The 72,089-nt window shown below is 38.3% G+C and overlaps 3 protein-coding genes and 1 pseudogene across 3 annotated transcripts; 3 read left to right on the forward strand and 1 right to left on the reverse strand.

The window, feature by feature from the left end:
- Positions 1 to 4,368: 4,368 nt before the first annotated feature.
- Positions 4,369 to 5,370, reverse strand: LOC140498127 (olfactory receptor 7A10-like). The gene has a single exon (XM_072599417.1). The coding sequence runs from the start codon at positions 5,305 to 5,307 to the stop codon at positions 4,369 to 4,371; it is 939 nt and encodes a 312-aa protein (XP_072455518.1). The 5' UTR covers positions 5,308 to 5,370.
- Positions 5,371 to 15,322: 9,952 nt separating this feature from the next.
- On the forward strand, positions 15,323 to 15,752 carry LOC140498128 (ubiquitin-conjugating enzyme E2 D2 pseudogene; annotated as a pseudogene).
- Positions 15,753 to 27,232: 11,480 nt separating this feature from the next.
- LOC140498129 (olfactory receptor 7C1-like) lies at positions 27,233 to 28,216 on the forward strand. The gene has a single exon (XM_072599418.1). The coding sequence runs from the start codon at positions 27,296 to 27,298 to the stop codon at positions 28,214 to 28,216; it is 921 nt and encodes a 306-aa protein (XP_072455519.1). The 5' UTR covers positions 27,233 to 27,295.
- A 29,424-nt stretch (positions 28,217 to 57,640) lies between these two features.
- On the forward strand, positions 57,641 to 58,603 carry LOC140498130 (olfactory receptor 7A10-like). Its single transcript, XM_072599420.1, has one exon. It carries the CDS (start codon positions 57,641 to 57,643, stop codon positions 58,601 to 58,603), a length of 963 nt encoding a protein of 320 aa, XP_072455521.1.
- Positions 58,604 to 72,089: the final 13,486 nt, after the last annotated feature.

Below are 72,089 nucleotides of genomic sequence, written 5' to 3' on the forward strand. Positions count from 1 at the left end.
TTAACTCTGGCAACTGAACTTCCTCACTAGAGTATATCCTTATCCATGGTGATACCCCACCCCACATTTTATGTATGGTACTTCTTTTAAATAGGCCATACATTTTCAGAGTCATGTTCTAGTCATGGATTTCACCCTATCAAGTCTCATTGAAGCCGAGGAGGTCAAATTTGCCTCTTTATATTAGTGTCTCTAATTTATATTGTTTGTTGGCCTTCGTGCATTTCTGAATTGCCATCTGAGGAAATGAGTCTTGTTCTTCCTTTTCTAAAAAATTTATTTCCCCAATTACATGATAAAACTATTTTTAAACATTTTTAATAGTTTTCCTTTCCAAATTCTATCACCACCTTCTCTTTCACATCCCCTTCCCTAAGACAGTGAACAATCTGAGATTGTTTATACATATGCAATCATAGTTTCACTCTTTCTTAAGATCGAACTTCTGGGAATTTCAATTACTATTTTTCCTATATTGTGACAATTTTTTATTCTATTTATCTTTGTGGATTGACATATAGGCATATCCTTTTCCTTCTTTTTTTATATTCCTCTGAGAAAATTATTAGAACCTTTGAGTAGCAGTTCTAAGAAGGTACATTTTGACTCAGTCTAATGATGACTTTTTTCACAACTAAAGCAGTCAGCCCGGCAATGGAAATGGATACTGTATTAAGTCAGATGTTCCCTGTGATTGAAAGAGTTCAAGTCAAAGATGAATGATCACTTTCTTCAAGTACATTTTAGATCTAGAAAGGATTATTTCATTATTTTAGAGGCTGGAGTAGTGGACATTTGAGGTCCCTTCTGTGATTTAGGGATTCATAAGACAAAGAGAGAAAGCCAGGGGTAAGTCAATTCATATCAAGCATTCTTTAAATGCCTACACTGTCCCAGGTGTTGTGTTATATGCTTTGCATACAAAAACAAATATGAAGCAGTCTCTCCTCTCTAAGAGCTTATATTTCATTGTGGAAGGGAAAATTCAAGATGTACACAGACAAGCAAAAGTGAAAATGTATGGAGTAAATTTGGTGGGGGTTGGGGGTAATGCTTACAACTAGGGAAATCAGAAATTCTTGTTAGAGTTAGCACTCAAACTCAGCAATGAATAGAGCTAGGAAATCCAAGATACAAAGGTTGATACAGGGTTCCAAACATGGGAAGCAGCCTGTATACAACTGTTCTGAAGGGAGAGATGGTAACATTGTAGGTGAGTTTTACTGGAATACAGATAATTTGGGGATAGTTATGTGAAATCAGGCCAGGAACATAGGTTGGAATTAGATTTTGAAGGGTTTTAAATGCCATAGGAGATGAAATTTTATCCTAACTGTAACAGGGAGACAGTGAAGCATCTTAAGCAAAGTCGTGACATGGCCAAACATGGAAGCAACTGGATTTTCCAGAGTTGTACACACTGAATGTCTCATTGTCACATGGGGTTAAGCTTAATTTCTCATAGAATATCATCAGAGCTCCTGTTCTTTCAAATCCAACTAAACAAAAAGACTTTACCTATGGTATTAGGCAAAACACAAAGAGGCTCCTCCTGAAGGAATTGCCTACCATATGACGATTTTTTTTAACCCATCAGCTCACAATTGACATCTGTTAAGGCATGGAGAAATTATCACCTAGACTCTTAATGATGAACTCCAATGTTGATTTTCCCTAATTTCTTCTTCCTTTCCTGGAGCTAAATATCATTTCACAGTTTACCAAGAACTTACATATACAATATTTAATCTGATATATAAAAGAAATTGTTGGGTAATAAGGGCAGGTCTTCCGATTTCTGTTTCAGAAATGAAGAAATTGAGAGATTAAGATATTAAGTGACTTGGCCAAGGGCACATAGCTCATAAGTGATAGAGTTAAGGCTAAAATACTAGACTTATTACTCCATATACAGTATTTTTTTAGCTAGAAAATATCTGGAGGAAGCAGGATGTGTTCAATCAGATGTCATTGTGATGGAAGCTCCAGGAATAGGGTCTATGAAGAAAACAATCAAGGTCATTTATAATGAATGAGTAAAGTGAGCTAATAAGGTAGGAACCTTGAGATTCATCAATCAACATTTATGAAGCACCACCTATGGGTCAGTCATTGTGCTAAGTATTGGGGGTACAAAATGAGGCAATGTTAGTCCTTCACTTCAAGGATCACACAATCTAATGGGGGAGGCAAAAGGCAAACAAATATATGTAAACAAACTATATACACTATTTATAATGTTTAATTTATTAATAATTAATAAATTAAGTTAATACATATTAACAATAATTAATAAATCTTTAACAAAGGGAAGGGACTAGAATTAAGAGGGATTGGAATGTCTTCCAGTAAAAGATGAGAATTTTTTAAAATTATAGGACTTGAAAAAAAAAGAAGCCAGTAGGTAGAGTTGAGTAGAAAGGGTATTCCACACGTGGGTGACAGCCCAAGAAAATGCCCACAACCAAGAAATGGAGTGTCTTCTTCATGGAACAGTGAAGAGGCTAGTCTGCATGGAAACAAGAGTATGTGGTGGGGAGTAAGATATTAGAAGACTAGAAGAGAAAAAAGGTCTAGGTTATGAAGGGATCTGAATGCCAAATGGAGAATTTTGTATTTGATCCTAGAGGCAATAGGGAGCCACTGGTTTTCATTGGAGAAAGGGTGACAGAGTCAGATCTGTACTTTAGGAAAATCACTGTAACCTACCAGCTCCTGGTACTGCTGACACTGCTTCTCAGTTTCTCTGCCAGAGAAGCCTCAGTGTGTGGTTCCTCTTCTCTGATGTGCCCAGAGAACATTTGCCTCCCAGACCTCAGGGGAGCTCAAAGTGAGTCGTACCCTAAAAAGAGAAGTTTCCTTGGGCAGCAACTATCAAGGTTACAGAATTTTGAGGTAGTTGAGGGGCCATGTATGAAATCCATACAGAGTCAGAAGAATTTAAGGACAAGTGAAATTTACAACATCACCAGATGGTTAACAAGGTACTAAAAGAGATTAAAAAGATGCATGGGCTGAGAATATTCACTTAGGTCCCAAAGCACTGAAGCCTTGCTTGGGTCCTGGGCCTGCTGCTGACACTGCTGCTGGGATGGTATCCCCAGAGGGGATGGATGCAATTCTCCCCACAGCATTTGCCCTAAAAGGTCACCTGTCATTTCCAGCCATCTTCCCATGTTCCCATGACCAAGAAGTATTTGGGCTGTTCAGATATTCATTAAAAGCAAAAGACTCCCATGATTTCAGAAACCTTCTTTTTCTGACCAAAGTCATTGACTTTCTCTGCTGACTGTTGGCTGGGGGTTTTCTATCCCTGGCATCTTCCAGGGCCACATCCTGATTCCACAGATCAGAAGTGAAGCCATCCACTTGTAATCATAGAATGGAGTTTTTACCCAATGGAAGACTTCACTCCAGCTCCTTTTAGGTTCTCACCTGTTGCTTACAGTGGAGCACACCAATTTAAGCTCATTCAATAAAACATGGAGATTGAGAGTCAACCTATGCTTGCCCTTGGGCATTTTGTTCATTTGATCCTGACCAACAGTTCTCTGAGTGAGGTGATGGGAGTATTGTGAGGTGGCTCTGGACACTGAGTCAAGAAGAGACCTTCATTTAAATTCTGCCTGTGACACTTGGCCATGGGATTGTGGGCAAATCACTTAACTTCCCTGAGGCCCAGTTTCATCTGTAAAATGGGGACAACCTCATAGGGAGACTGGGATTACTAACTCTGTGATCCTCTAGGATCCAATTGAAATGCTTCTGTTTGTCATTTAATGCCCTTCAAAAGCTGACTCCGTCCTGCCTTTCCAGGCTTCTTGAATGTTTGTCATCTTCACACATACTAGAGCACTGTCAAATTAGCCTTCTTTATGAACAATATTCCATCTCCCACCTATGTGACTTTGCTCTGACTATCCTTCATGCCAAGTATGCCTTCTTCCTTTCTTCTGCCTCTTAGAATTCCTAGTTTCCTTCAGTGCTCAATTCAAGTGCCATGTTCTACCTGAAACCCTTCCTATTCCTCCCAGTTACAATTGCCCTGCATTACATTCTCTTTTTTGTTTATCCCTATATATATATATATATATATATATGCCCATTGTCTTCCCCAGCTGAAGTGTAAGCTTCTTGAAGGTGAGGATTATTTCCTTTTAGTCGTTGTATTTTCAGTACCTGCATACAGTAGGTACTTAATAAATACTTGTTGATAGCTATCAAATGAGAAAAAGAAGAAAATCACTGTAGTCACTAAATGGAAGACAGATTTGAGTTGGGAAAGAAAGGAAGAACCCAAGATTCTACCTCCCAATGTTTTCCTCAGAAGTACTTGTGTCTTGTTCCAAGGACCAGGACCCAGTCCCATCACTGAGAGGAGGCTATTTTGCTAATGACCTTCCTAAATGCATCTTTTATGTCTTTATTCCTTAGTGTATAGATGAAGGGGTTCAACATGGGAGTGACCACAGCATACATTGCAGAGACAACTGTGCTCTTCCAAGAAGAGTGGGTAGCTAAGGAGCTCAAATGTACGCCAAGCCCTGTTCCATAAAATAAGGAAACAACAGAGAGGTGAGATCCACAGGTAGAAAAGGCTTTATACTTACCCTGAGCTGATGGGATTTTCAAAATGGAAGAACAGATCTGACTATAAGAGAAAAGGATCCCAGTGAGAGGGAGAAAACCCAGAAGTCCAGTAACAAAATATAGCAAGATGTAATTGATGAGAGGGTCAGAACAAGAGAGTTTCAGAACCTCAGCAAGATCACAAAAAAAGTGCTGAATCTCATGGTCTGCACAGAAAGGGAGACGTGTTACCATCAAACAATGAAGGAGAGAGTTTAGAAAGCTTATAATCCAGGACAGCAGTACCAACTGGCCACAGAGTCGAGGGTTCATGATGACTGTATAGTATAGAGGGTGACAGATAGCCACAAAACGGTCATAGGCCATTGCAGTGAGGAGGAAATTGTCCAAAGCAATAAAAAACATAAAGAAATACATCTGGGCAAGACAGTCAGTATAGGGTATAGTTTTGTTCTGTGTCAAGATGTTCACCAACATCTTGGGGACTGTGGTGGATACCACACCAATATCCACAAAGGACAAATTAGAAAGAAAGAAGTACATGGGGGTGTGGAGATGAGAGTCAGAGCCAATGGCCAACATGATGAGCAGGTTTCCAAGCACGGTGATCAAATACATGCCCAAGAACATTCCAAAGAGGGGCCCCTGCTGATCTGGTTTTTCAGAAAATCCCATGAGGATGAATTCAGTGAGGTGTGTCTGGTTTCCTAGTGCCATGGGGCTGACTTTTCTGCTGAGGAAAAGAAATGAGAGAAGCAAGACATGAAAATTCAGTTATCCTTGTATATGAAGTGGAAAGAACTCTAACTCTGATCAAGCTCTGACAAAGAGTTATTAAATTTCCTATGCCATTTGACAGAGCAATACTACAAGTAGGTTTGTGTCTAAAGATAATTAGGGGAAAAGGAGAAGAACTATATGTTCAAAAATATTTATAGCAGTTCTCTTTATAGTGTTAAAGAACTGGAAATTGTGGGGATTAGAGAATGACTGAGCAAGTTGTGGTAGACAATCACTATCTAATACTACTGTGTCATAAGAAATGAGGACCTCAATGATCTTTGAAAAACATGGATAGACTTGTATGAAACAATGAAGAGTACAAAAAATGACAAGAGCCAAGAGAATATTGTCCATAATAAAAGCATTGTTTTTAAGAACATCTTTTAGCAGCTAAGTTATTTTGACTATTATAAATACCCAGATTAACTACAAAAGATATATGATGGAACATGGTATCTGCATCCAGGGAAAGAAATGATAAATAGAAATATGTATAAAGTGATATTGCATATACATGTAATATATACATACACATACATACTTGCATCTAATGGTAGCTGTCTCTAGCACACGGGGTGGAAGAGAAGAAGAAAAATAAAAAAATAAGGTTACTTGATACCTTTATTATATATTTAAAAGAAATTGCAAGTTTTACTCAATAGTTTTACAATTTCATATGGAGGCATCGGTTTTCTGTTCTCCTATGTTAATGAAATTCTCATTTTGTTTTTTAAGTTCAGAATGAAATAAATTTGAAATGCTTTTAAAAGAGGACAAAAAGAAATACTTAAATATTAAAAGAGAAAGGAAGGAAGAAAGAAGGAAGGAAGGAAGGAAGGAAGGAAGGAAGGAAGGAAGGAAGGAAGGAAGGAAGGAAGGAAGGAAGGAAAGAAGGAAGGAAGGAAGGAAGGAAAGAGAGAGAGAGAGAGAGATACTATGAGGAAGGCAAGTCTATTCCTGAAGCCAATAGCAAAGAGAGAGGAAAGTGATCTGGTATGACAAGGATTTTGACTGTCCATTTTTAAAATGGAATCATAAAATCACACAGAAATGGAAGGGACCTCATAGGACATATAGTATAAAACTGTACTACACACCAAAAAAAATCCACTCTTCAATTTCCCTTGTCTTTCCTTGAAGATTTCCTTGGAAGGGAAAACTCTGTTTCCCAAGAAAGCCTATTCCACTCTGTTTGCTCTCACTTTTCTATTGAGCCAAAATATGACTGTTTTCGAGTTCTTTCCAATGCTCTCAGTCTACCCTCTGAGTCTTTGTAGAACAAATCCCATTTCTCTCCCACATAATATTCCTTTAAATATGTGAAGACAATTAGCTATATTGCCTATATTTTCTCTCATTTTGGCCAAGAAACTGTGGTTTCTTCAGCTGATCTTCACAGGTCTTCACCATCTTGGTTACTCTCCCTTGCATCCTCTCCAAATTATCAATGTTCTTTCTAAACTGTGATATCCAGAAGTAAACACAGAATTTCAGAAAAGGTTTGACTATGGTCAAAGACAATAGGATGATCACTTTCTTCTTATTGGAAGATAAGACTCCTTTAATATAAGTTATGTTATGCTATTTTGTCTTCCATATCACTGCTGACTCATAATGAGCCTACTGTCTACTAGAAACTTTCAGATAATTTTTAAAATGAATTATAGACTTGTGTGAGGGGAGGAGTCTAGGGATTTGTGTGTTTTCCCCTCTCTTATATGCTGTAGCTATCCATCGTTGGTAGCTACAATTTTTGGTGAGTCTGTGTTGCTAGAGTGCCGCTGAGACAGTCTAGGGCTTTACACATGAAAGGGCACCTTTCTGACACTTTGCTCTCATTAGCCTTCAACTGGTTCTTGGAGCTTCAAGAAATAAACATCTTCCAGTTCTGGCACAAGTTTTATAACCCCTCGAAATTCTGACATTTTGAATTCTTAAGTTATCCCAGCTGGTCCTGTTTAAAGTTCCATTCTTTTGATGAATGTGGCTTTGAAAAGGAAAAAAAACTCACATGTGGCCCAGGCTAACAATACTGTGGATAGAAGATGGATTGAGGATTAAATGAGCCTATTTAGTTTAGGAAGGTGTTGCAGGAGGAAATGGAGTCATTTCTCCACCTAAGACTTGAGGGTAGTCTTAACCTCAAACAAGAACAGGGTCACTTTTTATGTTCTTTATATTAACTAGAAAAGTTAAGTTTGAATAAAAGAGACAGAGTTTCTAGAAGGCTAATCCCTCTGAGAATTCTAGAAGCTCTGAGTCTCAGAATTAAAATGGACCCCAGAAGTCATTTAGTCCAACATATATCTGAATAAGAATTCTCCCTACATGATTCATGGAAAATGTGATATGACTATGAAAAACACATATATCTGAATAAGAATTCTCCCTACATGATTCATGGAAAATGTGATATGACTATGAAAAACACTTTCTGAGCTCTTCCTACATAATTAGGTAAGCAGCACGTGTTTATTAAAAATTTACTATGTAACAGACACTGTGCTAAATGCTAGGGATACAAAATTAAGAAATACAAGCGGTGAGGCAGGGAGGGGGAAGGTACCAGCACAAGGGCATGGTGACAGAGCCTGGAGGCTCAGAAGGACAGATTGGAGGAGAACAAAGAAGGACAAATTTGAGCTCTTTCCCAAAATGAAGAATTCCTTGAATAAATTCATCAGTGGGAAAAGGAGAGTGGCATGGGAGAATGATATTTGACAGTGAGAAGTTTCCAAGTACTGAGTCATGAGTTTGAAGACTACAGAGTCATAAATACAACAGGAATGGTGAAGATAGCTCATTTTACAGATGAGAATGCATTATCCTGCTGTTATTTGAATAACTCCCACGAGCAGAAATCCACCACCTCCTGATAGGGCCCATTCCACATTTGGAAAGCTTTATTTGTTAAGAATTTTGTTTACTGGTTTGTTTTCTGAGATCAAATTCAAATTTGCCTTTTTGCCAGGTCCTCTCTAGACTAAGGACAACATTTAATTCCTCTTGCTAGCCCTTCAAATACTTAAAGATAGCTACTACTCCAGGAGAGGTATCTATTATGGGCAGATACCTTGAAACCTCAAATAGAGGATACTTGGAGAGAGGAAAAATGGAGTTTCTCCCTCATTTCGGTGGTGGTGTTGGTGGTAGTAGCAATACTACACCCTGTAGAAGTTGATGGCCTGTAAGAGAGAAGAATTCCCTAGAAGAATTATTATGTCCAGGTTAAAAGAGGTCTGTGTTGATTCATATTTGTCTTGTCCCTCACTATGATCCTAGAGTCTTGTTCATGTGTAGGATATACTTTGGGGTTATTCTCCTAATCCACACTCAGATCAGCAAATTGGGTCCCTAGAAGACAACAACTATCTTTCCCTTCAAAGTCCTAGGGGTAGCCCTGAGGTGTTTGAGGATGGTTCTCTAATATTTATAAACTTATACTTATAACCCTCCACCAATATGATTCCTCTATTAGTTTTGAGTTGATAACAATTAGAAAGACTTTACTGCTTTTTAGAAAGAGGTGTTTACTAAGGTTGAATAGTATGAACACTTGTGTAAAATAATCCACTCCTCCAAAGAAAAAAAAGCAGTGATATACTCTTCCACAAGTACAGAGATCATGTAAGGGAGAGTGGGATCAAATTTAGAGAGTACTTGCTGCAATGGGGTGGCACAGCTTGTGGAAATTCTTTTCCTCATGGTGCTTTTCTCCTCTTCCTGGAACCCTCATGAAATTCCTCCTAGGCATGGTGTATTGTCTGCCTTGTGCTTCTTATAAAGTCCCAATGTTGTAATTAGTAGGAACGTGTTGGGGTTTTTTTTTGCAACTTTCATGCATTATTCCTAGTTCTGCTCTCTGAGCAAAAAGTACCTATTCTTTTTGAAAGCAGTTCTTGAAATACTTGAAAACAGTTGTCTCCTCCTAGCATGATATCACATATCCAATCATCCCTATTCCTCAACACTCTTCTACCCCTTTTTGGTTTCTTTCTCAGTCTCTCTTCCCCTAGCTCAATCCTCACCACCTCCTTGGAAGCAGATAAATGCAGCAACTAACTCCCAATTAATCAATATCTCTGATTCACGTTATCATTGTGTTATATAGGACCAAACAACTTGGCAAACCCTTCCTGGACAGGAATAGTTCCTCATAGTAGAAATCAAGAAATACTAGCTACTTTTCATAAGTTGATGTCTGTGCTGGTATCCTCAGCAAAAGGCTGAGTGTGCAGAGCAATAGGGATAGGAATAGAAGGTAGAAAAGAAGGAGAGTGGGAGAGAGGAATATAATGGAAGCAGAAAAGAACAAATCAGAATTTCAGATCCTCTGGTCTAATGTCTTTCAGAAACAGAGAGAAGGACAAAAGACCAAGTGGACAAAGTAGATGACAGATGACAAAATCAATAAAAATTACATTAGGATAATAAGGAGAAGACAATAGGAAGTGATATGTGAGTCAAAGACACAACTGCTCTTGCTGAATTAAAGAAAATCTAAGTAAAATGTACATACATTGTGGTGATCTTTCATGTATCATACAATAAAGTCTATAAAAGAAAAAACCACATATCTTGGTATATTGATGGCCTATACTCCAAATACTATAGGGTCTCTGCTGGTTCCCTTATCATTTATTTCTTCCTGCCAATCTCCCTAGGAATACCAGCCCATTCTCTGAAAGCTCCCTATGTTTTTGACTACCTTCAGATCATAGGAAATGGTTTCAGCCCACTTGTCAGTTGTTATTAGGATAGGAAACCCTTCTATCACCTATTCTACTCTCACTTAAACTCCCTGACCATGTGACTTATGCCCTGAGTGATAGCCAACAGTGCTTTTCAGAGGTCTGTACAATCATAGAAGTGAATTGATTAATGGTCAAAGGATATGACAGGCAAGAAGAAATTAAAGCTATCTACAGTCTTATGAAAAAATGCTCTAAATCACTATTGATTAAAGAAATGCAAAATAAAACAACTCTGATATACCACCCCACACATATAAGATTGACCAATATGACAGAAAAGGAAAATGAAAAAAATTGGAGAAGATGTGGGAAAATTAAAACACAAATGCCCTTTTGGTGGAGATGTGAACTGATCCAACCATTCTGGAGAGCAATTTGGAACTGCACGCAAAAGTCTAGAAAACTGTGCATATCCTTTGATCCAGTGATACCATTACTAAGTCTGTATCTACCATAGAAAAGGGGAAAGGATATACATGTACAAAAGTATTTATAGCAACTGTTTTTGCAGTGGCAAAGAATTGGAAACTGAGGAGATGCCAATCAATTGAGAAAAGGCTGAACAAGTTGTGGTTTGTGAATGTAATGGAATACTATTGTGTTATAAGAAATGATGAGGAGGAGAATTTTGAGAAAACTTGAACTTACATGAATTGATGCTGACGTGAGCAGAAGCATGAGAGCACTGTACACAGTAACAGCAACATTGTCTGATGATCAACTTTGATAAACAACTCTTCTCAGCAACACAATGATCTAAGATAATTTCAAAAGACTCATGATGGAAATTGCTATCTACATTCAGAGAAAGAACTATGGAGTCTGAATGCAGTTCAAAGCATTATATTTTCATTTTTTTCATTTTTTCTTTCTCATTGCTTTTCCCTTTTGGTCTGATTCTTCTTTCTCAACAAGACTAATGTAGAAATATGTTTAACATGTTTGTACATGTATATCCTATATCAGATTGCTTGCCATTTGGGAGAGAGGGGAGGGAAGGGAGGAAGGCAGAAAATAATTTGGAACTCAAAATCTTACAAAAGCGAATGGTGAAAACTATCTTTACATGTAATTGGAAAAATAAAATACTATTAAGTAGTGGGGAAAGTAAGGGAATACCAAAAAGTAAAAAAAAAATTGAATCAAAGGAGTCATCTACAGTTTGTATGAAAAGGGTGTTACATAGCTCATAACCCAGTACTTTTTATCTGGGATTAGGGTCATAGCCCTCTGTCCTTACTAGGGGTCCCATAAGAGCATCTGAGACTTACCTCTGGCTAAAGATTGTCCCCAGTGTTTGGATTACAGTTGGCTGAGATGGATTCAGCTAAATCAGACTCCTATCTCTGCTATTATGACAAAAATAAAAATGTATCTTTCTGAGATAATTTAAGGTCATCAAAAAATTCCATAAAGATGATCTCATTTGACTCTCACAAAAAACAATCATGAAGTCAATAAGAAATTTTTGATCCCCATTTTATGGCTCAGAGTCCAAGAATGAAAATAATTAGACCAAAGTCTTATTGGCATGAAGAGAACCAGAACATGACTCAGAGTATAGGACTTATGTTCCTTTCCTTTGCTTTTCCTCCAGACTTGGTTCTGGGTTGAACTCTGAGCTTTCAAGTAGACTCTGCTTCTGTTGCTCTGTAGACTGAATTAGGCTATGATTTCATCAGCGCCAGGTTTGGGAGAATCTCCTTGACTTCATTAACAACAACAAGCTGCTTCTGTTTTCCCTTACTTTCCACTTCTGTTATTCTCTCCCTTCCCAACACACATCCTACCTCCAATCAATTATGGAACCTAACCAATGGACCAGGCTTGGCTGACTCTATCTGTTGGGATGGAAAGCAAGGAAGATAGTCTGGGTCTCAGAAAAAGTGAAGTTTCAGGCAGTTGGGCTGATATTTCTGGGAGGCACAAGCAGACTCCCTCCTGGCTTGTGGAGGAACAGGAAGAATATTTGAAAATTCTAGTGCCTAAGAGGTTCAATCCCCCAAACTCTTCATTAAAAAAAACCATATAATTATATTTCCTGCCCCTGAACAGCTGAATTTCCTATGGGGCAGGAATCTATAGCAGAAGTCTTCCTAACAATGAGAGCCATCCAACATTACATATAAAGTTACCAAACCCTGGAGATCTTGAGCAGGAGAGTATTTCAGAGGGTCTTCAGTCCAATCTGAATCATCTGCTATGGTCCCAACAAAGAATCCACTGCTTCTCATGGCATCCCATTCTGCTGTTGTGCTGTTTTAATTGCAAGAAAATTCTAGTTTCTGCCAAGCCAAAATTGGTCTCCTCTTGGATTTGCCTCATTTTTTTCCTCACTGCGTCTTCTGGGGCCAAGCAGCACAAGCCCAATCACTTCCACATGAGATAATTTTAAGCCTGTGAAAATAGCTGTCATGTCCAACTAAAGTCTTCTCTCATCTAATACAAACATCTCAACTTCCTTTAATTGATGCTCATATATATTAACTTTATCATTGGCTTTCCCATCCCAACCAGATGTCTAAGACCAGACGTTTATTCCCATTAAATTTCATCTAAGTAGATTTGGTTCAGTATTATAACTGGTCAAGATATTTTTTTTGGTTATACATGTGTACTCATGAAAAATATTATCATATTAGTCACATTTTAATTTTCCCACATCTTCTACAGCTTTTATCTTTTCCTTTTCTGTCATATTAGTCAATCTTACATATGTGAGGTTTCAGAGTTTCATCCTTTTGCATTTATTTAATCAGTAGTGATTTAAAGCATTTTTTCATATGAATATAGATAGCTTTAATTTCTTCTTGCCTATTCATATCCTTTTCCCTTTAATCAATTGACTTCTATGATTCTACAGACCTCTGAAAGTGAAACATACTTGGCGGTTACTGATCAAGCAATATGTTTCCTTGTGGGTCCTGAATAGTCTCAATAGTTTCTCTCTCTCTCTCTCTTTCTATAGTTGCCTCTCACTCCCTTTCATCTGAGTCTTCTTATACAAAATGATTAGTATGGAAATGTTTTATGTGACTCCACATGTATAACATATATCTGATTGCATACCATCTCAAGCAGAGTTGAGAAGAAGGAGAGAGAAAGGGATAAAATTTGAAACTCATAATATTTTTTGGAAAAAAATGCCAAAAGTTAAAAAAATTATTTTAACATGCAATTGAGGGAATAATAACATATTTTTAAAAAATTAAAATAAGATATACATGTCTAAAATCTAGCATGATTTTCAGTGGTGAAACACTCCAGGCTTCCCAAATACTTTTCATTAGCATTTGCTATTCTTCTACTACTACAATAGCAGTAAGGCAAGAGAAAAAAATGAAGATAGAAACACTGACAAAGAAAACAAAATTATCACACTGTGAAAATAATAGTTTATTTAGAAAACCTTAGAGAATTGGTGAAAAAAGAGACAATAGCTTTCACAACATGTAAAGATACAAAGTAAATTGATGAAAATTCCTAGCATTCTATGTATCTATATATTATATATAAAATATATACCAATAAGAAAATCTAAAGAAGATGATAGAAGGATCAATCCTATTCAACTTCAGTCCAAAATTAGCAAAATATCTAGAAGCAGATATATCAAACCACTCTTAGGACATTGCAAAACACTTTAAATGTAAAGAACGACTAACGTTTGGAGAAATATGGATGGCTTATGGTTGGAGTAAGCCAAAACATGCTAATGCTACTCAAATTTATTTACATATTTAATGCTATAGCAATCAAACTACAAAGGTGGAACTTTATAGAGACATACAACAATAACAAAGCTTGTTTTGAATGAACAAAAGGACTGTTATCTCAAAGGAAATAAGAAGAAAAGCAGATGTGAAGAGGGAATGGCTTTTTCACACTCCAAATTACATTATTAAGCAATATCATCAAAATTATGTGGTACTTTTCATATGAAAATGTAAAAGCAGAACTGTGTTATAAATAAATAAGACTCAAAATAAACCAAATTAAATAGCTCAGTGTTCAATAATCAAAAGAATATAGTCCATTTGGGGAAATATCACATTCACTTTTGATGACAAAAGCTGTAAAACTTTGACAGAAATTAGACCTGGACCAATGTCTTCCACTATATACAATATTAAGCTTAAAATATATATTCAACCTGAATAGAAAAGATCATACCATTAAAGAGTGGAAAGCAACAGAAGGAGAAATTAGAAGACAACATAGCATTCAAACCTATGACTATGAAGAGAATTCTTTAACTAAATGAGGGATAAACAGAACCACAAGAAGATAAGAGAAATAACTTTGATTGTATTAAACTGAGATGATTTTGAATGAACAAAATCAAGGCGACCAATATAAGAAAGAAAACAGTAAACTGGAGAAAATCTTTTCAATAAATACTAAAGTTTTGACACATACATTATATATATATATATATATATATATATATATATATATATATATATATATATATATATACACATATATACATATATGGGAAATTTACTTGAATGTATTAAAACAATAGTTCTCAAAAAAGGAATTGCAATTTCTCAACACAGGAAAAACTCCTACAAATTACTACTACTAGTAAAAACACAGACCAAAATAACTCTGAGATTTCACCTCACTCTCAATAAATTGTCAAAGATACTAAAAGATCTAAATAGTTAATGGGAGCTATAAGAAGAGAGGGTTGCTAATATCCTCTTGGTGGAACTGTGAGTGTGTCCAATCAGATGGGAAAGCAATTTGGAATTACAATAAAAAGCGATTAAAATGTCCATGCCCTTTGAATAAGAAAACTTGAATGTGGAGCAGGCGGTGGTGGAGAAGGAGGCAGCGCAGTGTTATGAGGTCCTAGCAGTGGCAGCTCCCTGGAGCAGAGTCCAGGGATCCGCGGGAGGGATGTACCCCGCCCCCTCTTCTTCCCCTCCTTATTACTCTGTGTCCCTGCCTCCCAGCCCAGGCATCACATTTCCCTTCATCCCTCCTCCTCCCTAATCCCCTTCCCTGGTCCCCCTACCCTGCTGCCACCGGCCTCTCTCCTCCGGGCCAGTGCCGCTCCCCGCCTTCCCTAACACCCCCTTAAACCTTTCACTCCTCTCCCCGCCACAGATGCAGCCTAGCTCCCTCCTTCCTTCCCCTCCTGTCTTCCCCGTCCCTCTCCCCCATCCCTGTCCTCATCTCACACGATGGCTCTGAAGAGAATCCACAAGGAGTTGAATGAGCTGGCACGTGACCCCCCAGCGCAGTGTTCGCTAGGTCCTGCTGGAGATGACACGTTCCATTGGCAAGGTACAATAATGGGGCCAAATGATAGTCCCTATTAGGGTAGAGTATTTTCTTGACAATTCATTTCTCAACAGAATATCCCTTGAGGTTGCATTTACAAGAATTTACCACCCAGATATTAACAGTAACGGCAGCATTTGTCTTTATACCCTACCATCACGGAGGTCACCAGCACTTACTATTTCACTTGTGTTCTTGCCCATCTGTTCTCTGTTGTGTGATCCCAATCCAGATGATCCTTTAGTGTCTGAGACTGCACAGATCTACAGAACAGATGGAGAAAAGTACAACAGAATAGCACGGGAATGGACTCAGAAGTATGCCATGTAATTAAAGAAATCATTGAATAACCTCTACAAATAAAGATAGGGGAATTCTGAAAGGAAAAGTCCTTTTGATTTCCATTTGATTGCTTTCTATGAGCCCACTCTTCATCTTCCCCTGTGCACATGTTTACTTGATCCAGCAGTGCTGCCTGTTGTACATACTTGCAACAACAAAATAGAAATACTCTATTTCCTGTACCAACATTGACTCCTAGGAAAGAAGTGTGTGTGTGTGTGTGTGTGTGTGTGTGTGTGTCCATGTGTGTGAAAAGCCAGTTGTTCAGTCATAACCTAGCTGTGACACTAAAAGCTTTCTTTATTGACTTAATTGGATAAACAATGCAAGGGTGGGAGTGGGTGTCATATGGTGTGGGGTGAGGGAGGACAGTTACACTGACCTGTGGGAGAATTTTGCAAAAATCGGAATCCTTTTAAACTCATAACAGTTATGAAAAGCAAGATGAAGTACATTAAGTTGTTTCTGTATTCATTTTATTCTGAAGGACCTTCATCTTAGGTAAATGGTTCAACCACCAAGATTAAATTGTACCTACATCCTGTATTTTAAGGTCTAAATTTAACTGGTCAACATTTAAATGGATTGGAGCTATTAGTACATAAAGTGATGGGTGCTTTTTCTCCAGCTCTTCTCCATCACCTCCTTCCTTCCCTCTACTGCTTTTGGTTTAAAAAAAAAAAAAAGAATAAGAGAACTTGCTGGTGGAAATGTATACCAAAGAAAATTAAATATATCAATAAGGATTGTTGTCAGTCCTTCTTGAAGAGGATCAAAATGCCATCACCATGATAAACTCAAGTTTCAGTGTGTCTGACTGTGGCTGATCAGACCAATAGGAGCTCGGAATGCTCTACCACAGACTGGGCACAGATAGTTCATGTGAACATTTGAGGTGGATACTCCAAACTTGTGCATCCTGTGTTTCCTTTGTGCTGTCTCAGTTCTGTTTTGCTTACAGAGCACAGCAGCCTTTCTGATCTGAGCACGCCATGCTGACTGTTCCTGTGCCAGTGTCTCACATGTCGCACAATCAAATCTAATGTTCTTGAGAGAGACCTTGAGAGTGTCCTTGTATCGCTTCTTCTGACCACCATGTGATTGCCTTCCCCATGCAAGTTTTCCATAAAATAGCCTTTTTGGCAAGCATACATTTTGCATTCCAACAATGTGGCCAGCCCATCAGAGTTACACTCTCTGAAACATAGTTTGAATGCTTGGCAGTTCAGTTCCAGCAAGGACCTCAGTGTCTGGTACCTTATTCTGCCAGGTAATCTTCAGAATCTTCCTAAGATAGTTCAAATGGAAGCAATTCAGTTTTCTAGCATGGAACTGGTAGACTGTCCACGTTTCACAGGCATACAACAGTGAGGTCAGCACAATAGCTCTGTAGACCTTCAGTTTGGTAGTCCATCTAATACCTCTTCTCTACCACACTTTTCTTTGGAACTTTCCAATCACTGAGCTAGCTCTGGTAATGCATGCATCAACCTTGTTGTCAATACGTACATCCTTGAAAAGTACACTACCAAGGTAGGTGAATTTATTCACTGCATTCAGAACTTCTCCATTTGTTGTTAATGGTTCCACGTATGGATGGTGTGGTGGTGGCTGATGAAGCACTTGTGTTTGAAAATGAACTTCATTCCTTTCCAGAGAATACAGCATATGCTTTTTTATCACAATTGATATGCTTGGGTGTTTGCTGGAATTAGTATTTTTCCTCTTTCCATTATAAAGTTTAAGAGGATAAGAAGGTATTTGTATGGGAGGGGAGGAAATATGTTTGGAAATGAATGTCATATAGCAGCAGAAAACATTGAAAATAATTCTTAAAATATGAAACAAATCAAAGTTCATTTCCACTTTATGCTAAGTGTAACATAATAATGAAATTACAATAGGCAAATATGAAGAATACAAAGAAATATAGAAAGACTTATATGACATAATGCAAAGTGAAAGAACTAACTACTATGATATATGAATAAAAATGATTGAAAATGAATAGGTAAAAGAACAAAATAATGTAAAGGTAACTAACTGATCAGGACTCCCTCTGAATCTCATCCATTTGATGAGATCTCCAGTCCAATTAATAGGATTATAGAATATCAACCTTTGTTTAGAGGTACCTGAGGAGCACCTCTCCATCAAAGTGTGTACCTACTGGGACCTAATTGAGATGACACAGGAATTTCTGACTAATTTTTAACTGGAGTGGCCCCCAAGAATCATGGCTTGCTGAGATTCAAGGTAACAAATTGGAGACATAGAATCTAATCCTTTGTACTGAAGAATGAAAAGAGTAGTATTTTCTCTTTTTTTTGCCTTTTGCCCATTTTATCTTTCCCTTCTTCAGAAGTTGAACAAATATCTGAGCAAGCCTGGATCTTGGATAAATTAAACTTGGACCTGAGTATAGCTTTGCCTCAACCCCCTTGGCAACTGGAAATGGCTCTCTTACAGTCATAGTAATTACATGCCCTCAGATTTCTCAGCACAGAACAGAAAGTAGAGTTCTGAAGATTAACCTTACCCAGTCCAAGAAATGGAAGCACCCAGAGTATTGATGAAGTTCCCAAAAGCATGTGGTGGAAACAGATATATAGTTGCCAGAATGATCAGAAAGATAATTCATGGACAATACCTGTTAAACCAAACCTCTAGTGAAGCGGACAAGGGAGTTTGGGTTCCTAGGCAATGTGGTTCTAGAATCTTAATTTCTAGTCAAAGAGGGCAGATTTTCCAGGCCAGGGATAGTTCAAGGATAAGGTTGAGCTTGAGAGTTCCCAAGTTCAAGGGGAAAAAGAAGATTGCCTCCATAGTTTCTGAATGGAATCCAGTTTGGGGGATAGAAGATTGCCCAAATGACCCCCGTAGCTAAAGGAGTAAAGTTACCTAGGGAGAATGGAATTAAGGGCTTTGGATCTTGCCACCACAACCCTCTCCATTATAGTGAACTATTCAAACTATATAGGACCAGTGAAAATGTTATTGCTTGATCAGTAATGTGCAAAGTATTTTTCCCTCCCTGAAAGTGTCCAAATCAGAAGGAATTATGTAGGACTTTTTTGTGGAAAAGAGCAACCCAGGAGAATGTCACAGGGTTGTTCCCCAATGGTATCTCCAAGCTGCCTTCCAAGCAAAGCTTCTGACTACTGTATGAGTTTTAATGTATTTTCTAAATCTGTTTATGAATATCTCATATTTTTTCAGTGCCTTTTTATAGGGTCCAGTAAGTCCTTGCATCTTCTACATATTCTGTGCTTTGAAATAAAGATTTCTCCATACTACCTTGGAATTTATTACCTTGAGAGTTTGTATGGGACCTTGAGGCCACATTTGGGAAATTCCAGAAATAAACTACATCTAAATTTTATTTTGAATTTTTCTTGGAAATAAACTCAGACTAGGGCATAATAAGCCAAAAAAAGTGATATTTGGGGGTTTGGTCCCCAGAATTGAACCAAGTGCCTTTCATTTTGGCGACTGGGAGTCTCATATAATAATAGTAAAAATAACAATAATAAACAATAACAATAAAACAATAAAACAGGTATACATAGATTTATTTGGTCTTCACATAAACGATATAATGCAGAGTTTATTATCAACATTTTATAGATTCAGAAACTGGCACTCTGATAGACTGGCCCAAAATACAAAGCTAGTAAAAATCAAAGGCTATACTCAAACTGAAATCTTTTTAATCAAAATCCAGCATTCTATCCACTATAACCATACTCCTTCCAATGAGGATGTGGAATGACCAAAAATTACTACTTTATGAATTGAAATGAGTTGATTTAAACAGTTACCAAGCAAGTTTGAGATGATGCTGAGTTTTTGATGAAACATTTAAGTATTTGTTTTAAAAAGTTCTTAATGGGAGAGGATTCCGGGTAGATGGCAGAGTAGGTCAGAAAATTCAAAGCTCTCAAGATTTTCCCCCACAAAAGAGCTGAAATAGCACCTTAGGGTGAAGAAAGTGAAGGTGGAGATAAATAAGAATATGGGCACAACCAGGGTCTTCCTGGAACAATTTGAGATCAGAAGAAAAATCCTGGGACCAGGTTTGGTCCCTATGAAAAGCAAACACTTCCAGGCTAGGGTCCATTTTAGCAATAAGTGACAAGCCCTGAGGTTAGTTGGTTTGAGAGTCTGCCTCAGCCCCAGCCCCAGGAATCTCTACCCTCGGGATAGTGAAGGGAGTTGGGTATTTGAGCCCAGGAAGATTGAGGGAACCTCTGCTGATAAGGAAAGGTGATTATAAATATCAAGCTACTACCATAAAAAATGCACAGGTAAAGGAGAAAGAATTCAACCATAGAAAAGCTATTATGGGATGACCAGCAATCATCTTCAAAGGATATATATATACATATATATTACATATAATGTATACATATAATGTAAAATGTGGTAGCTCATAAGTAAGATTGTGGAAAACCTGAGTAGGGTATAAATTTTAAAAATAAACCATTTGGGAAAAGCTAAAAAAAACATTTATTTTATACAAATAAGGTGCAAAAGGAAGAATCAATACAGAAAAATTAGATGGGGGAGGAGGACTGGTAGTTATGGTAATCTACTTTCATTGGGAATGGGTTTAAGAGGGAACAATACATATGTTTAGAAGAGTATAAAAGTCTTCTAAATTCAGAAGAAATAAAACAGTAGGAGCATTGGGAGGGGGGAGAGGACAAGGGAGGGATTTTTAGAGGGATTTGGGAGGGAATAAGTAAAAGGGGTTATAAAAGGGTGTTTAGATTTATGGGAATGGGAAGATAGGGGAAGGATCCTGGGAGGGGAGTAGGCAAGTAATAGGAGGGCAAAGTAGTGGGTAGCAGTTAATTACAGGATGCAGGAGGGATAGGAAACGAGAGATATACCCAACCATAAAAAACAAAAATCAGGAGTAGAATATGTTTGGGTAAGTATATGTCTATATGTGTATACATATATCTATAACTATGGAGAAACATATCTAAATTATGTTGTAGCCTTTGAGGGTGGGAGAACAAAGTAATAAAGTGCACAGCAGAGAAAAAAAGAACTCACAAGGAATCAAAGAAAAGATGGACAATTTTTTCAACACAAATATTATTTATCATACAGGCTTTCTTGAAATGAAAACTTATTGTTACATAATTTGAATCCTCTCTAATGTTCTGTTATGCACATGCTGTTTTTTTCTTTGTAACTTGTATGTAAGTTCCAATATTTAAGTTTGTGATATGCTTTTGGATCTTCTTCTATTATGTACTGGTGTTCTGGTGTTTGAAACTAAAATAAAATTTTAAAAGAATTTTAAAAAATAAAAATATCTTGAACAGCTGAAATATTGAGCCAAAACTAATTAGATTATATTGAATAGAAATAAATGTCTGGTCTTAAACTGGATCTGGGAAGGCAAATGACAAAGATAATATTTATGAAGATCAATACACAAACTAGAGATGTTAGTCCTGGAGAATAGAAGATTTTAGTTGGACACGACAACTGTCTTCATGGGCTTGAAATTCTCTCATGTGGAAGACTAACTAGATTTATTCTGTTTGGTCCCAGAAGATGAAACAAGGAACAATGAGGCAAATCCACAAGGAGGTCTGATTTGTATCCTGGAAGCAGCAAATTCCTTGTTGAGTGATCCAGACTGGACTAAAGAGCCCCTGAAGTTTCTTCCTGCTCAAAATCTCCAGAGTTTTTTGTAACATCCCAGACAATGCTAGACAGCTCTCATTGTTATGAAGATTTCTGACAATTTCCTGCCCCATAGAGAGTTCAGTTACACAGGGAATGGAAATAAAATTATATAATTTTTCTAATGAGGAGTTTAGGGGATTGAACCTTTTAGGCACCAAACATTTCAAATATTCTTTCTGTTCCTCCACAGGACCAAATATCAGCCATCTCATGCCAAGAGGAAGTCTGCTTGTGCCTGCCAGAGACTGCAGTCCAATTGCCTCAAACTCTCCACCTTTTCTAGGATCTAGAGTTTCTGCCATTTTCATCTTCCCTTCCAACAGATATACTCAGCTAAACCTTTCCCCTTGGTGATGTTCAGTAAGTGATCAGAGATGGGAAGTGTTGGGAAGCGAGAGAGCAAAGGATGAGGTGGGAAGTAAAGGGAAAGAGAAGTAGACAGTTGTTGCTCAGGAACTGAAGAGATTCTCCCAAACCCAGCATAGATCACATCATAGCCTAATCCTGTTGATAGAGAAAGAAAATCTGGCCCACTCCAAAGTCTACTTAAAAGCACAGTTCAGCCTAGGGCCACGTTTGAAGGAAAATCAAAGAAGAATACAACAACATTTATACCCTGAGTTGAGTTCAGGTTCCATCATTCCCCTTAACTAGAAATAGGATCTTGGTCCAATCACTTTCCCTCTTGAACCTTGAGGCATAAAATGGGGATAAAAATTTTCCTATTGACTTCATGGTGTATTTGTGAGAATCAAGTGTAATTATCTTTATGGATTTTCTGGGTGACCTTGAATCATTTCAGAAAGATAAATTTTTATTTTGTCATAACAGCAGAACTATGAGTTCATTTTGGCCCAGCCCATCTGAGTCAAGTATAGTCCAAACACTAGGGATAAACTTTAGTAGGAAGTTAAGTCTCAGCTACACCAAAGGGAAACCTATTAAAAAGAGAGAGGTTATATCGCTACTCACAGACACAGGGTACTGGGCTATGGTGGTGCCTCCTATATCATATGATTCTACAGACCTGTGACTGGCGCTGTAAACTGAGCTTATCACTCAGTGGACAGCTCACAGGGTCAGGGAGTTTGCCTGAGGGCTGGGATGGAAAGACTGACTACCCCAAATGAAGCTATTGAGTAAGCAGAAACCATTTCCCATGATATAAAAGTAGACATGAAAATGGGGAGTTTACAGAAGACAGGTTGGAATTCCTAGGGAGATTTTCAGGAAGAAATATATGATGAGGAAACAAGCACAGACTCTACATATGGTTGGAAAAAACAGGTAGAACCAAGTCTGATGCAGGGGGAAAGGAGCAGGAAATGCCAGTTGCCCTGGAGATAAGGAAAATAAAATGTCCTTTATTTTATGTATTACTATGGAATCTCGACTTAATTGCGGTGCAGAAAGAAGGCTAGGAGTCCAAAGGCTTGGGTTCCATTCCTACTTGTGTCATTAAGACAACTGGTTTTGTCATCACTGCAATATTTATGAACATTCCTCAGGTTTTCTTAAGTTCAGGAAAAGCAGTTATTTCTTTCATTCTCACATCACTTCATTTGTGCTCTACCTACCCTCTGAAGGTAAAACACAATTTTATGTGTTTATCATCTCTTATCCTCCTTGTCCTGCTGATCTTTTTTCCTTCTCTCTTTCTACTTCTGATAAGGCATAGATGAAATGAGATGAATTCTAATTCGATTATTTCTGATTCCATTATATTTATTTCACTCCCTCTCTTATCTCTTCATCCTTACCACCTTCTATTCTTATCCCCATTACTCTGCATGCTCAGACTTTTACTGAGAATACTTACAACACAGACACAAAAATCCACTTATCAAAAGTGGCCTGTATTTCTTGACTTCTACTATGAGTAAGATCAAGGAAGTGTTTGATACCAGGTTGTTTGGCAGTATACAATGCAACTATATTGTGAACTAGAGATTCTGATCCATTGTCAGTTGGTTACTGCATTTATCTTCTTCCAAGGGTGTTGGCAAGGCTGGGGAGAGAGACAGAGAAAGAAGAGATCAAATAAAAGTTAGAAAGGTTTTAAGGAACAGGTAAGATTTGATACGAATATCATGTTGGGAAGGGTGCAGGTGAAGATAACAGTTTCCAAGTATTGAAAGGGTTGTCATGAGAAATATTAGAAGTATTTTGCTTGACCTCAGAGAGGAAGACTAGGGATAATGCATGGAAATTGCAAACAAACAATATTTAGACTTAATAGAAGGAAAAACTTCCTAATAATTGCAATATTGGGACATTATAAGAAGCAGAGGCAGATATTACAGTATACCTAGGAGGAATTTCATAAGGTTCCAAGGAGGAGAAAAAAGGAGCTCTAGGGGAAAAAGACTTCCACAAGCTATACTCCCTCTTCGTAACAAGTATTCTCTAAATCTGATCCCACTTTCCCCTCTATACTTGTGGGAGAGAATATCACTACTATTTTTATCTTAAAGAAGTTCATTATTTTATACCAACTGTTCATACTACATAACCTTAGTAAACTCACCTTTCTGGAAACCAATTCTGTCTGTCTGGGTTTTTTGGACCCAGTTTAATTTTATTTTTACTCAATTAGAGCAAGAATTTACAAAAAAATCACAGTTTCTCAGTTTTCTGATTTTCATGGATATTTAAAAGTATCATTTCAAAGTAAAATAAATTAGCACAAATAATACAGATATAATGATTAAGATCACTTAAACATTGCAACTTTACTATAATTCAAGTTTAACTCAGTTCTTTCTCATGTATATGATAGGGTTGGGAATTAGTTATTGGAAAGTCAGAGTGGGAATCCCTCTGTACTTCTTTTGGCATGGGGAAAAAGGAAAGAAGGAAAGAATGAGGAATTTTTTTCCTGAATCCTCCTAGTTGGAATGGTTCTATGTATAGGCTTCCGATCACTTGGAAGCTAGACCTTAAGAGAAAAGTTTGGGAGATGGCACTGGGCACACAAAGAGAATATGATGGGATAGCACAAGGGAACACATAAACTCAAAACCAGTAGATGAATCATGTTGGTTGAAGCTTCTAAGTTTATATGTATTAGAGAACCATACCCAAATACCTCAGGTCTACCACTTAGAACCTTGAGGGAAAAGATAGTTGTTTTCTTCTAGGGACCCAGTTTGCTAGTCTGTGTGTGGGGTAAGAAAATAAACCCAGAGTATATCATAGACATATGAGAAAGACTTGAGGATCTTGGTGGAGGAAAAGCTAAGCATGAATCAACACAGAAGTCCTTTTACCTGGACATGGTAATCTTTCTAGGGAATTCTCTCTTACTAGCCATCATCTCCAACAGGGTCTAGCCTTGCTACTACCACCAATATGACCCGCAAAATAAGGAAGAAATTTCTTTTCCTAATCTCTCTTAGTATTTTCTCTTTGGGGTTTCAAGGTATCTACCTATAAGAGATATGAGCTCTGATCCTACCTCTTTTGGACTGGTAGCTATCTTTAAGTATTTGAAGGGCTAAGAGGGGAATGGGATGTTGACCTTAGCCAAGAAAAGATGTGGCCAAAATATAATTTAGACTTCATCTCAGAAAACAAATAGCAAACAAACTTCTTATAATTAAAGCTTACCAAACGTGAAATGGTCTCTATCAAGAGGTAATGGATTCATGCTCATGGGAGGTCTTCAAGCAAGAGCTGGATAATTGTTTCTTATCTGTAAGATAACCTTTCATCACCCTTTCTGTTATTTCTGTCTCTGTGAATGTCAAAGTCATGACACAATGCCCACTACCTCCTCACCCTTCAACATCTTTCCCACAAGACACCTACCTATTCCCACTGGTGACTTCCTTCAGAGAGTCTCCTATTTGGGTAATGAGCTCAGATTTGTCCTTCTTTGTTCTCCTCCTTCCTGTGTCTCTGAGTGTCCAGGCTCTGTCATCATGCCATTATACAGGTACCTTCCCTCTCTCTGCCTCACCCCTCTTATTTCTTATTTTTGTATCCCTAGCATTTAGCTCAGTGTCACAGTAAGTTTTTCATTAATGCATACTGCATTACTAACCATGTAGGAAGAGCTCAGTTTGTGTTTTTCATACCTACATCACATTTTCTATAGGTCATGTAGGAAAAATTCTTATTTAGCTAGGGGTTGGACTCAATGACTTCTAGAGTCAATTCTGAGGTTCAGTGCTTCTAGAATTCTCAGAAGGATTAGCCTTCTGGAAGTTTTTTCTGTTTTATTCAGACTGTTCTTGACTTTCTTTGTCAATATAAATGACACACCAGGTAGCCCTGAAATTGCCTGAAGATGTTAACTCTACCCTAAAATCTCAGACCTGACTCCATTCTCTCCAGAAATGCCTTCCTACACTGAATACATTCCTTTAAACCTGCATCCATCTTCCACTTACAAAATTGTTAGACTGGGCCAAAACCATATGCATATAGGAAAGGAAAATACTTAAAAATACTGTCAGCTGGGATGAGCTTTAGAAGGTAGAATGTGTGAGTTGTAAGGGACTAGAGAATAGGAGTCAGAACTGGTAGGTGTCATTGCTTGGAGCTCCCAAAACACTTTCAAGGTTAATGGAGCAGAGAGTCAGAGAGGTGCTCTTTCACATATACAGCTCTAGGTTAACACAGGGGAGCCTTAGCAACACAGGTTCAACAAATACTGGAAGGTTGATCTCATCCTCAAGTTGCGTAGCTCCAGCATATAGAAAGGGAAAAACACACAAGTCTCCCAGAACACCATCCCCCAACACACAAGACCATTATTCATTTGAAAATAATCTGGAGATTTCCAGTGGATTGTAAACTCACTATGAGACAGCAGTGATGGGGCAGATAAAATAACCTAAAAAAAAGTTAACCTATGTTAAAGGAGATAAAATTTCCAATAAGAATCAGGTGATCATCCTGCTGTCTTTGACTATAATCAGATCTCATTTGATTAGTTATGGATATCACAACTTAGAAAAGACATTGATTTTCTGGAAAGGATGCAAGGGAAGTGAATCCTTCTAACCAGGATGGTGAAGGGCCTATGTAGATTAGCTGAAGGAACTAGACTTACTTGGCCTAAAGGAGAGAAAACCTACATAATACAGGATAACTTCATATATTTAAAGAGATATTATGTGGGAGAAAAGGACAGCCTTATAAAACTAGAAAATAGTTACATTTTGGCTCAATAGAAAGGAAAGTGAGAATAAACCCAGAGTGGAATAGGCTCTCTCAGGAAGCTGAGACATGTCCCTTCCATGGAGGTCTTCAAGGAGAGGCCAAATAACCACATACCAGGAATATTTTTATGCCAGGAATGTTGTAGGGTATAGCTTTCTCCTGCATGCCCTATGAGGTCCCTTCCATTTCTATGAGATTTTACCATTCCAGTTAAATGGATGCCCCAAGCCCTCAGTCATACTAGATGACTGGCCTCTCTCTGCTGTTGTCTACAGGAATGGTTCTGCCCTGTCCATGGTATCTCTTTACCCCAGTGCTCGATGGTCATTGATGCTTAGAGCAAATTTGAGATTCATCCGTTGTTCATTTCTAAAAATCGTTGTTCATGTTTCAAAGACTGTCCGAACTGGAAAGATACTTAGAGGACTCTAACCCAGTGGTTAAAGTCCTCCATCTTGCTTTGAGGTGGAATTCGGAAGTAGTGGTTGTCTAAGATCATAAAGTTAATAAGTGGCAAAGACAGGGATAGAACTTAGAAATTCTAAGTCAGAGCCTCATCAGAGTCTGAGTTTTTTCCATTTTGTATACAAAGATAATTGTATTTACATGTCTTGCTCTTCTTATTTCTCTTTCCCGGCAGCAAAGTCAACCCCATGGTACCAGCAAACCAAACACAATTCATTGAATTTCTCCTCATGGGATTTTCTGAGAAACCAGATCAGCAAGGGCCCCTCTTTGGGATGTTCTTGGGCATGTATTTGGTCACAGTAGTTGGAAACCTGCTCATCATGTTGGCCATTGGCTCTGACTCTCACCTCCACACTCCCATGTACTTCTTTCTTTCTAATTTGTCCTTTGTGGATATCTGTGTGGTATCCACCACAGTCCCCAAGATGTTGCTGAGCATCTTCACACAGAACAAAGCCATCCTCTATACTGACTGTTTTGCCCAGATGTATTTTTTTATATTTTTTATTGTTTTGGACAATTTCCTCCTCACTGCAATGGCCTATGACCGTTTTGTGGCTATCTGTCACCCTCTACACTATGCAGCCATCATGAACCCTTGGCTCTGTGGTCAGCTGGTGCTGCTGTCCTGGACAATAAGCTTTCTAAACTCCCTCCTTCAATGTCTGATGGTAACACGGCTCTCCTTCTGCACAGACCATGAAATTCAGCACTTCTTTTGTGATCTTGCTGAGGTTCTGAAACTGTCTTGTTCTGACACTCTCCTCAATTATGTCTTGTTATATTTTGCTACTGGACTGCTGGGTATTCTCCCCCTCACTGGGATCATTTTCTCTTATACTCAGATCTTTTCTTCCATTTTGAAAGTTCCATCCACTTGGGGTAAGTATAAAGCCTTTTCTACCTGTGGTTCTCACCTCTCTGTTGTTTCCTTATTCTATGGCACAGGGTTTGGCATATATTTGAGCTCCTCTGCTACCCCCTCTTCCTGGAAGAGCACAGTTGCCTCAGCAATGTATGCTGTGGTCACTCCCATGTTGAACCCCTTCATCTACGCACTAAGAAATAAAGACATCAAAGATGGCCTTAAAAGGTTTATTAGGTAGTTTCCAGACCCAGTGATGGGTCTGGCTTCTGCTCTTCAGAATAGGACACAGGTACTTCTGGTGAAAATATTGTGAGACAGGAATGTTGGATTCCTCGATTCTCTCCCCCAGGCAAATCCATCCTTCCTTTAGTCACCAAAATGACTTTTTCTAAAGTATATGTCTGACCCTCTCACCCGTGCTAAACAATGAATGTCAGAGATTCCTTATTGCCTGTAGGATCAAATACAAAATTCTCTGTTTGATATTCCAACCCTTCATAAGCCAGTCTCCTTCTACCTTCCCAATTTTCTAATACTATTCTTGATATCATGTACTCCTTGCTTCGGTGAGTTTTTTGCTATTCCATGAACAAGACACTCAGTTTCTTGGTTGTGTGTATTTGCTTGGGTTGTCTTCCATCTCTGAAACAATCCCTCTACTCAACTGCACCGTCTGGCTTATTTTATTTCAAGTGAAAATTCTTTAAAAACTCTGATTTTTATTGGATGTCTTTCCCAACCACTCTTGACTCTAGTATCTTCTTTCTGTTATGATTTTCTATTAATCCTGTATATAGCTTGTATGTATGTATTTGTTTGTATATTGTCTCCCCCATTAGATTATAAGATTCATGAGGTCAGGGACTATTTTTGCCTCATTTTGTATACCCAAAGCTTAATAGAGTGCCTAGGACATTTTAGGTACTTAATAAATGATGGTTGATGAATCTCAAAATTCCTACCATTCCGGATCACTCTGCTCTTGTTGATGATTAAAGGACTTGATCTTCTTCTTCATGTCTCCATTCCTGATGTTTCCACCATAACTACATCTGATTGAAAATGTCTTGCTTCTTCACAACATTTCCCAGCTCAAAAATTCCTGCAAATGGAGTGAAAAGATAGGATTTATTCCTCAGTTTAGTACTTGTAAGCTATATACCTTTGGCCAAGGCACTTAATATAATTATTTCTCCATTTGATCATTTCTGAAATGGGAAAAGGAAGGCTTACCCTGAAAACCTGAAATGTTTTTTTCTCTATACATCAAATAAAATATTGAATGTGAAAGTGTTTTGTAAATTGTGAAATATTATATACCTGCAGGAAAGAAAAAAATTAGAGAAAAACAATATGGCATTGTATTCCATTTGCATTATATATTTACTAGGTGTATATCTTAATACACAGTGATACCCCATCCCACATTTTATATATGATGCTTCTCTTAAATGGGCCATCACTTTCAGAGCCATATTTTAGTCAAAGATTTCACCCTACCAAGTCTCATGCAAACCTTTGAGGTCAAATTTGCCATTAATAGCCATTTATCATCTCTGTCAGCCATACTTCTGCATTTCCTAATTGAAATCTGAAAAAACTAGTTTTATTTTTCTTGAAATCTTGAAAATTCTGAAAGTTTCAATTGCTATTGTTCCTATTTTGAGGCAATTTTTAAATATATATTTGTGGATAGACATAATACCATACCCTCTCTCTTCTTCTTGCTTTTCCTATGTAGCCTCTGAAGGTAATGTTAGTAACAATAAGTAACAGTTACAAGAAGGTAGATTTTTTAACTCAGTCTAGTGAAGAATTTTCTCACAACTAAAGCAGCCAGTCAAATAGTGAGAATGGCTCATTATTGGCTAAGAAGTTTCCTCTAACTGAAAGAGTTCAAGCATAAGATAGAGGATCACTTTTTTAGCAGAGCCATTTTAAATCTAAAGAGGATCGTTGCATTATTTAAGAAGTTTGAGTAGAGGGCTTCCCAGATCTCTCCTATGAGTTTGGAATTCATAGGAAAAAGAGAGAAAACCAAGTATGAATCACTTCATGTGAAGCATTCATTAAATGCCTACGTTGTCCTGGGTATTGAGCTAGGTGATTTGGATACAAAAACAAATAAGTGATAGTCTCCACTCTCTAACACCTTATTTTCCTCAGGGCCAGTGAAAATTCAGATGTACACAGGTAAACAACTATTATGCAGTAAATTTGGTGGAAATAGGGGATAACAGTAACAACTGGGGAAATCAGGAATTGTTGTTGGAGTTAGCACTTGAATTCAGTCATAAATGGAGTTGGGAATTGAATTTAAAGAGATGAGTACGGGCTCCCCTGTGTTCCATGCATGAGAAATAGCCTTTGTCAAAGTTATGAGGGGAGAGGTGGAACATCATTACAAGTAGGTGAGTTTGACTTGATTGCAGAACATGCTGTGGCAGTCATGTGAAATCAGACCAGGAGTGTATGTTGGACTGGGATTAGAAAGGGTTTTAGTTGTCACAAGAGGTGAAATTTTATTCCTGCTATATTAGGAAGCCAGTGAAGCACCTTAAGCAAAGTAGTAAGATGGTGGTAGTGATCACCAAGATGATGACAAAAGCAATTGTATTTTGAACAGTTGAACCCATTCAATATGTCATTGTGAAATGGAGTTGATTAAAGTTTCTCAGAGGCTATGGTATCTGAGCCACAGTTATTCTACGTCCAATGAAGTAGAAAGACTATCTCTGGCATCAGGCAAAAGACAAAGACAGTCATCATGGGAGGGTTGACCACCATATGGTAAATTTTTTTAACCATAGCAACTCATAATTACCATCTACAAAGACATGGAAGAGATGAGACCTAGACTCTGAAGGGCACCAGAATCAAGAAGCATTGAAAAGAAACATCATTGCATGCATAAATAGAAGTAGTTTTACCATTATACACAGTGAAGACTGATTGGAGAGAAAAGAGAATTAGATGAGTTCCTGAAACAGATCACAATGCATAGATATGGTAAAATAGTAAGGGCATACTTCTATTCACTAGAGATCTTCTTGAACTTTTTATGTCCTAATCCCATCCACCCTCCTTTTGCATCTTTAGTTTTTCCTTCTTTACTGGCTACTCGGCTTCTGCTTACAAACATGTTCAATTTTCCATTGCCCAATACATACCTCCTTCTGACCTATTATCTTAATCTAAGTACTGCCCATTTCCTTTAAAAAGTAGTGTCTGCTTCCTTACCTCCCATTCATTCACTATCCACGTCATAGCAATCCAAATTTTGTATTCACAATTCTACTTAAATCCCTCTCTCAAAGTCACCAAATCTGAGCTTTTGTCCTACTTAATCAGTCCTCATTTTTGGCACAGCCCTATTGGTTCTCCTACATTTCTGACTGGTCCTTTTCTATTTGCTTTCCTGCCTCTAGCTCCTCATTGGCCTCTCCTCCTGACCTATCACTTCATGGTGGGCATTTTGCCCAAGTTTCTGTGCTTAGACTCATCACTTCTCCCTCTATGAAAACTGAGACCTGAGAAAGAGCTTAGCTTAAAAAGGTCAAGTTCCCTCTCTGCATCTTGGGCCATTACCAGTCATCTTGGTCTATGGCTTGTCATTGGATTCTGATAACTCTGGAAGAGAGGGTGAGGCTGATGACTTTGCATAGCACTGCCTCATTTAAATCTAATTCATGTGCAAGTCAAGGCATCACCCTCCTGATGTCATGGGTCCTGTTCAAGAAGGGTGAACAACAACAAAAATCTCCCTCTATGCTCTCTCTATTGGTGACTTCATTCACTCAGTATCAGAGAATCACAGAATTTTGGAGTTGGAAAAGACCTTGAAGACTATCCTATACCTGAAAGGAGTAATCCTTTCTATAATGTACCCAACAAATCTGCTTTCCTGCTATGCTTGAAGCTTTCTAATGGACAGTCTGCCTTGGAGTGGCCACCCATTCAGCTTTGGGACAGTTTTAATTACATGGAAATCTTTCAACAAGACTAATTGTGCTTCTTTGCAACTTCCATCCTTTGACTCTGGTGGCCCCTGATGCTTCCCTCTGGGTTCTAATAGACTAAATCTAACCTCTCTTCCATATGACAGATGCTCAAATACTTTAAAATGACTATTATGTCCCAATTGAGTCTTCCCTTTAATAGACAAAAAATGCCCGGGTCCATCCGTCAGTCCCAATGTAACATGGATTCAAGGCCTTTCACCATCTTCCTTGTTCTTCTCTACATTCTCTCCAACTTGTCAATGTCCTTATGGATCCATGGTATCCAGAATGAAACATAATATTCATGTTAAGATCAGATGACAGTAGAGCTCAGAGAAAGGGCCACATCCTTAACTTTGAAACTTATGCTTCCCTTAATGAAGGCCAAGATTGCATTAGCCCTGGCAGTTGCCACATCATATCATTCAATTCATGTTGAGTTTATAGTCCATTAAGACTTTAAGGCCTTTTTTTTTCTCAGACCATCTGCCATTTATGATTCATCCATCTTGCACTTGGAAAATAGAAATTATGTACCCAAATATAAGATTTTACATTTATCCCTATTGAATTTCATCCTAGAAGATTCAACCCAATGGTATAAACTGTCAAAAATCCTTTTGGATTTTTCTGTTTTCATCCAGTGTATTACTTATCTTTGGCAGGGGTGTAGGATGTATTTAGGGAGGACTAGTACATTTGCTGTGATGACTGACAAGCCCTTTTCAGGGCTGCTTTCCACCTTTGATGTCCTCCTGTTCCACCTAACTCTCACCTGTGGCTCTAAGAAGCTGGAACATGGGCAGTGGCCACACTCTGGTAAACCATTTTGGCAGATGGACCAAACCAGATTGAAGGTAACCAAGTCTCAAACTCATTGATGAATTACGGTAGTGTCTACCCCAAACATGTGAAGACTTCCCCTGATGGAATGGGTAGATGAGAACAATTTGGTCCAAAGGCCGTGAAGGCAGCTGAAGAAGATAATGTGGAGCACTTAGAGTAATAACATTTTGTAGTAATTAGAACATGAGAGTCAGGAAGACAAGTTCAATCATGTCTCAGACCCTTACTACCTATGTGTCCTTAGCCAAGGAACATAATCTCTTGCGTTTCAGTCTCTTCATCTCTAAAATGAGGATTAAAAATAGCACCCACCTCACAGAAGCTTTTGGAGGATTTAATTAATTAATATATTAGTATAACATCATATTAATATTAATTAAATAATATATGTGAACTACATTGAAAAATACCAAACACTATGTACATGCTAACTACCATAATGACTACTCATGGAATTAGAATATCACGTAGCTCCTAATCCATACACATACCACTGAGTCTGCATTTCGCCCTCTTCTCTGCAAAAATGGTATCAGATATTTTATCAAATGTTCCTTCTTACAAACTACAAAATACTGTCTTACTTCCATGATTTTTAAAATTCTGATTTATGTTTTGGCATAATGTCCCAAAATGTCTAGACTATGTATTTATTTAAAATTTTTGCATTTCCTTATTGTCAGATACAGGGCTCTGCTTATAGCATTTGGACATTAAATATTTGTTGAAATGCATCAAGTTCCTCACTTTCTGAATGAGAATTTGGGTTCAGTGGATAGTGTGCTAGATCTAGAGTCAGAGAGGCCTGAGTTGAAATCTGATGTAAAGGGTGACTCTGGACAATTCATTTAGCTTCTTTCCTTTTTTTTAACATCTAATTTATTTCTTTTCAGTTTTCAACATTCACTTCCATAAGTTTTAAATTTTCTCCCCCTCCCTCACCTTTCCCTTCTATAATGTTATTGAGATTTATATTCATTCTAATTAAAGATCCTTCCCAGCCCATTAATAGGCCTCAGATGAAGTCCATCAAGGGAAGCTTTATTAGGGGAGGATTGTTTGGTAGGAAGGCCTACACCTTTTGTTAATTAATGGGGCACTGATTCCTGGTGCTCATGATGCCCTATGGCTCTGAAAAGTGCATATGTCCTTTAAGATGAAGCTTTTCTTTGGGGGACTGGAAGAAGGATTGTGTGACAGATGAGATTATGGGTAGTCATTAAGGAACTCTACCCTCTACCTCACCCCACCCCAAGCTTTGAAAGCCCAGATATTGGTGCTTCTCTCTCTGATAACTATGTATGTATGTAATGGTCAAACAGTCAGATCTGTCTGTTGACCCATGATGTATGTATTGCTTATGACCTGACAGTTAGAAACCTTGCCTGTTGGTCTTTATTTCTCTGCTTGTATTTTCTCTGTTGGTATGTGTGATTAAAGAAGATAGCTGACCCCTCAAAAGTTGCTTTCGTTTTAGAAAAACAGACCTAACAACCAGTGCTAGCAGCCCATGCTGAATGTGTGCTGCTACCCCTCATCAAGATGGCATGCAATCCAATATGGGCTCTATACATTCCTATAAAACACATTTTCACACCAGTCATGTTGCATAGAAGAATTATAATGAATGGGAGAAACCATGAGAAAGTAAAAACTAAAGAGAAAAGAGTCTTGTTTACTCTGCAATCCAACTCCATAGTCTTTCTCTGGATGTGGATGGCATTTTGCATCACGAGTCCTTTGGAAAACTTTTAGGTTCTTGGTTGCTGAGAAGGACTAAGTCTGTCAAAATCAGTCCTTACACACAGTCACTGTTACTGTGTACGATGTTCTCCTGCTTCCACTCACTCATTTACCCTCTTTCTGGCCCAGTTTCTTCATCTGCAAAATAGGAATAACAATTGTGGCTCCTGCTGGGATTGTTGCAAGGATCAAATGAAACACTATTTATAAAGTGTTTTCCTGAAAGTGCTATTAATTCCCACCTATCATTATTAATATTAAGTATTCTATAAGTTAGACCCATATGCTGAGGCTGAAAGCACTTAAGTAATTGCTGAGTCACATGACTAAGGGTCTGCATTAGAATAGATCTTCCTGACTCCATGATTAGAGTTCTGCTCTCTATGCCTCCAAGCTGCCTGAGTAAATGAATCAAAGTTGGTAAAAGATAATAAAAAACTTGTATCACCCACTGCACCCAGACTATGGTTATGGAACACTTCTTACAGCATCCTTCTCCCTTCATGGATAATCATGACCTGAATGATAATAGCATGTAACCAATTGGATGGAAGACTGACATTTTCTCTGATCTTCACAAAATATTACACCTCTCCAAAATTAAAATTATGCACTAAAAATAAAGCAACCTAAGCTGCTTCCATGGTCTAGGACACCAGGAACCTAAAAGCAAGTGTAAAAAAAAAAACAGTGAGCTAAGGCTCACTTCAAGCTCACACAGTGCCCTGTTCTCCACCATGCTACCAGAAGCTAGCTTGACATCCTGTGACCCTGAAACAAAACAACCTCACGCCCTACTTCTTTCTGGTGCTAAGGAGATCCAGGCTCCAGGGTGTGGAACCTTGCTTGGGACTCTGTAGCCTGTGCCATGACGTTTTCCTATGCTAGAAAATATCTCTGTAGGAAGGCAGAGACACCAAGAGAACAAAGGACATGGGTCTGGGCTTGCAATAGAACACAATCCCATTCTCCAACAGCTTCAGAGATCCAAACTCCTATTTACAGAAATCAACCCCCACTGCAGTAGCATTAGTTTGGCTATGCTCTGTACCACAGGGCCAGAGAACTGAGGAATATAGGGAATGGTAAAAGCCAGTGTGTGAGGTGCTGAGTGGGCTGCATGGCATACAACTAAGCCTGAAGGAAAGAATTCAGTATTCAACAGAGGCCATTTCTATACCCTCAAAAGTCATTTAGACTACAGACCTAAGTTGGTGAGCTGTGAAATGCCCACAGTGGGAGGAGACTGATATGCTTTGAGATCTAGCTCCCAAGAAAATCCCCATCAGAGGTGAGAGAGTGAGAAAGGAAGAAATAACAGAAAATAAGATGAAAAATACTAAAATTATCTTAGATCTCATGAAGAAAACTGAAAGTTCTCAAACATAAATGGATAAATAAATAAGGAAAATATTAACAGTAAAGGAAAATAGGACTCCAGGTACAGTAAATGAAATCTAGTTTCTATGAATAAATACTGCAAGAAGAAAATAATAAAAAGATACTTGATGGACCCTGATGAATTTGAGAAGAACATGAAGCCACAACAGACTCTTCCTAAATGTTTTTGGACTTTTTCAGTTTCCTAATCAGTTGTGCTGATTTTTTTCCTCTTCTTTTCCTTTTTTGGTCTGTAAAAACAATACTTTCTTATATGAAGTGGTTCTCTCAAGGGATGTGGAGGGATATCGGGGAAGACCTATAATTATGTAAAAGCAGAAGTTATTTAAAAAAACTCATTTAAAAGGAAAATAAAACAAGATAATCAGTGATTGTTTGGATACTAGCAGGGCATTTCACAAAATCTATCAACCTTGTGTAAGGTCTTTTACCTACAGATTTTTATCTAATCGACTTAATGAACTTAGAGGGAAGGAAAAAAAAAAAACATTAGTTTGTATTTGATGAACATTTCCCCAGATCCAGTATACATACCCCTTGCTAACTTCTTGAGAGGATGATAGATACCTTATTAAGTCTCAGTAGCTGGGTCTTTTGCAATGTTTGGTTGCCTTTGACTTTTTGGAGAAAAGACTCTTATCAGGTGACATCGCTTCTTACAATGGTCTATAAAAAGGAATTTTAATTGAGGATATTGAAGAGATAGAAATATGCTTGCCTACATGATATCAGAAGGAAGTTCCTGAACCCTGGTGTGGAAAACAAGGAAGTTCTGTTTCCACAGAGTCACATGACTTAGGATGGTCAGATAAAAGGTCAGAAACTACTGCTCAAGCCTGATGAGCTGTTTGAGGGAAAGCCTATCAGAGATGAGAACATGAAGTCACATGGCCAGGGAATGGTGACCCACAAGATTCAAAATTTGGAATTCTATAAGAAGCTTGCCTTATTCTGACCTTGTTGTAATCCTTCAAATAGCCATGCTGGAAACTACCTGTTCCTTCAAGGGAAGGAACATAGAAGGCCTTCCCTCCTCTGAACTCCATTTTAATAAATTTTCCTTGATATCTTTTTGTGTGTCAAGCTCATCTCTAACAATATGGCTTTTGATGTGGGGCATCTGACTAGCTGATTTGGAAGAAATGAGATAAAATTTATTGGGAAAAGCACTCCTGTAAAAAAAATTTTTTTACACTCCCTGTAAGTTCAATCTACTCTAATTCAAGCAAGTGACATCAGACCATAGGCAGGGAGTTCAGAGGAATTGAGGAGCAAAACTTGCTGATGGACCAGGTAACTCAGTATACTGGGCAAGGATCAGGTCACCCCAGGAACTACCACTCTAAATCAGTCTTTTACTAACAAAGTGGAAGTTCGGCATGGCAAACACTTTGTTGGTCATATTCCTGTTCATAAATCTCCTAGTTGGCCTAAAGCTAATGAGAAAACTTGGACAGAATGGCAGGAATTCAAGCAATGGTGGGAAAAAGAGCCCCTAGGGATATTGGGAAGATACAATAAGCTCCCAAGTCAAAAGGACTGTGGTGGTTGCTGGGACCCAGAGATGTTAGTCCCAACAGTAGCTGGCATTTGCCTAAGCTGTCTGGTGTCCATTTAGACAAACAACCTCTAGGTTCTTGTTTGTCCTGGAAGCTGGAGTGAGCTTATTAGGGAGAAATTTAATTCTTAAAATTGACTAGTCTGAATTCAAATTTGAAATCGATATTCACAATATTTGGTTGAATGTCTTGTCTGTGTGTTTGTGAAGTTTTACATGTTTGTGGTAGAAGGTTGTAAATGCAGCCAGCCAGCCAGGCTTCCCCATTATATACCCCTTCTCCCACCCCACCACAACTGGAACAATTTCAGAGGAGTGGGTGGCGCAAGTGGGTCAGGAAAGAGAGAAAAAGAAAAAAAATGAAAAAAGATCCTTCTTTCAGCATTCAAAAACCTTGGTCAAGGTTTTGAATCTTGAAAACCTTTTTTTCAAAAGTAAGGGTGAGGCAGGTCATTCCCTACCCCTCTTAAGGAGCTTCCCTTTTGTATTAGCAAGTAAAAAAGAAGGAATGAGCCACAGGCAGTGTGCAATGAAAAGCTGAGTTTTCATCTGATGAGATGTCAAAGCTAAACTCTGTATTTGGGTTTGAATTGGGTCAATGTATCTGATAATGGACAATGTGTTTAAAATTGCAAGTTCACTTTGGAATTTCAGTGATTTCTTTTGAAGGCATTGACGCTCTCCAAATTCTGAAGAATGAAGACAAGGAGAGTGAGTGTTTAGGCAGTCAATTGCTTAATCTTTTGACACTATGAAGGCTTCTGCCTGGGGAGAGTGGCAATGCTCACTGGATAAAAACCTTGTCTCAGAATGTTGGCATACTTTAAATTAACCTGAGGAGAACAAGTGTAATTTCAAACTTTCTTTGTCAAACTTTATATGCTTTTCCTAATATATTGCCTGAAATTCTCAAAGCAGAAGGATATGTGTGGAACAGCAGAATATCCATGTGCTCTTTGCCAGGGGAGGTTACCCCCTTCCCCTCCCAATGTGATTTTAATGGAATAGCTCCTTGTCTGGTGGGCTTTGTCTGGTGGGGAGGGGAGCCAGAAGACAGTATTTCAGCTCTTTAAGGCAGTACAGTAAACGGGAAAAGGCTATTCAGAGCTGAGAATGGCCATGTGTTCCTTCAAGGGAAGCTTCCTTTTAAGTAGAAGGAGTATTTGACTTAAGAAAAAAAAAAGCTAAAATATTTATCATTAGTGATTTTTAAATCCAGGTTTAATGTGACTCAAGTTAAAATTTGTCCTGAAAGAACACAGAGAAGCATCTGAGAATGCTCTTCCTCTCAGGATTAAGCAGAAAAAGATACTGTTATTTGGCATTGATGGTTGTAAAGTGCTTAACTCAGGAATGGGTATATATGAGGTGCAACATTAATCTAAAGTAATTGTTACACAATTTTTAAATTTGGATTTTGTTATATATAGATTGGAGTTTTAAAAGGATGTCATCGAAATTTGATAATTTGAAATTTATATTTGGTTATAAAAAAGCAGTTATAATGCTGGTGTTTGCTATATAATGGTAAATTTAACTTCTTTGCTTTGTTTAAGTTGGAATGAGATTCCAGTACATAGAGTTAAAAAGTAATAACTTATGAGCTATCATGTTTTATGGTTAACTTGATTTAATAGTTAATAGTGAGATGACTCAATCTGACCAGGTGATAGAGTGTGCCCACGTAGTGGTAAGGAGATGAATTACTGTTCAAGGTGATGTGGAAATGCATTCATCTGAATGAGTAAAGGCTTATTTTAAGTTTTAAGAAAGCTTAAATAGTTTAAATTTTTAAGTAATCCATTGAAATATTGTTGTTATATTTGGAATTGCATTGTTAAATTAATGATGAATTTGTTAAGAAGCTGCTATGAATTCTGTGTAAGAGTTTCTTTGTTGTAGAATTCTTATTGAGAAAATGAGAATTCTTGAAAAAATAATACATATATTTTTATATGTGAATGTGATTTTCAAGTTTGTTCTAAGAATGCATTAAGTATGAAAAAATTTATTTCTGCTATTAAGAAGGAAGTTTTAACTAAGATTGTTTTTACTATAAATCAAGCATTTATGAAAATATGGTTATGAAAGGAAGCTTGGTAAACATGCAAAGGCCTTGGTTTTAGATCTTTTCTTGTAATTGTTGTCAATTAGGTTCAAGAGGGTTGTGTGATAAATTGCAAACTGTTCTTAAGAGAGGAAAATATTTGCTGTATGAATAAATACTTTGGAAAATCTTTTGTGTGATTTTGAAAGGCCCACCCAATTTGTATTTGTAAGCTAATTTGTTATATAAAGGTTTTATGGGCGTTGGAAAATAAGGGACAAGATAAAGGAGACCAGGAGTTTTATGGCTCCAGGAAACTCTGTGATATATTTAAGGCACACTCATGGTGGTCTACTCATTCAACTTCAAAGTCCAGTCATCATTACAGAAGGATTTCTTAAGATCTAATCTGAACTTAGAGCTACTCAAAAGAAAAGAAAAACTCTTTCCTATTTAGAAGGAAAAGAGGAGTGCCATATCCACCCTGGTCCTCCGAGCCTGAAAAAACTGCTTAGATGTAAGCTCTCTCTCTCTCTCTCTCTCTCTCTCTCTCTCCCTAACCCATTCTTCCCCTCCCTGAAGGATATGCATATTCTAGTCTGAGAAGTCTCAAAAGTAAAAGAGACAAGGAAAATGGGTCACTCCTTTGCAATTTCCAAAAGTTCACCTTTTGGTTGTCTTTTACAAAATTGGGGAAAATTTAGTTTCTCTAAAGAACTTAAAAAGAAAAATTTGGTGTTCTTTTGCAACACTTGTTTGGCCTCAGTATTGTGTGGGATGGCTCAGGTCCCTACACAAATCAATTACTCAGAGGCCTCTCAAAGTGATGACAGAAAAGAGATTTATTCGATTCTCGAGAAGCAGAGCTAACCTGTAGAAGTAGGAAAGTCGCAGACAAAGAAAAGGGCAGTGATTTATACAGACCCTAACGCAAGTCCCTCCTCCCCCCACTGGCCATTATCCTCATTAGCTGAGAATATGATCTTACATTCTAGACACAAAATCTAACCAATCCTTTTTGAAATGAAGACATCGAGGAATTATGTGAGTTTTGTCCAATCATTGAGACCCTAATACACTACACAGTTTTATATCCTTATATGGAACTATTCTATTCTAAAAATATTGTAACCTTGAGCCTTTAGGCCTTACCTCACCCCTGGGAGAAGAATTACAATCTGAGAAGTCTTCACTAAACCAATCCCATTCAGTATCACCTAGAGGGCCACAAAGCATGGCCCATCTTTGGAACTTTAAAAATTAATAATATCTTGCAGTTAGAATCATACTGCCACAGAGAAAGAAAGTGGATAGAAGTTTTCTATATAATGGCCTTTGTTGAGCTCTCTCAGAACCCTGTTCTCAGGAAAGATTGTAAGATGCTCATTTGTTGAAGCCTCACAACAAAGGAAGAATGGGGACCAATTATATGACCCCTTTTCATGGCCCCCAGGGATTCAGCCCTCTCCTGTCCCCTGGCACCAGCTATGGATCTTGCTAAAGTGCCTCCCTCTGCAGCCACTCCCAGCCAGGAGATACTCACTCAGGCCTCAGGCCCCATCCCTACAGTGCTTTGAGGGATTTTTCCCCTGAGGAAGGGCCTGCCTCGCCTAGTGGGACAATTAGAGTACATGTTGCATTCTCCATCTCAGATTTCATTCAGATTAAAGAGAAACTGGGGAGAAACTTGGAAGACCCCACTAAGTTTGCTTGTTGTATGTCCTTTTCTCTACCTGTTGTACCATTGAGGAGAAGAGGAGAATCTGGGAACAAGCCCAAAAATTTGGGGATTGTTTAGCTAGCAATGACTCCACAAAATATCCCCCTTGAACAGCTCTTGTTCCCGCCTGTGACCCAGGATGGGATTATCAGAAGAGTGAGGATAGAAGAAAGGGAGATCATATGATAATTTGCCTGTTAGAAAGCTGAGAACCGCATTTCAAAAGCAAGTAAATTTTCAAAAAAAGTAGGGAAATTACTCAGAGAGAAAAGGAAAACCCTGCCCTTTTGCAAGACTGGCTCGTAGAAACTATTAAAAAGCATACAAGGGACAGAGCCAAGATGGTGGACTTGAAAGACACACTTACGCAGGATCTCCCCACACAGCCCACAAAATATCTGTAGAGAGGGACTCTCAACAAATTCTGGAGCAGCAGAAGTGGAGAACAACAGAGTGAAGGAGATTTCCAGCCCAGGGTGAACTAAAAGGCCCACGGAAATGTAGGTTGTGCCAGACGAGGAGCAGAACCCAGCCCAGCCTTGGCTGTGCTGCACTAGGAAACTCTGGGAGAAGGACAGTCTCAGCAGCAGGTCCTCAGATCCCTCAACCCACAAGTGCCAAAGGACAGTGATGGGGTTTTATCAGCTGGCCAGTAAGGGAGAAGGGCCTTCCCATACCTCAGACAGCAGGCAGCAGCCACAGAGGCTGCACAACAGCCATACAGACCTGTCCATTACTGTAGCGTAAAAACCCCTGTGGGGACTGAAGAGCTGAGTCTTACCTCAGCCCTGTGTAGGCACCCTGAGGTAGCTGGTCTTTGTCTTGTACTGAATGGCAGCCCTGCCCCCACAGCTTGACTGAATCCCACCCCCACCCCACCCCCAGTGTTAGCTTGGAGGAACTGGAGGCCAGGTGGCTGTGGAGCAGATACTATGCTAAGATTCTGGGCACAAAAATCCTTCCCTGCACCCAGACTAGTACATGCTTGATTGATTTGGAAGAACTGAGATTTTACAGATTCCCAGAGTATACCCTACTCTTAACAAAGGACCCAAAAGTCAAGTAACGGGTTGGGAAAATGCCCAAAAAGGGGAAAAAAATATAGAAGGTTATTTTCTTGGTGAACAGATATCTCTCCCATCTTTTTGGATGAGGAAGAACAATGCTTAACATCAGGGAAAGACATAAAACTCAAGGCTTCTGTATCCCAAACACCCAAAATAAATATTCAATGGGGTCAGGCCATGGAAGAGCTCAAAAAGGATTTTGAAAATCAAGTTAGAGAGGTGGAGGAAAAACTGGGAAGAGAAATGAGAGAGATGCAAGAAAAACATGAAAAGCAGATCAACACCTTGCTAAAGGAGACCCAAAAAAATGCTGAAGAAAATAACACCTTGAAAAATAGGCTAACTCAATTGGCAAAAGAGGTTCAAAAAGCCAATGAGGAGAAGAATGTTTTCAAAAGCAGAATTAGCCAAATGGAAAACGAGGTTCAAAAGCTCACTGAAGAAAATAGTTCTTTCAAAATTAGAATAGAACAGAGGGAGGCTAATGACTTTATGAGAAACCAAGAAATCACAAAACAAAACCAAAACAATGAAAAAATGAAAGATAATGTGAAATATCTCATTGGAAAAACAACCGACCTGGAAAATAGATTCAGGAGAGACAATTTAAAAATTATAGGACTACCTGAAAGCCATGAACAAAGAAAGACCCTAGACATCATCTTTCATGAAATTATCAGGGAAAACTGCCCTAATATTCTAGATCCAGAGGGCAAAATAAATATTGAAAGAATCCACTGATCACCACCTGAAAGAGATCCAAAAAGAGAAACTCCTAGGAACATTGTGGTCACATTCCAGAGTTCCCTGGTCAAGGAGAAAATATTGCAAGCAGCTAGAAAGAAACAATTCAAGTATTGTGGAAATACAATCAGGATAACACAAGATCTAGCAGCTTCTACATTAAGGGATTGAAGGGCATGGAATAGGATATTCCAGAAGTCAAAGGAACTAGGACTAAAACCAAGAATCACCTACCCAGGAAAACTAAGTATAATACTTCAGGGGAAAAAATGGTCTTTCAATGACATAGAGGACTTTCAAGCATTCTTGATGAAAAGACCAGAGCTAAAAAGAAAATTTGACTTTCAAACACAAGAATGAAGAGAAGCATGAAAAGGTAAACAGCAAAGAGAAGCCATAAGGAACTTACTAAAGTTGAACTGTTTACGTTACTACATGGAAAGACAATATTTGTAACTCTTGAAACTTTTCAGTATCTGGGTAGTTGGTGGGATTACACACACACACACACACACACACACACACACACAGAGAGAGAGAGAGAGACAGAGAGCACAGAGTGAATTGAATAGGATGGGATCATATCTTTAAAAAATGAAATTAAGTGGTGAGAGAGAAATAAATTGGGAGGAAAAAGGGAGAAATGGAATGGGGCAAATTATCTCTCATAAAAGAGGCAAGCAAAAGATTTTTCAGTGGAGGGAAAAAGAGGGGAGGTGAGAGAAAAAACATGAGGCTTACTCTCATCACATTCAACTAAAGGAAGGAATAAAATGCACACTCATTTTGGTATGAAAACCTATCTTACAATACAGGAAAATGGGGGATAAGGGGATAAGCAGGGTGGGGAGGATGATGGAAGGGAGGGCAATGGGAGGAGGGAGCAATTTGAAGTCAACACTCTTGGGGAGGGACAGGATCAAAAGAGAGAATAGAAGCAATGGGGGGGCAAGATAGGATGGAAGGAATTATAGTTAGTCTTACACAACACAACTAATATGGAAGTCATTTTCAAAACTACGCAGATATGGTCTATATTGAATTGCTTGCCTTCCCAAAGGGAATGGGTGGGAAGGGAGGGATGAAGAGAAGTTGGAACTCAAAGTTTTAGGAACAACTGTTGAGTATTGTTCTTGCTATTAGGAAATAAGAAATACAGGTAATGGGATATAGAAAGTTATCTGGCCCTACAGGACAAAAGAGAAGATGGGGACAAAGGAAGGGAGGGATATTAGAATAGAGGGCAGATTGGTGATAGGGGCAAAATGCTCGGCATTTTGGGGTGGGGGGAGGGGAGAAATGGGGAGAAAATTTGGAACCCAAAATTTTGTGAAAATGAACGTTAAAATTTAAATAAATGTATTTTTAAAAAGCATACAAATTTGGATCCTGACTCCACAGCAGGGGCAGCAGCTATAGCCTGAAAGTGTTCAAGTTCTGCACATAGCCACAGACCTGGGGAGAGGGTAAAGGGAGATGGGTCAAGATAAAGAAGCTAGCCAGTCACTGTCTGCACTTGGTAAGATAGCTCATCCTTCTGTCCATAATTTTTATATGATATGGAAATGCAATTGATGTCATCTGAAGTTTATCTTTTGTGTTTACAGCAAAAACAATTTGCTTATCACTTACGAAAATTGAAAGTTTGCTGTTTATAGCTTTAATGCTAAAACCTAAAACTAGTACACTGTGGTGTATGTGTGGAAAGAAGCGGTCCTCAGTCTAGTCAAAAAGTATAACCCCAGCAGCATTAAGATTATTTGAGTCATGGAGTTCTGAAAGAAGGAACTTGCTTTGGCAAGAATTTGAAAATGTGTACAAATGATCTCTAGTGACTGACTTTTAGGACAAATTAAAGATCTAAGATGTATTTCCCTGGTAGTATTTTTGATCAGTGAAACCCGCCATCTGATGCAAAGCCTCTGGGACCATGACAAATTGTGTTCTACTACTGAGAGAGGAATATGACTGCTACAGGCAGAAGTTTGCCTCAAGGGACAATGCTGTGCTCAGCCTGGGATGGGATCCTTCTGGCACAGTTCCTCCATAGGGTTCCATGGAAAAGGGATGTTTTCCCCCTTGGCTATTTCTGAGTTTGACTATGAAGTAGAATTGCTACTACCTGTTTGCAAAACTGTGATGTTTTATCTAGTCATATCCTTGCTTTTTCCTTTTATGACAAATGTCTGTAATCAAGGCAAGTGGTCAATCTGAAGGGGTCGTTATTTTATTCCCCAGTTGGGTAAATTAGTACTCCTGCATAACTATGTGAAAGATTAAATTCCTGAAATAGAACATTCTTTCTGAATGTTACGGGAATGATTATATAAAGGAAAGGAAGCCAAAGTATAAATGTGATGTTGTATCGTTGCTCCACAGAACAAGACTGGAATTTAAAGTTAACTGTAATGGTGTGGAATTGTTGAGGTTAATGTTGCTTGGCAACCAAAATAGTTACACACTATGTACTGCTCAAAGGAATGCAACACAAGCCTTCTTTCAACCAAAGAAGGTCAAAGTTTGTTGAAATTTTTCAATATTGGGTGAAATTTTAGGGAGTCTGAGCATTTGTAATGCTAAAACAAGATGTATCTTATCTACAGAGGGACTCTGGGAAAGGAGTCTGGGGTGGCCCCAGGTGGTCTGGGGAGTTCCAGGAATGGTCTTGATGGAAGTGTGCCAGTAGCCAGGAGAACTGGATTGATAGGGCATAATGATAGGGAAAAGCTTATGGGCCTCAAGAGAACCACTTCAAGTGGGGAAGTCCAAGGAGTTTCAAGGTGAGGTTTTCTAAGACCCTGTTAGACAAATGGGACTAAAACTCTTTTGGCGTAAGAGGGAAAGGTTATGACTTGGAATATGGTTTTTACATGATACAAAACCAATTGGGTAAACGCAATTGACTGAATTAATTACTGAGACTAAATCAGAGACATCTTCAGTTTGAGGAAAAGAATTTCAGTCTAAGTTTCTTAGAGGCAAGTAACATCTGGTAATATTTTGCATTGATGGAAAAGTTAAATGTTTCTGTTTTGATTTTAGTTCATTTCATGAACTTAAGTTGAAGTTAGTGTTTTCAAACTTGTATGGTTAACTCATACTTTTGGAATGAAAATGTTTAGAAAGGTATAGGGAACTGTGGGAAACAGGTGTAAATCTATTAGAGCAATAACTTTTGATGATAAGAATTAGTATAGAAAGTATTATTGTTTGGTTGGTTGATTGTTGTCCTTTGTTCTTGAAGAGGACCAAAATGACATCACCATGATGAAGTGAAATTTCAGCGTATCTGACTGTGGTGGATCAGACCAATACAAGCTCGGAATGCTCTACCACAGGTTGGGCACAGATACTTCGTGTGAATATTTGGGTTGGATACTCCAAATTTGTGCATCCTATGTTTCCTTTGTGCTCTCTCAATTGTGCTTTGCTCATAGAGCGCAGCACCCTTTCTGATGTGGGCATCCCATACTGAGTGATCCCATGCCAGTGTCTCCCATGTTGCACAGTCAAATCCAAACTTCTAGTGGTTGACCTTAAGAGTTTCCTTGCATAGCTTCTTCTGATCACCGTGTGATCACTTGCCCCATGTGAATTCTCCATACATTTGGCAAGCATACATTTTGCATTTGAACAACGTGGCCAGCCCATTGGAGTTGTGCTGTCTGAAGCATAGTTTGAATGCCTGGCAATTTAGCTCAAGCAAGCACTTCAGTGTCTGCCAGATGATCCTCAGAATCTTCGTGAAACAGTTCAAATGGAAGCAGTTCAGTTTCCTGGTGTGGTTCTGGTAGACTACCCATGTTTCACAGGCTTACAACAATGAGGTCAGCCCAATGGCTCTGTAGACCTTCAGTTTGGTAGCCAGTCTAATGCCTCTTCTCTCCCAAACTTTTCCTCAGAGCTTCCCAAACACTGAGCTACCCCTGGCAATGCAAGCATCAACCTCATTGTGTAAAGTACACAACCAAGGTAAGTGAATTTATCCATAGCATTCAAAACTTTTCCATTTCTTGTAACTGATGATTCCACATATGGACATTGTGGTGATGGCTGATGGAGGATCTGTGTTTTCTTGGTGTTACTTATTAGATCAAAATTACCACAGGCAGCAGAGAATTGATCCATACTTTATTGCATCTCAGCTTCAGAGGCTTCACGGAGTGCACAATCATCTGCAAACAGAAAATCATACACCAACACTCCCTCCACTTTTTTCTTGGCTTGTAGCCTTTTCAAATTCAAGAACCTGCCATCAATATGGTAGTTCACCTTGATACTGTATTCATCCTCATTGAAAGCATATGACAACATGGCTGAAAACATCATGCTAAAAAGCATGAGAGCAAGCATATAGCCCTGTTTCACTCCATTCGTGACTGGAAAGGCACAAGAACATTGTCCATTATCCAGAAGCTGAGCAAATATGCCATCATGAAATTCACATTCAATAGTGATGTACTTCTCTGGGAAACCAAATTTTGATATAATTTTCCATAAACCCTCAAGACTAACAGTGTCAAAGTATAGAAAGGCATGTAAGTTATTAAGACTTGCTTCAGAAGATGTTCCTTAGCTACTGTGAAATTATAGTCATACATGAAACTTATTACTGGAGTTTGGTATTTTAAGATCTTATGAGACTATTAACTGACTGTTCTTCTGAGTCTAACTCTAGGTGTAGACAGTAAAATATTGGTCTGAGTCACTGATCCATGATGCCATCAAGCCTGTGAGATGTTAATATAAAGTGCAGAAAGGTGATGTCATGGGAAATTTTGGAGAACATCTGTTCAGCCTGAGCTGAGGTTGGATTCTCCTGACTCAATTTCCCCACTGACAACTGGCAGACTTTAAGCCTGGCTGAGTACCAATCAACAATCTGCTCCTGCCTGGAATTGGCATGAAGTTAGATGTTGCTTCCTGAAATGTCCCTACTCTTACTGACAATTTCTTATCATCAAAAGTTTCGTAAGCACAATTACAGATATATTAAATAATGGGTTTTTGGTAGGGGAACATGTGAAGTTAATTCCAAAAATTAAGCTAGAAGGCTTAGGATTTTAAACCAACAACAATAAGTTAGTACCCTTTATTCTTAGCAATAGCATTGGCGTAGTTAGATTGAGAGCCTGCGAGGTAGCATACGTAGTTATTGTTTTTGTCTCAGTTGGTTAATGTTAAAAGAAGAATGATTTGTGGTCTATCTTATAAATGTTTTGAAAGAAGTATCACATGACCAGAAGTTGGAATTGTTTTGTGATGTGATATGTACTGCATTAAAAATGATTGTTTATTGTATTTATGTATGTACTGGAGATTGCTATTAATTCCTTAATGAATTCTCATCCTCCCAATGGGGGAAATAAATACTGAGTTAATGTAAAATGTAAAAGTTGGGTTCTAATGTGAATTTCTTAAATATGACAATTGGCCAAAGTTCCCATTTTGATTTTGTAAGAGTGATAACGGTATGAAGCTCAGGAATGGTAATCTAAAATTGTATTGAGGTCAGTTTTGTAGGAGAGTGGACATCTGTATTTCTACAAGAAAATAAAGGGAAGAAGATGCTGAGATACTGTGCTGAAGACAGCTTGAATAAACTTCCAAACCAGAAATCTGCATCAGATGATGTTCCTCCCCAGACTGCTGTATGAGATGGAACTTCTAAATGGACAATTCATTGATTTACCTTTTTCTTTTCAATCTCTGTATTTATACTTATAACAAAGAGACTACCTCCTTGTAATTTGTCAATGTGTTGGTCAACTTTGCCATATTCATATAAAGTAGAGATAGATGAAAGGAAAAATTCATAGGGGAAAAAAGTGAGGAGGTATTGACTTGATTTAGGTGTGGAAACAGAAATTTTAATAAAGAGAAAAAAGGGGAAGTTTGTGGGAAACAAGGAAGTTCTGTTTCCACAGAGTCACTTGACCTAGGATGGTCAGGTAAAACATCTGAAACTACGCTCAAGCCTGATGAACTGTTTGAGGGAAAGTCTGTCAGAGAGGAGAACATGAAGTCACGTGGTCAGGAAACGGTGGCCTGCAAGATTCAAAGTTTGAAATTTTATAAGAATCTTGCCTTGTTCTGACCTTGTTGTAGCCTTTCTGGTAGCCATGCTTGAAACTACCTATTCTTTCAAGGAAAGGAACATTTCCTCCTCTGAACTCCATTTTAATAAATGTTCCTTGATACATTTTTGTGTGTCAAGTTCATCTCTAACATCTGGTTTCCTGGTTAGAGAAAGGAGGTGATAATTACTAGACTATGAGGTTCCAGATTCTGGCTAAAGAATGTGAATTCCAAAAGCAGTGGAGGCTGTATTTAAGAGTTCAAGGATCTGATCTACATTTGCCCTCCAGTCCTCCTTAGGGGAACTAAAAAATCTGAAAAACTTCCAAACTCTGCAGATAGCAAGAGATGCTAATTTATTCATTCAACTAAACAACTTCTTTCATAGTAAAGCAAAATGACTGAGACAAATAAAATATCTTTCGAATAAGAGAATTTGATGGTAGAAATGTATATTCCAAGAAAAGTATATTCCAAGCAAAGACAGAAATAATAATCTTATCCATTAAAAAAAGAATTATAGCAGCACTTTTCATATCCAAAAAGAACTGGAAAGGAAAAGCAGTTTTCTCTTTGAATGGGAAATAAGTAGTAAAACAAAATGTAGTATAAGAATGTAATGAAAAACTATGCACTATCAGAATAATGCACATAAAGAATTCTGAGAATCATTACACATTCATATAACCTGAGACACTGTGACACAAGTACGGTCAGGAAAACAGTATTATATGCACAATGAGTTCAAAAATGTAAATGGAAAGAAAAATGAAAATAAAACTCAACTCTGAGCTTGGTATTAGGGAGGAATTGAGAAAATGCACCTTTTTCCTTTCTTTCTAAAGGTGTGAGTGGGGCAGTAGTGTGAAATACCATATATCCTTTCTGCAATAATTGATATGTTTATGACTGTGTTTAAATTAGTTGTTTTCCTCTTTTTGTTATTAGGTTTATTAAGATGCCTAAGTAAATGTGGAGGAGGGGCAGATATATATTTGGAAGTGAATATGACAGCTGCAAAAAGCACCAGAAAAAATCTAAAAATATATGTGTTTTCTCCATGTACATATGATATGCAATAAAATAAAAAAAATTAAGATGAGCAAATAGGAAGAATATAAAGAAATATAGAAAGACCATTAGGAAATAATGAAAAGTGAACGTAGAACCGGAAAGAAGGGGTACACTCCTTCCAGATATGCATGAAAGTGACTATAAAGGAGTGGGCAAAAGATCCCTCTGTACCCCATCAATTTGAAGAGGTTCCCCAGTCCAAATGCTCGGATTAAAGGTTATCAACTTATGCCTAGAGGTAGCTGACAGGCACCTCTCCATCAAAAGTGTGTGCCTGCTAGGACATAATTGAGATGACACAAGAATTCTTGATTAGTTTTTAAGTAGAAAGGCCCCCAAGATTCTCTGTTCCCTGGTACTCAAGGTGACAAATTGTTGTCATAAGACCATCCCCTTTTATTGACTTTGAAGAGAGTTAACAGCACATTGTGATCTCCTTTTTCCTTCTGCCCATTTTATTTTCCCTCATTCAAAGTTGGACCAGAATACAATAGAACAGGCCTGGATCTTGGATAAATAAAATTTGGTCCTGACCTTAGCCATGCCTCAAACCCCTTGGCACCTGGAAATGGTTGTCTTGGAGCCATAGGAATTATATGCCCTCATCCACAGATTCCTGAACGTACATCAGAAAGTAGAATTCTTGACATTACCCTGACTCAGCCCAAGAAAATGAAGCAATCAGGGCAATGAGAGAATTCCTCAATAAGCATGTGGTGAAAACAGATACATGCTTATCAGCATGACCAGAAAGGACAGTTCACAGTTTCTATGATCTTAACTATAAGGCAGAGAAAAAGAAAGTTTCGGTTTCTGGGCAGTGTGATCCGAGAATACCACTTTCTAGCAAAAGAGGACAGATTTTCCAAGTCACAGTTAGCTTAAGAATTAGCCTGACTTTGAGAATTCTCAAATTCAAGTGAAGAAAGACTATTATCTACATAGTTTCTGAATGGCATCCATCATAGGAAATAGAAGAGGGTACAAATGACCCCTGTAACTCAAACACTAAAGTTACATAGGTTGAGGGGAATTAAGAGCTTTGGATCTTACCACCACCACCCTCTACTTTACAGTGAACTATTCAGACTGTTCACAATTCAAAAGGAAATGTATGGCTTGATCAGTAACCCTCAAATATGTTTCCCTTCCTAAGAATCTCCAAAACACAGGGAACAATGAAGAACTGAGTGGGGAGGAGAGGGGAGCACCCCAGGGCGAGGTCAGAAGGTTGCTGCTCAAAGGTACCCCATCATGCTTTCCAAGCACAGCTTGTGATTACTGAGGGTTATAATGTGTTTTCTGTATTTGGTTATGAGCTCCAAAGCAGAGTTGTTTGAACATGTCATATGTTTTCAGTGTCTGTTTTTAGGCTCACATAAATGCTTACATTTTCTGTGAGATGAAATAAAGTTACTCCTTACTGTTTTTGAGTTTGTTACCTTGATGTTATGTAAGAGAACTGGGGACTCGGCTTACATTTGCAGAATTCTAGAAATGAACTAGAACTAAATTTTATTTTGAATTTTTCTTGAGAATAAATTCTATTGTAACAGATGATACGGGAGAGTTGGAACACTAATTCTTTGTTGGTGGAGCAGTGAGCTGATCCAACCATTCTGGAAAGCAATTTGGAACCATGCCTAAAGGGCTACAAAAATGTGCATATCCAGCAATATCACTTCTAGGACTGTATCCCAAAGGAATCATAAAAATGGGAAAAGGTCTCACATGTACAAAAATATTTATAGAGAATAAACCCTGGGACTAGTTCATAACAAGTAAAAGAAGGAAAAATGATATTTGGGGCTTCCTCTTCTGAGACTGGATGAAGTAGCTATCATTTTGTCATTTGGGATAGTCTCTGGACTATATTATATAATTAGAGTAACAATAACAATAGAAATCATGACAACAAAATATGCATATAGAGATTTAGGCTGATAGTTACCTTTATATACCTTGTTTTATTTGATCATTACAAAAACTGTGTAATATAGGGTTCATTATCAGCATTTTATTGATTCTGAAACTGCGGCTCAGATAAAATGACTTGCCCAGAGAGGCAAAGCTAGGAAGTATCAAAAGTTGCATTCAAATCCAAATCTTTCCAAGCAAATCCTTCTGTCCACTACATCGAACTCCTCCCAATGATGACTTGGAATGACTAAAAAAAATTGTTAACACTTTATTGAATTGAAATGAATTGATTTAAACAGACTAATCAAAGAAGTTTGATTAGTTGAGCAAATGTTCAATGTCAAGTTTTTAATGAAATACTTAAGTGTTTTTTTTTTAAAAAACCTTGAACAACTCAAAGGACTTATAATGAATAATGCTCTCTTACTCCAGAAAAAGCACTTTTGGGGTCTGAATACAGATTGAAGCATACCTTTTAAACTTTCTTCATTTTTCTTGTTTTTTCATTGGGGGGGGACATGTTTTCTTTTATAACATGATTAATAGGCAATATTTTTGCATAACTCTATATATATAACCAAAAAAAGATCTTGAGCAGTTATAAAATTGAGCCAATCTAATTAGATGAAATTTAATAGGAATAAACATATGGTTTTACACTTGGGTTGGGAAGGCAAATGAGAAAGATAATATGTGTGGAAACCAATTAAAAAACTATAGATGCTTGTCCTGAAGAGGACAAGACTTTAGTTTGACATGACAGTTGTCTTCATGGGTTTGAAATTATCTCTTGTGGAAGAGTGATTGGACTTGTTCTGCTTGGTCCCAGAAGATGCAATGAGAAAAAGTGAGATAAATCCACAAAGAGGCCAATTTTGGCTCAGTAGAAGCAAAAACTTTCTTACAATTAAAATACTGCAACAGCAGAATGAGATGCCATGGGAAGCAGAGGCTTCTTTCTTGGGGACATTATAGAGGATTCAGATTGGACTGAAGGATCTCTGAAGTACTATCCTCCTCAAGATCTCCAGGGTTTGGTAATTTCATATAAGATGTTGGACAGCTCTCACTGTTAGGAACCCTTCTGCCATAGATTTCTGCCCCAAAGGAAATTCAGCTGTTCAGGGACTGGAAATATAATTATATGATTTTTCTAATTAAGAGTTTGGGGGATTGAGCCTCTTAGGCACTAGACCTTTCAAATATTCTTCTCTTCCCTCCACAGGACCAGAGAGCAGCTATCTCAGATCAGGAGGGAGTCTGCTTATGCCTCCCAGGGTTATCAGTCCAACTGCCTGCAGCTCTCCATTTTTTCTAGAACCCAAAATATCTGTTTTCCTTGTCTCATATTCCAACAGATACTGTCAGCCAAACCTGTCCCATTCTCTGTATTCAGTAACTGATTGGAAGTAGGAAATGTTGGGAAGGGAGAGAGGAAAAGATGTGGGCAGTAAGGGAAAAGAGAAACAGCCTGTTGTTTCTCAGAAATTCGAGATCCTCCCCAGCCCAGCACAGATGAAATGACAGCCTAATCCAGTCAATAGAGCAACACAAGCAGAGTGTACTTGAAAGGCACAGAATTCAGCCCAGAATCAAGTTTGGAGGAAAAGCTAAGGAAAGTAAAATAAGCCCGATACTCTACATCACGTTCTGGTCCCATCCTCACCAATAAGACTTTGGTCTAATTATTTTCATTCTTGTGCCCTGATCCATAAAATGGGTATCAAAAATTCCATATTGACTTCATGGTGGGTTTATTTGTAAGGGTCAAAGGAGATCATGTTTGTGGAATTTTTGGTGACCTTAAATGATCTCCGAAATATATATATATATTTTTTTTCTCACAGTAGCAGAGATATGAGTCTGGTGTGGCTGAATCCATCTCAGTCAAGAGTAATCCAAACACCGAGGACAATCTTCAGCCAGAGGTAAGTCTCAGATGCCCTAATAGAAAGCTCAATAAATAAATTAGGGGCTATGCCCCTCATCCCAGATGAAAGGTTCTAGACTATGGTAAGGCCCTTTCATACAAACTGTAGATAATTCCTGTGATTCTACAGACCTCTGAAAGGCTCTGGAGGCTGACCCTATCACTCCGGGAACAAGTCACAAGGTCAGGGAGTATAAGTAAGGGCAGAGGAGGTGATGAAAGCACATACCTCCCTAATGACAGCTGATGGGTGGACTGAAACCATATCCTATGATTTGAAGGTAGTTACATGCATGGGGAAATTTCACAGGATTGGCTGAAATTCCTAAGGAGATTGTCCAGAAGAAATATATGATAAGGAAACAGTCAGAGACTCTATAGTATTTGAAATATGATCCATCAATGTGCCAGATGTCTGTCCCCTTTACAGACTTTATTGTAAGAGGTATGAAAGATCCCAATAGTGTATATGTATTTTCATTAGATTTTCTTAAATTTTCTTAAATTCAGCAGAAGCAATATTCTCTTTGACTCACATCACTTCCTACTGTCTTCTACTCATTATCCTAAGACAATTTTTATTGCTTTTGTGTACCTTGGCCTCTTGGTCTTTTTTCCTTCTCTCTCTTTGTGATAGGGGTGCTCTGAAATTCTGATTTATTATTACTTATTCTATTATATTCCTCTCTCTATCCTTTCTACCTTCTATTTCTCTGCACTCTCAGATTTTGCTGAGGATACAAAGCACAAAAATCAAGTTATGAAAAGTAACCAGTGTTTTTTGAGTTCTACTATGAGGAACTATTCCTATACAGAAAGTCTTTGGGACCAGGTTGTTTAGTGGTACATAGAGCAACCATACTGTAAGCTAGAAGCCAATCAATTGTCAGTTGGTTACTGCACTTATCTGCCTCCAAGGAAGATGGGGATGATTGGGCTGGGGGAAGAGGGATAGAGAAGGGAGTCAAAACAAAGGTAGAAGTGGTAAGGAATGACCTAAGACCGGATATGTGATATCATGATGGGGGAGACAAAGGCTTTCCAATGTTTGAAGAATGGTTATGAGAAAGATAAGGGGTGCTTTCCTTGATCTCAAGAGAGCAGAAATAGGCATAATGCATGGAAGTTGCAAAAAACATTCAATGTGACAGGAAGAAAAACTTCCTAAAAATTATAGACTTGGGACATTCCAAGAAGCACAGGCAGACATTGCACCACACCTAAGAGGAATTTCATGAGGTTTGCAGGAAGGGGAAAAAAGAACCATGAGGGGAAAGACTTTCACAAGCTATAGTACCCCTTTCACAGCAAGTGCTCTCTAAATTTGATTCCGCTTTCTCCTTCATGATCTCTGTACTTGTGGAATTGTACATCAGTTCTGGTTTTTTTCCTTTGGAACGGTGAGTTGTTTTATACAAGCTGCTCATACTATTCAACCTTGGTAAACATCTTTCACCTCTCTCTAGAAACCTATTAAGGATGTCTAGTAGATATGAATTCAAAAGTAACAGAGGAATTTTAGAAGAGTACATCAGGGCTGTTTTTCTTTTCCTTTGGAGGGATGAGTTATTTATACAAGCTGTTCATACTATTCAACCTTAGCAAATATCCCTTGCTAGAAACCTATTAAGGACATCTAATAGATATGAATTCAAGCTTAATAAAGGAATCAGACTGGCAGAAATTTATAAGTATTAAAGGTTATAAGTTTTATAAGTATTATAAATTACAAAGTATTAGATAATGTAAATTAATAATGATTAAGTTTATAAGTATTAAAGAACCATCACCAAACACCTCAGGGCTACCCCTAGAACCTTGAGGGGAAATATATCTGTTGGACTGAGTGTTGGTTAGAAGAACCCCAGAGTATATCTTATACTTCTGTAAAAGACTGGAGATCTTAGAATAGGACACACTTAAGTATGAAAGAGCACAGAGCTCCTTTGGCCCTTCTGGTTGATACTTCTCTCTTACTGGCCATCAGCCCCAACAGGGTCTAGTCTTCCTACTACCACCAATATAAGCCCCAATATAAGGAATAAACTCTTTTTCTTCCTCTTTGGGGTTTCACAGTATCTGCCTACGGTAGATATGTGTACCCTGCTCCTACCTCTACTTTAGTGGTAGCTATTTTTAAGTATTAGAAGGGCTAGGTCCTTAACCTAGAGAGGACATGGCAAAAAGACAAATTTAGACTTGACCTCAGAAAACAAAGAAACCATCAAATAAACTTCTTACAATTAGAGCCTACCAAACATGAAATACACTCTCTAAGGAGATGGTGGGTTCCTGCTCATGGGAGGTCTTCAAGCAAGAGCTGGATAAAGAATTCTCATCCATTAAATGACCTTCCATCAACCTCTCTGCTGTCTCTGTGGATTACAAAGTTATGACACAATGCTCAAGTCTCCTCACCCTTAAACATCTTTCCCCAAAGTCACCCTATTTTTCCCATTGGTGAGTTCCTCCATGAAGTGCCCCACTTGGGGAAAGACCTTAGATTTGTCCATTGTTCTTCTCCCTTCATAGCCTCTGAGTCTCCCTTCATAGCCTCTGTCATCATGCCATTACACCTTCCCTCTCTCTGCCTCATCCCTCTTATTTCTTATTTTTGTATCCCTAGCATTTAGCTCAGTGACAAGAACTTTTTCATAGTAGGACCTCATCTGAAATTCTGTGATTAGTTCCGAGTTTAGAATTTACAATTTAGAAAAGTGCTGATGATCTGGAGAGGATGCAAGGGAGAGCAACCAGGATGGTGAGTGTCCTATGTAGATCAGATGAATGAGCTAATCTTACTTTACCTAAAGAAGAGAAAACTTACATAATATGGGCTAACTGTTCTTGCATATTTAAAGAGATATTATGTGGGAGAGAAAAGAGATTTGCTGGACTCATAAAGTAGAATGAGAGCATTGATAGAATTAGAAAATAGTTGTATTTTTGGCTCAATAGAGAGGAAAGTGAGAGCAAACCCAGAATGGAATAGCCTTCCTCAGGAAGCTGAGAGTTTCCCTTCCATAGAGATCTTCAAGGAAAGGCCAGAAGCACACTTATCAGGTATATTTTTATGCCAGGAATGTTGTGGAATACAATTTTGTCCTGTGTGCCCTATGAGTTCCCTTCCATTTTTTTATTATTTCAATTGAAGAATGGACATTCTTCATACCATATCATTATCCTCTCCCTCTGCTATTGGCAACAGAAATGGACCTGCCCTGTCCATGGTAACTCTTTCTTTATCTCACTGCTCAATGGTCATTGTTGCTTAGAGCAAATTCGAGATGAGAGTCATTTCTAAATGTAGTTGTTCATATTTCAAAAATTGTCTGAACTGGAAAGAAGCTTAGAGGTCATTGAGATAAAGTCCTTCATCTTGCATTGAGATGGAATGTGGAAATACTGACTTATCTAAGATCATGAAGGTAATAAGTGACAAAGACAGGTGTATAACTTAGAAATTCTAACTCAGAGCCTGGTCAGAGTCATATTTCTTTCCATTTCATACACAAGGATAATTGGATTTTTATATGCTCTTCTCATTTCTCTTTCTCAGCAGAAAAGTTAACCCCATAATACCAGGAAATCAAACACAATTCATTGAATTTATTCTCTTGCGATTTTGTGAAAAACCAGATCAGCAGGGGCCCCTCTTTGGGATGTTCTTGGGTATGTATTTGGTCACAGTTATTGGAAACCTGCTCATAATGCTGGCCATTGGCTCTGACTCTCACCTCCACACCCCCATGTACTTCTTCCTTTCCAACTTGTCCTTTGTGGATATCTGTGTGGTATCCACCACAGTCCCCAAGATGTTGCTGAGCATCTTGACAGAGAACAAAGCCATTTCCTATGCTGACTGTCTTACGCAGATGTCCTTCTTTAATGTTTTTGTTTCCTTGGATATTTTCCTCCTTACTGCAATGGCCTATGACCGTTTTGTGGCTATCTGTCACCCTCTACACTATGCAGTCATCATGAGCCCTTGGCTCTGTGGCCAGCTGGTCCTGTTCTCCTGGATAATAAGCTCTCTAAACTCCCTCCTTCAATGTCTGATGGTAACACGGCTCTCCTTCTGTACAGACCATGAAATTCAGCACTTCTTTTGTGATCTTGCTGAGGTTCTGAAACTCTCTTGTTCTGACACTCTCCTCAATTATGTCTTGTTATATTTTGTTACTGGACTGTTGGCTATTCTCCCACTCACTGGGATACTTTTCTCTTATACTCAGATCTGTTTTTCCATTATGAAAGTCCCTTCAGCTCGGGGTAAGTATAAAGCCTTTTCTACCTGTGGTTCTCACCTCTCTGTTGTTTCCTTATTCTATGGCACAGGGTTTGGCGTATATTTGAGCTCCTCTGCTACCCCCTCTTCCTGGAAGAGCACAGTTGCCTCAGCAATGTATGCTGTGGTCACTCCCATGTTGAACCCCTTCATCTATACACTAAGAAATAAAGATATCAAAGATGCCCTTAAAAGGCTTGTTAGGTAGTCTCCTACCAGTGATGGGTCTGGCTCCTGCCCTTCAGAATAGGACACAGGTACTTCTGGGGAAAATATTGGGAGACAGGAATTTTGGATTCCTCAGTTCTCTCCCCAGTAAAATCCATCCTTCCTTTAGTCAACAACGTGAATTTTCTAAAGTACGGGTCTGACCCTCTCACCTGTGCTAAGCAGTGAATGCCAGAGATTCCTTATTGGCTCCAGGATCAAATACAAAATTCTCTGTTTGATATTCCAACCCTTTCATAAGCCAGTCTCATTCTACATTTCCAGTTTTCTAATACCTTACTCCATATCATGTACTCCTTGCTTCAGTGAGTTTTTTGCCATTCCATGAACAAGACACTCAATTTCTTGGCTCAGGGTATTTTCTCAGGCTGTCCTCCATGTCTGGAATACTCTCTCTACTCAACTACACCTTTTGGAATCTTTTCTTTCAAGTCAATTTTTTTTAAAAAACTCTGATTTTTACTGGAAGCCTTTCCCAATCACCCTTAATCCTAGTACCTTCTTTCTCTTAATATGTTCTATTAATCCTGTGTATAGCTTGTATGTATATATTTGTTTGCATGTTGTTTCACCCATTAGATTGTGAGATCCTTGAGGTCAGGGACTATTTTGTCCTTATCTTGTATCCCCAAATGCACCTAGCAAATTTTGGGTGCTTAATAAATGTTTGTTGATGAATCTCAAAGTCCCTATCTTTCTGGCTCACTCTGCTCTTGTTGACTATAAATCACCTTGATTTTATTCTTCATATCTCCACTCTCAGTGTTTCCATCATAACTACATCTGATTGAACCCCTCCTTCTTCCTCACCACATTTTCCAGCTCCAAAATCCTGAAAATGGAGTGAAAAGATAGAATTTATTGCTCAACCTAGTACTTATAAGCTACGTACACTTGGCCAAGGGACTTAATAACTTTCATCATTCCTGAAATGGAAAAAGTAAGACTTGCCATGAAAACCTGAAATTTTTTTTCTCAGCACATAAAATCAAATACTGAATATAAAAGTGCTTTGTGAACTGTGAAATATTACATATCTGTGGGAAAGAAAAAAATAGAGAAAATCAATATGGAATTTTCTCCTTCTGAGTCCAGGTCTCAACTCCTCCATGTCTTTGTAGATGATCATTATGAGTTGCTATGGTTAAAAAAATTCATCACATGGTGGCCAACTCTCTCATGATGACTCTCTTTGTCCTTTGCCTGATGTCACAGATAAAATCTTTGCATTTAAGTTGAACCTGGAAGAAATGGGTATCTGATAACATAGTCTCTGAAAAACTATGATCAGCTCCATTTGACAGTGAGATATTAAATGTGTACACCTGTTCAAAATCCAATTGTTTTTGTCATCATCTTGGTCACCACTATTCCCAAACATGGATCTGACCATTTCACTACTTTATTTACAGATGCTTCATGGGTTCCTCATTATAGCCAGGATAAAATTTCATGTCCTGTGACATCTAAAACATCTTTTTAATCCAAGTCCAACATACACTCCTGGTCTGATTTCACATAACTACCACAACATATTCTGCATTCCAGTCAAACTCACCTACTTGTAATGATGTTTCATCTCTCCCCTCAGAACTTTGACAAAGGTTATTTCTCATGCATGGAACAGAGGGGAGCTCATACTCTTCTCTATACAATTCTCAACTCCATTTTTGGCCGAGTTCAAGTGCTAACTCCAATAAGAATTTCTAATTTCCCCGGTTGCTACTGTTAACCCCCATTTCCACCAAATTTACTGCATCATATTTATTTATCTGTGTACATACTCATTTTCCCTGGCCCTGAGGAAAATAAGGTGTTAGAGGGTGGAAATTGTCACGTATTTGTTTTTGTATCCAAATCATCTAGCTCAATACCTGGAACAATGTAGGCATTTAATGAAGGCTTCATATGAAATGACTCCTGTGGTTCTCTCCTCTTATGAATTCCAAACTCATAGGAGAGATCTGGGAAGCCCTCTATCCAAACTTCTTAAATAAGGAAATGAGCCCCTTTAGATCTAAAATGTCCCTGCAAAAAAAAAAAATGATCATCTATCTTTTGCTTGAACTCTTTCAGTTAGAGGAAACTTCTTACCCAATAATTGACCATTCTCACTATTTGACTAACTGCTTTAGTTGTGAGAAAATTATTCATTAGACTGAGTAAAAATCTATCTTCCTCTAATTGCTAGTTATTTTTACTAACATTACTCTCTGAGGCTACATTGGAAAGGAAAAAGAAAAGAAAGGGTATAGCAATATGTCTGTCCACAAATATATATATTTTTAAATTTCCTCAAAATAGAAACAATAGCAATTAAAACTTTCAGAATTTCATAGTCTAACTCAAGAAAAATAAGACTAGGTTTCCCAGATTTCAATTCGGAAATGCAAAAGTATGGCTGACATAGATGAGAAATGGAGCTATTAATGGCAAACTTGACCTCAAAGTTTTCTATCATACTTGGTATGTTAAAATCCTTGACTAAAAAATGACTCTGCAAATGATGGTCTATTTAAAAGAAGCAGCATAAATAAAATGTGGGATGGAGCATCACTGTGTATTAAGATATATCCTAGTAATAAATCTGAGTGCCAGAATCAAAAAGCATTGAAAGAAGCATCATTGGGTGAATTAATAGAAGTAGTTTTGTCATTACATGCACTAAGGGCTAATTGGAGAGGAAGAATTAGATGAGTTCCTGAAACAGATCACAGTACATGAATAAGGTATAACAGTAAGAGCATACTTCCATTCACCAAACAACTGTTTGAACTTTTTATTTCCTAATCCCATCCACCTTCCTTTTGCATCTTTAGTTTTTCTTTCTCTACTGGCTATTTGGCTTCTGCTTAAAAACATTCCACTGCCTAACAGAAATCTCCTTCTGACCTATTATCTTAAGCTAGGTATTGCCCATTTCCTTTAAAAAAGAGCATCCACTTCCTTACCTCCCATTCACTCACTATTCATGCCCATGTAATCCAATTTTTGTGTTCACAATTGTACTTAAATCTGTTTCTCAAAGTCACCAAATCTGAGCTTTTTTCCTACTAACAGTCCTCATTTTTGACACAGTTGTACTGGTTCTCCTACATCTCTGACTGGTTCTTTTCTGTTTGCTTCCCTGACTCTAGCTCCTCCTGGCCTCTCATCTCATTGTGTGAATTCTGCCCAAGTTTCAGTAATTACACTCATCACTTCTCCCTCCATGAAAACTGAGATCTGGGAAAGATCTTAGCTGAAAAAGGCCAAGATCTCCCACTGCGTCTGGGGCCATTGTGAGTCATCTTGAGCTATGGCTTGCCACAACCTTCCCACACTCAAAACAAAGTCAAGTGCAAGTCATGTCATCATTTCTCTGATGGCATGGTCTTCTTCAGCAATGAAGGACAAACACAACCATGGATTCTGATGACTCTGGAAGAGAATGTGAGACTGATGACTTTGCATAGCACTGCCTCATTTAAACCTAATTCATGTGCAAGTCCAAGACATCACCCTCCTGATGTCATGGGTCCTGTTCAATAAGGAAGGATGAACAACAACAAAAATCTCCCTCTATGCTCTCCCTATTGGTGACTTCATTCACTCAATATCAGAGAATCACAGAATTTTGGAGCTGGAAGAGACCTCAAAGACTATCCCATACCTGAAAGGAGTGATCCTTTCTATAACATACCCAACAAAGCTTCTATGCTTGAAGCTTTCTAATGGATAATCAACCTTGAGATGGCCACCCATTTCACTTTGGGACAGTTTTACTTACATGGAAATCTTTCATCAAGACTAAAGGTGCCTCTTTGCAACTTCTGCCCTTTGACTCTGGTGGATCCTGATGCTTCCCTCTGGGCTCCAATAGACTAAATCTAACCTCTCTTCCATATGACAGATACTCAAATACTTTAAAATGACTATTATGTCCCTATTGAGTTTTCCCTTCAACAGGCAAAAAATGCCCAGCTCCATCCATCAGTCTTAATATTACATGGATTCAAGGCCTTTCACCAACATGCTTGCTCTTCTCTGCATGCTCTCCAAGTTGTCAACATCTTTCTGGAACCATCATATCCAGAATGAAACATTATATTCATGTTAAGGTTAGATGACAGTAGAGCATAAAGAGATGGCTACATCCATAATCTTGCAACTTATGCCTCTCTTAATTCAGCCCAAGATTGCATTAGCCTTGACAGTTGTCACATCATATCATTCAATTCAAATTGAGTTTGTAGTCCATTAAGACCTTAAGGTCTTTTTTCTCAGACCATCCACTATTTATGATTCTCTCATCTTGTACTTGGAAAATTGAAATTTTATACCCAAACATAAGCTTTTACATTATTCTTATTGAGTTTCATCTTAGCAGATTCAGCCCAATGATATAAACTGTCAAAATCTTTTTGGATTTGTCTATTTTCATCCAGTGTATTAGTTATCTTTGGCAGCTTTGTGTATCATCATCAGATCTGATGACCTTTATCCAAATCATTGATAAAAAATGTTATATGGAACAAAGCCAGCACAGATGAGACTTCCTGCCATCTACTGAACCATTAACAACAAGATTTTGTAGTAGATAGAGATGAGAGTCAGGAAGACAAGTTCAATCATGCCTCTGATCTTTACTACTTCTGTGTCCTTAGTCAAAGAACATAATCTCTTGTGTTTCAGTCTCTTCATCTCTAAAATGAGAATTAAAAATAGCACCTACCTCAAAGGTATTTTTCATGATTAAATGAATTAATATATTAGTATAACATACTGTTAATATTAATTAAATAATATATGTAAACTATATTGCATGTACCAAACACTATATACATGCTAACTACCATAATGACTACTCATGGAATTAGAAAACCATATAGCTCCTAATCCATGCATATACCACTGAGTCTGCATTTCATCATCTTCTCTACAAAAATAATATTAGATATTTTTTCAAATGCTCCTTCCTACAACCTAAAAACTACTGTCTTAATTCTATGGCTTTTTAAAATTCTGATTAGTATATTGGTATAACTTCCCAACATGTCTAGACCATGTTTTTATTTAAAATTTCTGCTTTCCTTGATGTCAAATACAGGACTTTGCTCATAGCATTTGTACATTAAATGTTTGTTGAAATATAGAGTCCCCCTGTTTCTGAAAGAGAATTTGTGCTCAGTGGAAAGTGTGTTAAATCTAGAGTCAGAAAATCCTAGGTTGAAATCTGGTCCTAAACAAGGATGACTCTGGGCAATTTATTTACCCTATTTCTTTTTTAAAAAATAGTATTGAATTTATTTATTCTCAGTTTTCAATATTCACATTCACTTTAACTTTTAAATTTTCTCCCCCTCACTCTTCCCTCCCTCCTGTAATGTTAATGAGATTTATGTTAATGTGAATTAAAGATCTTTCCCAACCCATTAATAGGCCTCAGGTGAATCTAACTAAAGGAAGCTTGATTAGGGGATGGTTGTTTTGTAGGAAGGCCCACACCTTTTGTTAATTAATGAGTCACTGGATCATGAGAGTATAAAAGCAAGCACCCTGACATACACAGGAGGGTCTGCTATATGGTTCTAAAAGGAAAGGCAACTGCTGTATGGTTCTTTCATCTGTTTTCTAAAAGGAAAGGCACTTTAATCAAGCACATATATATTATTCCCTTAGTGCAGGGGGAAAAGTCGGCACTCTGAACTTCAGAGAAAATACAGAGGAAATAAAGATTAACAGACAGGGCTTCCACCTGCAAGACCATACACAATACATCACAGGTGAACAGACAGATCCAACTGTCTAATCATACCTACAAAGTTACCAGAGGGAGAAGCACCAACATCTGGACGTTCAAAGCCTGGGGGCTCCTTAATGGATGCCCAGTCTCATATGGCCAAAAAATCACTGCCAATGAGTAAGTGTGAAAGTAAAACCTTACCTCAAAGTCTTTGTACACTTTTCACAGCCAGAGGGCATCACAACCCTTGAGAACCAGTACCTCATTAGAAAATTAACAAAATGTGTGGGCCTCCCCTAATCAAGCTTTCCTTAATGGGCAGGATCATTAATGGGTAGGGAAGATCTGTAACTCTCTGATTAGCATTACAAAGAGTCATGGTACCCTCTGGCTCTGAAAAGTGTATATATGCTCTGAGGTGAGGTTCTGCTTTGGGGTGTGGGAAGAAGGTTTGTGTGCCAGATGAGATTCTAGGTAGCCATTAAGGAGCTTCCTTTCCCCATCCCTGGCTTTGAAAATCCAGATGCTGGGGGGGCGGAGCCAAGATGGCAGAGTAGAAACACACAAATACGCTAGCTCCGAACCCACAGCCCATGAAGTATCTGTAGAAAAGAGCTGCCAATAAATTTGGGAGCAGGAGAAGCCACATAACAGTGGAGCGGACAAGATTTCTGTTCCAGAGAGCCTGAAAACCTCTCGCAAAAGGTTCTTCGTGCCGTGGACTGGGAGCCGAGCACAGCCCTGCCCCGGCTGCCCGGTGACGAGAGGAGCAGATCTGAGCAGGGAGCAGATCTGAGCAGGCTTCAGGGACAGAATCTCCAGCAGCCATGCAGGTCCCTCCACACACAGGTGACAAGGTGAGAGGGTCTCTTCAGCGGGTCGAGAGGGGAGTGGGGAGCCCCCATGACTCAGGCCCCCTCGGGAGGCACCAGTGGAAGTGGGAACAGACTGGGGCTCCCCAAGCAGGCAGGAGCCCGGATCCATTGTTGAAGGTCTCTGCATAAACCCCCTGAGGGAACTGAGCCCATGAGGCGGCCCTGCCCCCACCCAGACAGCTGAACTTGATCTCACACTGAATAGCAGCCCTGCCCCTGCCCAAAGTCCTGAGGCTGGGAAGCAGCATTTGAGTCTCAGACCCCAAGCGCTGGCTGGGAGGATCCGGAGGCGAGGTGGGTGTGAGGAGAATATTCAGAGGTCAAGTCACTGGCTGGGAAAATGCCCAGAAAAGAGAAAAAAACCAAGACTATTGAGGGTTACTTTCTTGGTGAGCAAGTTTCTCCTCCCCTCCTTTCTGATGAGGAAGAGCAGTGCTCACAATCAGGGAAAGACACGGAAGTCAGGATTTCTGTATGCCAGCCCACTCAATGGGATCAGACCTGGGAAAAGCTCAAAAAGAGCTCAGAAAATTTTGAAAATTATGTTAGAGAGGTGGAGGAAAAACTGGGAAGAGCAATAAAAGACTTGCAAGCAAAGTATGAACAGCAGATCAGCACCCTGCTAAAAGAGACCCAAAAAAATGCTGAAGAAAATAACACCCTGAAAAATAGGCTAACTCAATTGGCAAAGGAAGTTCAAGAAGCCAATGAGGAGAAGAATGCTTTCAAAAGCAGAATTAGCCAAATGGAAGAGGAGGTTCAAAAGCTCACTGAAGAAAATAGTTCTTTCAAAATTAGAAAGGAACAGATGGAGGCTAATGACTTTATGAGAAACCAAGAAATCACAAAACAAAACCAAAAGAATGAAAAAATGGAAGATAATGTGAAATATCTCATTGAAAAAACAACTGACCTGGAAAATAGATCCAGGAGAGACAATTTAAAAATTATGGGACTACCTGAAAGCCTTGATCAAAAAAAGACCCTAGACATCATCTTTCATGAAATTATCAAGGAAAACTGCCCTAATATTCTAGATCCAGAGGGCAAAATAAATATTGAAAGAATCCACTGATCACCACCTGAAAAAGATCCAAAAAGAGAAACTCCTAGGAACATTGTGGCCAAATTCCAGAATTCCCAGGTCAAGGAGAAAATATTGCAAGCAGCTAGAAAGAAACAATTCAAGTATTGTGGAAATACAATCAGGATAACACAACATCTAGCAGCTTCCACATTAAGGGATCGAAGGGCATGGAATAGGATATTCCAGAAGTCAAAGGAACTAGGACTAAAACCAAGAATTACCTACCCAGCAAAACTGAGTATAATACTTCAGGGGAAAAATTGGTCTTTCAATGAAATAGAGGACTTTCAAGCATTCTTGATGAAAAGACCAGAGCTAAAAAGAAAATTTGACTTTCAAACACAAGAATGAAGAGAAGCATGAAAAGGTAAACAGCAAAGAGAAGTCATAAGGGACTTATAAAAGTTGAACTGTTTATATCCCTACATGGAAAGACAATATTAGTAACTCTTGAAACTATTCAGTATCTGGGTACTGGGTGGGATTACACACACACACACACACACACACACACACATGTACACACACATAGAGACAGAATGTGCAGAGTGAATTAAATAGGATGGGATCATATCTTTAAAAAAATGAAATCAAGCAGTGAGAGAGAAATATTGGGAGGAGAAAGGGAGAAGTTGAATGGGGCAAATTATCTCTCATAAAAGAGGCAAGCAAAAGACTTTTTTAGTTTGGGGAAAAAGAGGAGAGGTGAGAGAAAAACATGAAGTTTACTCTCATCACATTCCACTAAAGGAAGGAATAAAATGCACACTCATTTTGGTATGAAAACTTATCATACAGTACAGGAAAGTGGGGGATAAGGGGATAAACAGGGTGGGGGGACGATGGAAGGGAGGGCCTGGGGAGGAGGGTGCAATTTGAGGTCGACACTCACGGAGAGGGACAAGATCAAAAGAGAGAATAGAAGTAATTGGAGGCAGGATAGGATGGAGGGAAATATAGTTAGTCTTATACAATATGACTATTATGGAAGTCATTTGCAAAACTACACAGATTTGGCCTATATTGAATTGCTTGACTTCCAAAGGGAGGGGGTGGGAGGGAGGGAGGAAAAGAAGTTGGAACTCAAAGTTTTAGGAATAACTATCAAGTACTGTTGTGCCACTAGGAAATAAGAAATACTGATAAAGGGGTATAGAAAGTTATTTGGCCCAACAGGACAGAGGAGAGGATGGAGACAAGGGCAGAGAGGAATGATGGAGGAGAGAGCGGAATGGTGATGGGAGCAATTGGAATGCTCGGTGTTTTGGGGTGGGGGGAGGGGACAAGGGGGGAGAAAATTTGGAGCCCAAAAATTTTGTGAAAATGAATGTTAAAAGTTAAATAAATTAATTAATTAAAATTTAAAAAAAAAAAAGAAAAGAAAAGAAAAGAAAATCCAGATGCTGATGCTTCTCTCTCTAGTGACTATGTGTACATGTAATGGATAGATAGTTGGATACATCTGTTGATCTGTGATCTAGGTATTGCTTAAGGTCAGACCATTAGAAGCCCTGTCTGTTGGTCTTTATTTCTCTCCTTGTACTTTCTCTGTTGGTATGTGTGATTAAAGAAGATTGTTGCTTTCCCTTACAAGTTTTCCCTTAAAAGTTGCTTTCCTTTTGGAAAAGTAGATCTATCAACCTGTGCTAGCAGGCCATGCTGAATGTGTCAGGGTACTTGCTGCTACACATCCTCACAATGGTATGCAACCCAATATGGGCTCCATATATTCCTATAAAACACATTTTCACACTAGTCATGCTGCACAGAAGAATTATAACGAATGGGTGAAACCATGAGAAAGAAAACAAAACAAAAGAGAAAAGAGTCTTCTTTACTCTGCAGTCCAACTCCATAGTTCTTTCTCTGCATGTGGATGGCATTTTCCATCATGAGTCCTTTGGAAAAGTTTGGTTCCTTGCATTTTTGAGTAACACTGTCTATCAAAATGATTCCTCACACACCATGGATGTTATTGTGTACAAAGTTCTCATTTTGTTCATTCATTTAGCCTCTTTCTGCCTCAGTTACTTCATCCCCAAAATGGGAATAATAATTATGTCTCTCTCCTGGGATTGTTGCAAGGATCAAATGAAGCACTATTTATAAAGTGCTTTCCTAAAATGCTATAAATTCCTACCTATCATTATTAATAGTAAGTATTCTATAAGTTAGGCTCAGAAGCTAAGGCAGAAATTAAGTAATTGCCCAGAGTCACATGGCTAAGTAAGGTGTCTGGATTAAAATAGGTCTTCCTGACTCCAAGTCTAGAATTCTACTCTCTATGCCTCCAAGCTGTCTGAGTAAATGAATCAAGATTGATAAAGGATAATAAAAATCTTGCATCACCCACTGCACCCAGACTATGGTTATGCAATACTTCTTACAGCAACCTTCTGTCTTCATGGATGATCATGACCTGAATGATAATAGCACATGACCAACAGGATAGAAGATTGACATTTTCTCTGATTTTCACAAACTATCACACCTCTCTAAAACTGAAATTATGCACTAAAAATAAAGGAACATAGCTGCTTCCATGGTCCAGGACACCAGGAACCTAAAAGAAAGTTTAAAAAAAAACTATGAACAAAGATCCAATTCAAGCTCACACAGTGCCCCATTTTCCACCATGCTACCAGAAGCTAGCTTGACATCCTGTGACCCTGCAACAAAACAACCTCACACCCTACTTCTTTCTGGTGCTAAGGAGATCCAGGCTCCAAGGTGTGCAGTTTTGCTTGGGCCTCTGTAGCCTGTGCCATGACATTTTCCTATGCTACAAAAGATCTCTGTAGGAGGTCAGAGAAACCAAGGAACAAAGGAAGACATGGGTCTGGGCTTGAAATAGAACACAAGCCATTCTACAATAGCTTAAGAGATGCAAACTCCAATGGACACAAGTCAACCCCCACTGCAGTAACATTAGCTTGGCTATGCTGTGTACTACAGAGCCAGAGAACTGGGGAATACAGGGAATGGGAAAAGACAATGTGTGAGGTGCTGAGTAGGCTGTGTAGTGTTCTACTAAGCCTGAAGAAAAGAACTCAGCATCCAACAGAAGCCACTTCTGTGCCCTCCAAAGTCATTTAGGCTAGAGACTTAAGTTGGTGAGCTGTGAAATGCCAAGGGTGGGAGGAGGTTAATATGCTTTGAGATCTAGCTCCCAAGAAAATCCCCATCAGAGGGGAGAGAGCGAGAAAGTAAGCAACAAGAGGAAATAAGAGAAAAAAATACTAAAATTATCAAAGATCTCATGAAGAAGAAAACTGAAAGATCTCAAACATAAATGGTTAAGTTTATTAACAGTATTATTAACAGTAAAGGAAAATAGGCCTCCAGATGTAGTAAACGAAATCAAGTCTCTATGAATAAATACTGCAAGAAAAAAAAGACACTTGATGAGACAGCAGACCCTGTTGAATTCGAGAAGAACATGGAGCCACAACACAGTCTTCCTGAATGTTTTTGGACTTTCTCAATTTATTAATACAGTTGGGTTGATTTTTTTTCCTCTTCTTTTGCTTTTTTTATCTGTAAAACAGTGTTGTCTTATATGAGGTGGTACACTCAATGGGTGTAAACGCATATTGGGAAGAACTATAATTATGTAAAAAAACAAGTCATTAATAAAAAAATACTTATTGAAAAAGAAAATAAAACAAGATAATTAGTGTTTCTTTGGATACTAGCAGGGCATTTGCCTCCATTCCTAGGCCCTCTACCTAATTAGAGTCATTTTATGACTTCTGTAGATGATAAGAGTTCATCTTTCAATATTAAAATATGAATACCTTATTCTTATTTATCCCTTATAAATCCTCTCTCATCTTTACCCTTTTATGTTTCTCTTGAGTTCTGTGTTTTCATTTGAAAATTTGCACTCAGCTCAGGTTTTTGACCAAGAATGTTTGTATATCTTTTATCATATTATAGATCCATTATTTTCCTCTCTGAGTAGTACTATACTCAGTTTTGCCAGTGAGCTAGAAGCCACCCAAGAATAACTTAACTTATATCCTTTTCCTTCTGGAATATTATATTCAAAACCCTTTGCACCTTTTAGTGGTGACTGCTAAATAATGTGATCTTCAACATTGCTCCTTCATACTTGAATACTTTCTTATTGACATTGACCCAGAATTTCTTAATTTTGGTTATAATGCTCCTGGAAGTTCTCATTTGGAGGTTTCTTTCAGGAAGCTACTGGTAGATTCTTTCTATTTATATTTTCTTCTCTGGTACAACTTCCTTTAATGATTTCCTGAATTATAATATCTAGGCTCTTCTTTTTTTTGGCATGGCTTTTGAGGATTGCAATGCTTATTAATTTTTTTCTCCTGATCTTCTTTACAGAGGAGCTTATTTTTGACAATGAAATACATTATATTTTCTTCTATTTTTGAGTCTTTGACACTATTTTAATATTTGCTATTGTCTCATGGTGTCACTAGCTTCTATTAGATCAATTCTAATTTTTAGATACTTTTTTTTTTCCTCCTGGGATAACTGACATTTCTCCTCCATAATTCTTATTTCTCTTCCTATTTTATTCATCTACTCATTTTTAGCTTTTTTAAAAAAGTTTTGAACTTGAAAAGTCTTAAACAAGTCTATGAACTTGTACCCAAGCTATGGTTTTCTTTGAGGCTTCACTTACAAGCATTTTAGTCATTTCCCCTTTGGGAGCTTGCATCTTGAATTGCCCTGTCACCATTGGCTTTTTATCATAGGATTCTTTTTTGTGTGTTGCTTGGTTAATTCTTTTCAGCTTACTTCCTGACTTTGGACTTTGTGTTAGGGCTATAATCTGGACATTCCTGGGGGGATGTTTTAATTGTGCTTTTGTCTTCTTGGGTCTTTTTACAGTTTTCTTGGGGAACAGACTGTTGAAGGACAGCTAAGGGTATAGATCTGCAAAGAATAATTAGGGCATAGTTTTTAGTTAAGGTTTCCCTAATCAGTGCTGAGGTATAGTTTTTAAGTTTGCCTGAGGAGTGAGGTTGTTGAATAAACAGAATGCAATTGAATTATGTGGCATAATTTGTTTTGGTCCCAATTTGACTCTTTTCATTACTGCAAATTGAAGAGAACATTAAGGCTAGCAAGGATGTGTTTGTCTTATTTTGTCTGTTTTTGATTTTTTGGTAAAAGGCTAGAACAGCTTTCTCTTGTATTGTCTTTTGTGTTGTTGGTAAATTCTGTTACCTAGAAAGATTTCTAAGGGAAAATGTAGGCAGTCAAAAAAAGCTGTGAAAAAGCTACAGCCCAAGAATATATTAGAAAAGATTAATTAATTTTCATACTTGAAGCAATTTTCCCACTCAGCAGGACTAATTCCTGCTTTAGGCTTTCATCAGGAGATTAGGTTACAGGAAAAACAAATCCTGCTACAAGATACCTTTTCTCTGTCCATATTGGAATCCGACCATATTGGAAAATGAACCAACATCTGATGTGGTAAAGGACTCTGTGATTGTTAAGTGAACAGAATACCACATAATGAAAATGTTTCTAAATGGCTTAAATGAGAACTAAGAATTTAAAAAGCAGAAAATATGGATTGTTGTTGTTCAAGCATTTTTCAGTCATGACCAACTCTTCATGATCCCATTTGGGGTTTTCTTGCCAAAAATACTATAGAGGTTTGCTATTTCTCCAGCTCATTTTGCAGATGAAGAACTGAAGGAAACAGAGTTAAGTGACTTTCCCAGGATCACACAGCTAATAAGTGTGTGAGGCCATGTTTGAACCCATGAAGATGAGCCTCCCTGAT

This window comes from Notamacropus eugenii, chromosome 4, assembly GCF_028372415.1.
Source record: "Notamacropus eugenii isolate mMacEug1 chromosome 4, mMacEug1.pri_v2, whole genome shotgun sequence".
NCBI lineage: Eukaryota > Metazoa > Chordata > Mammalia > Diprotodontia > Macropodidae > Notamacropus > Notamacropus eugenii.

What these genes read in the sequence shown, in the direction of transcription:
- LOC140498127 (XM_072599417.1), bottom strand. Translation starts at nt 5,307, where the DNA reads ATGGCACTAGGAAACCAGACACACCTCACTGAATTCATCCTCATGGGA.
- LOC140498129 (XM_072599418.1), top strand. Translation starts at nt 27,296, where the DNA reads ATGGTACCAGCAAACCAAACACAATTCATTGAATTTCTCCTCATGGGA.
- LOC140498130 (XM_072599420.1), top strand. Translation starts at nt 57,641, where the DNA reads ATGCTCTTCTCATTTCTCTTTCTCAGCAGAAAAGTTAACCCCATAATA.